Source organism: Bombina bombina, unplaced genomic scaffold (assembly GCF_027579735.1).
Source record: "Bombina bombina isolate aBomBom1 unplaced genomic scaffold, aBomBom1.pri scaffold_1531, whole genome shotgun sequence".
In the NCBI taxonomy this organism is placed as follows: Eukaryota; Metazoa; Chordata; class Amphibia; order Anura; family Bombinatoridae; genus Bombina; species Bombina bombina.
In genome coordinates, this window is record NW_026512583.1 from 1 (window position 1) to 57,505 (window position 57,505).

The 57,505-nt window shown below is 37.9% G+C and overlaps 1 protein-coding gene across 1 annotated transcript; it reads left to right on the forward strand.

Annotated features, from left to right (window-relative positions):
* Positions 1 to 17,449: 17,449 nt before the first annotated feature.
* On the forward strand, positions 17,450 to 56,212 carry LOC128644410 (calcium-activated chloride channel regulator 1-like; the record flags this gene model as incomplete). The annotated part of the gene is given in 17 exon segments (XM_053697035.1): positions 17,450 to 17,608; positions 20,230 to 20,261; positions 20,263 to 20,368; positions 22,369 to 22,434; positions 22,436 to 22,520; positions 25,430 to 25,538; positions 27,816 to 27,993; positions 32,097 to 32,321; positions 33,040 to 33,264; positions 33,820 to 33,997; positions 36,579 to 36,685; positions 39,084 to 39,305; positions 51,834 to 52,104; positions 54,398 to 54,562; positions 55,977 to 56,004; positions 56,006 to 56,123; positions 56,125 to 56,212. Coding segments are annotated over 17 exon segments (2,362 nt in total), but the record flags the coding sequence as incomplete, so codon positions are not given.
* Between the last annotated feature and the right edge of the window lie 1,293 nt (positions 56,213 to 57,505).

Here is a 57,505-nt window from a genome sequence, read left to right on the forward strand (position 1 = left end):
AAGATAGCCTTATGCTTATCCCAGGCTTTAGTTAGTATATAGGTTAGCATAATACTTATCCCAGGCATTAATTCATATGTAGGATAGCTTCATGCTTATCCCATGCTTTAGTTAGTATGTAGGATAGCCTTATGCTTATCCCAGGCATTAATTAGTATGCAATATAGCCCTATGCTTATCCAGGCAGTAATTAGTTTGTAGGACATCCTTATGCTTATCACATGCATTAATTATAGTAGGATAGCCTTATGCTTATCCCAGGATTTAGTTAGTATGTAGGATAGCCTAATGCTTATCCCAGGCTTTAGTTAGTATGTAGGATAGCCTTATGCTTATCCCAGGCTTTAGTTAGTATGTAGGATAGCCTTATGCTGATCCCAGGCATTAGTTAGTATGTAGGATAGCCTAATGCTTATCTCAGGCATTAATTAGTAAATAGGATAGCCTTATGCTGACCCCAGCCATTAGTTAGTATGTAGGATAGCCTCATGCTTATCCCAGGCATTAATAGTAGATAGGATAGCCTTATGCTGATCCCAGCCATTAGTTAGTATGTATGGATAGCCTTATGCTTATCCCAGCATTAATTAGTATATAGTATAGTATTAGCTTATCTCAGGCATTAATTAGTACATAGGATAGCCTTATGCCTATCCCAGGCATTAGTTAGTATGTACGATAGCCTTATGCTTATCTCAGGCATTAATTAGTACATAGGATAGCCTTATGCTGATCCCAGGTATTAGATAGTATGTAGGATCGCCTTATGCTTATCCCAGGCATTAGTTAGTATGCAGGATAGCCTTATCCTTATCCCATGGATTAGTTAATATGTAGGATAGCCTTATTCTTATCCCAGGCAATAATTAGTACGTAGGATAGTCTTATGCTTATCACAGACATTAATTAGTATGTAGGGTAGTCATATGGTTATTCCATGCATTAGTTTAGTATGTAGGACAGCCTTATGCTTATCCCAGCATTGGATGTATAAAGTTCATCAATCTAGTGGTGAGCTGCTCTCTCCAAGTTGTAGGCAGAAAGTAAAAGTGTCCTGAAAACAGAAAAAGAAGAGGCGCTCTTTGTGCAGCAAGTTCCAATAACTGAAAATCTACCGATAGTACTCAAGGTAATATCTCACAAACATAAATGCACACACAGCAATAGTAGACAGGCCGAAACTTCAGAGCCGTTCGGGCTGACTCCTCTATGGCGACTCTGCCAAACAAATGCTGGAAGCCCAGGTGCTAGAAACGATAATCCAGTTTCTCCAAACAACCTCCGTGATAGGCTGCAACGAACAGCTTAATAAGGAATCCAATAGCTGTTAGTATAGGGTAATCACAAAACCCACAGGAGCAAGGAAGAGTGATAAAAAGTCAGTTTATTAAAAACATTTAAAAGTTGCTGTGCAGCGCGTTTCTCGGCTAACAATGCCATTTCATCAGGCTTTACAAACCTGGGCTTCAGCATTTGTTGGCAGAGTCACCATAGAGGAGTCAGCCGAACGGCTCTGAAGTTTCGGCCTGTCTACTATTGCACTGTGTGTGCATTTATGTTTGTGAGTATATTACCTTGAGTACTATCGGTAGATTTTCAGTTATTGGAACTTGCTGCACAAAGAGCGCCTCTTCTTTTTCCATTTTTCAGGACACTTTTACTTTTATCCTACATACTAACTAATTCCTGAGATAAGCATAAGGCTATCCTTCATACCAACCAATGCCTGGGATAAGCATAAGGCTGTCCTACATACTAACTAATGCATGGAATAACCATATGACTACCCTACATACTAATTAATGTCTGTGATAAGCATAAGACTATCCTACGTACTAATTATTGCCTGGGATAAGAATAAGGCTATCCTACATATTAACTAATCCATGGGATAAGGATAAGGCTATCCTGCATACTAACTAATGCCTGGGATAAGCATAAGGCGATCCTACATACTATCTAATACCTGGGATCAGCATAAGGCTATCCTATGTACTAATTAATGCCTGAGATAAGCATAAGGCTATCGTACATACTAACTAATGCCTGGGATAGGCATAAGGCTATCCTATGTACTAATTAATGCCTGAGATAAGCATAATACTATACTATATACTAATTAATGCCTGGGATAAGCATAAGGCTATCCTACATACTAACTAATGGCTGGGATCAGCATAAGGCTATCCTATCTACTAATTAATGCTGGGATAAGCATGAGGCTATCCTACATACTAACTAATGGCTGGGGTCAGCATAAGGCTATCCTATTTACTAATTAATGCCTGAGATAAGCATTAGGCTATCCTACATACTAACTAATGCCTGGGATCAGCATAAGGCTATCCTACATACTAACTAAAGCCTGGGATAAGCATAAGGCTATCCTACATACTAACTAAAGCCTGGGATAAGCATTAGGCTATCCTACATACTACTAAATCCTGGGATAAGCATAAGGCTATCCTACATACTAATTAATGCATGTGATAAGCATAAGGATGTCCTACAAACTAATTACTGCCTGGATAAGCATAGGGCTATATTGCATACTAATTAATGCCTGGGATAAGCATAAGGCTATCCTACATACTAACTAAAGCATGGGATAAGCATGAAGCTATCCTACATATGAATTAATGCCTGGGAAGTATTATGCTAACCTATATACTAACTAAAGCCTGGGATAAGCATAAGGCTATCTTACATACTAATTAATGCCTGGGATAAGCTTAAGGTTATCCTACATACTATTTAATGCCTGGGATAAACATAAGGCTTATGGGCAGACTTGATGGATCTATTGTTCTTATCTACTGTCAACATCTATGCCTCTTTGTAAATATAGGTAATGTAAAAAAACAGATACTGTTAATGTACCATAGATACAAACTAACTGCTTTCACATTTCTGAAAGTTTATATTTTTGCTATCAGCTATGCAGTGCTATTTGGTTTATAACAAATGAGAGGTTATAAATTCTTTAAAAATTGATTTTTTGTTCTGTCTCATTTCTATTTCAGCTACAAGATATGACCTACGAATGAGCACCAACTTCAAAGAACTCAAAGACAACTTTGAAAGTTGTATTTCTGTTAACATCTCCAGTCTTACACCTCAACCAGCCGGATCCACTGAAACATTTACATTTTTACCAGAACACATTAGCATTGCAATATCACAGTCATTTATTTGGGTTTGATAGCGTTTGATGATGTGTCTCAGAAATCAAAACTATCTAATATAGCTCGTGCTGCAATAATTATTCCCCACCTCCACCTCCCAAACCAACTGAACACCATAAATGTAACGGATAAAGATTAGTAAGCTTAGTATGAATAAATAACAAATTGGGTCACACTTATAGTTTACCAATAAATTTATCACTAAATTCTGTGTGCAATATATATACGTGGCAACAAGGTTGATTAAACGTCTTTCATAATAGGCGAAGGGAACGTTATATGCAAAACTATAGTTAATTTAACCATACTTTTCAGTACATTTCAAGCTTTAGCTACTACATCAAATATAATAAAATGACAGTTCATTCATGTTAATTTTCAAACAAATTTTCATTAAAGGGAAAGAAAGGTCAAAACTGAGTTGTGCATGTGTGCACTCAATTTTAAATATAAAAAATTTTGCATTAACAAAAATGCTTCAAGTAAATGAATTACTCGTTTTCTGCTGCATATGCACTAGTATTCAAAAACTACACCTTCTCAGAGTGCTAGTAAATATTCTATTGCTCATTTCAAATTAAGGACCAGTAAATACATTAGATTTTCATAGGTGACAAATACATGATAAAAAGACAATCTAATAGCACCTAGTCAGAACTTCAAATGAGTAGTAGATGTTTGTACTGACAAACTTCAATGTTAAGGCTATTTCCAGTTCCTTTGCATCATGTGACAGCCATCAGCCAATCACAAATGAATATATGTATAGTCTATGAATTCTTGCACATGCTCAGTAGGAGCTGGTGACTCAAAAAGTGTAAATATAAAAAGACTGTGCACATTTTGTTAATGGAAGTAAATTGGAAAGTTGTTTAAAATTGCTGCTCTATCTGAAACTAAAAAGTTTAATTTTCACTTGAGTGTCCCTTTAAGTCTTCACAAACACAATTCTCACTATTGCCAGCTCTCTGTGCTTGATAAGTAGTGCACAGGCCCTCGCAGCATATGTGTGTATGCCGCTGAAAAACTGTAATCATTTTACAAAAAGCTTTTTTACTAACTAATATTGCAAAAAATGTTTTTATTTAAAAATGCGGCGCGATCCGATAAAGATCGTAGTTTGCGGCGCAAGTGAGGGAACCCCCGCTGCCCGCAGTTTCAGCTCGCAACTCGAGCTATCCTATATACGGCGCCGTCAGAGGCTAAAGTGCCGTAAGTCTGACAAACCAGCGATATGCAGAAATCTGCGTAAGCACAAATTTCTGGAGTCGCCAGTGACTTACGGCACTTTAGAAACTGCCGGCGCCTACAAAACCTGACTAAAGTTATTAAATCACCCGTACTGTCTAACTCGCCTCCCAAACATCGTCTAACCCCTAACCGCTATCCCCCTCACTATCCTAACAATAAAAAAATGTATTAACCCCTAAACCGCCGCTCCCAGACCCCGCCGCCAGCTTTATTAAATCTATAACCCCATAATGTGATCCCCCTACACCGTCGCAAGCTACATTACATACCCCTAATGTGAGTCCCTTACACTGCCGCCATCTACCTTACCTACCCCCTAAAGTGAGCCCCTACCCCGCCGCCATCTACCTTACCTACCCCCTAAAGTGAGCCCCTACCCCGCCGCCATCTACCTTACCTACCCCCTAAAGTGAGCCCCCTACCCCGCCGCCATCTACCTTACCTACCCTAAAGTGAGCCCCCTACCCCGCCACCATCTATCTTTTCTACCCCTAAAGTGAGCCCCCTACCCGCCGCCATCTATCTTACCTACCCCATAAAGGATAATATAATATATTAGATACTATATTAGATTAATGATTCACTGACTGTATGTTGCATTGGTCTGATGAAGGGGAACATTCCCCGAAACGTCACTTAATACATTTACTTGATTATCAAGACCAGAGAGTGCTGTCTTCTGCTTGCCATATCTTACTCTTATTCTAGCACCCTGGCATTTGAAGAACTGTTTGTGAGAGTGCACCTGACTCACTTTGCATATACAGTATATATATTATATATATATATATAAATATATATATATAATATATATATATATATATATAATATGTTTCAAAGGTAAAGACATACACCTAGATTTAGAGTTTTGTCGGTAAAGACCCGCATAGCTAAGGCTGCTTTTTTCCCCAAAGCACCTTTCCAACAACGCTGGTATTTAGAGTTGTCTGAGGGGCTGCGTTAGGCTCAAAAAAGGGTGCGTTGAGCCTACCTTAGCTCCACTTCAACCCTCAATACCAGCGTTGCTTACGGTAGCGGTAAGCTGGGAAAATGTGCTTGTGCACAATATCCCCATAGGAAACAATGGGGCATTTTGGGCTTAAAAAAAAACTAACACCTGCCAAAAAGCAGCGTTCAGCTCCAAACGCAGCCCCATTGTTTCCTATGGGGAAACAGTTTCTAAGTCTGCACCTAACACCCTAACATGAACTCTGAGTCTAAACAACCCTAACCTTACACTTATTAACCCCTAATCTGCCGCCCCCGCTATCGCTGACAACTACATATTTTATTAACCCCTAATCTGCCGCTCCAGAATCCGCCACAACCTACATTATCCCTATGAACCCCTACTCTGCTGCCCCTAACATCGCCGACCCCTATATTATATTTATTAACCCCTAATCTGCCCCCCCAACGTCGCCGCTACCTAACTACACTTATTAACCCCTAATCTGCCGACCGGACCGCGCCGCCACTATAATAAATGTATTAACCCCTAAACCGCCACACTCCCGCCTCGCAAACACTATAATAAATTGTATTAACCCCTAATCTGCCCTCAATAACATCGCCGCCACCTACCTACCTACAATTATTAACCCCTAATCTCCCGCCCGCAACGTCGCCGCTACTATAATAAAGTTATTAACCCCTAAACCTAACTCTAACCCTAACCCTAACACCCCCCCAACATAAATATAATTTATATTAAACTAAATAATTTTCCTAAATTAACTAAATTATCAGTCAGTGAGGTGCAGCCATATCCCTCTAGGCACACTGAGCAACGGGTCTACGTCTGGATTCCTGCATCACACTTAGGGAGAATTTCCTAAGTGTCATTATTTGCATAAATAAAAAGAGAGAAGCACCCAACCTGGGAACAAAGAATAGCATAATAGCTTGTTCTATGGCTAGTTACCACCCTAGAAGCCGCCTCTTTTTGCTCAACATGGGCCTTTCACAGAGAAGAACTTTCCTGTAGCATATCAGTCTGATCCTGACTTCACAGTACAGTCCAGCCCCGAAATACCAGGCAATCCCTCTGAACGAGAGAAACAGCAAAACCCCAGACGTACGTTTCGGCCTATTGTGGGCCTCGTCAGTGAGGTGCAGCCATATCCCTCTAGGCACACTGAGCAACGGGTCCACGTCTGGATTCCCGCATCACACTTAGGGAGACTTCCCCAAGTGTCATAATTTGCATAAGTAAAAAGACAGAAGCGCTCAACCTGAGAATGAACAATAGCATAATAGCTTGTTCTATGGCTAGTTACCACCCAAGAAGCAGCCTCTTTTTGCTCAATATGAGCGCTTCTCTCTTTTTATTTAAGCTCTTACTGAGCATGTGCAAAAATTCACAGAATATACTTATATGCATTTGGGATTGGTTGATGGCTGTCACATGCTACAGGAGGAGTAGAGAAAGACATAACTTTAAATTTGTCAGAAAGAAAACTACCACTAACATGAAGTTCAGACTAAGGAGCCGATTTTTGAAGCTGCAAATGCAGCTGTTTTTGCGCGAGTCTTCTGGCTCCCCAGAAACAAAAGTTAAGAAGCAGCGTTCGTAAGACCGCTGCTCCTTAACTCACCCGCCACCTCTGAGGTAGCGCAAGAGCAATCATCTAGATCAAATTACGATTGGATGATTGACACCCCCTGCTAGCAGCCGATTGGCCGCGAATGTGCAGGGGGTGGCATTGCACAAGCATTTCACCAGAAATGCTTGTGCAATGTTAAATGCCGACAGCGTATGCTGTTGGCATTTAGCGATGTCGGCGGACATGTCCGCTACAGCGGATCATGTCTCTAACATTTAATAAATCAGCCCCTTAGTGCTGATGCATTTTATTTTTACTATGCATTTGTTGATTATGCAAATCTACTCTATTTACTGGTCCTGTAAATTTGAAATGAGCAGTAGAATATTTTCTGGCAAATTTAAAGTAAATCTTATTTTGCCAGCCAATCACAAAATGCATATACATATATATTGTGCACGTTTGCACATGCTCAGAGCTGTAGCCTTAGAACAGAGCTTTCCAAACTTTTCATGTTGGTGACACACTTTTTAGACCTACATCATTTTGTGACACAGTAATTCAGTTGTACTAGCAAACAGGAGGTTAAACTAACTTGTTTTAAGAGATACAGACACATACAAAAATTATATAATAACTAAATGTATTTACAAAACAGTATAGTACAAGAATTAAAAAAAGTTTAACACCACCAATAGCTACTTACTTTATTAAAGGGACATTAAACACTTTGAGATGGTAATATAAAATAATAAATTGTATATATAAAACAGCTCTGCAATATACTTTCATTATTTATTTTGTCCTCTTTGCCTGTAATTCCATTCTGAAATTGCGAGCTTTTCAGTTCCTGTTAGAAATGGAAGTGCAGAACACTGTTAAATCCAGCACAACCATTGGCTGCACACTCTAGTGACCTATTTATAAACTGTTCCTAATTGGCCACAGCAGAGAAGTAACACAAGTTACAACATGGCAGCTCCCAGTGTTTTATAGACACTAAAACTTTACACTTATTTTGTCACTTTTTAAATAACTAATGAAACTTTAAAAAATACATCTACATGTTAGTCATGGACTAATCTTTTCTTTGAATGCATCATTCTATCTAGCATGTATTTAGTGCTTAATGTCCCTTTAATAGGATGTATGAGGTTGATGGGATGAACACAGTTTCTGAATATCTAGTGGAATATTAGATAAAGACACTCGCATTTCATCATCAAGCATTTTTAAGCTTCCACTTCCTATCCATATATCAAGAGCAGAAATGCACTACTGGGAGCTAGCTGCAAAAAACCCCCACTGACTTCTGACTTCAGCTCAGCGTTTAAGCTACTGTCCTCAAAGCTCTGCGTGTCCAACTGACTACTGCCCTGCGAACACACTGCTGTTCCACTCACTGACTACACGTGCAGTCACAAGCCGATTGAGGAGACTACACGTGCAGTCAGATTTCAATGTGCCGCCAATGGGAATAGTTTCAGTTCCTGCTAAGCTGCGCCAATAGGTTAAGATGATCTGTGATCCACTAGGTATCAATCACGTGTCAACCATGTGATATGCATAGCAGGCAGGCGGAAAGTCGGAAACCAAAAAAAGTTTTAAAAAGAATTTTAAATTAAAAATAATTTGTGCTGCGGGGGCGGAGCCAGCAACCAAACATGGGAGACGTGTCTAAGAGAGCTCCCGCTGCAATTTATCTAATTTAGAGGTAGAAACTAATTCCTTGCAATTTACCCCAAAAAACTATCTTAACCTCTGCAGGATACTTTACTCTCTATTTGAAGACCCCGGCTAATTGTCGCTGAGGTGGACACAGCACTTGTTCTTCTGTATTAGCCGGGAAAGAGCCAGGCTTTTGTGGCCCACACGCATCATGGCGCCAAAAGTTAAAGAAACCTGGTCAGACATATACGCAGCTTTACAGGATCTGAGCTTACAGATGTCGGCCAGATTTGCGGACATATCTACCCATCTAAGATTGACGGTAACACAGTGTGTACAAACGGAGCAGGAAACAGTGGAAAGTGTTTCTACGCCGGCTTACACAGATCGTCCCTGTATGCAAAGGAAGTGGCTACCGGGCTTTATACCAGACGTTTCTGGTCTCCTAGTAGCCCGGCTCAGAGAGATGCGGCAACGCCTTGGATCAGAACTCCGTCCACCTGTTAGTGAAGAGGGAGTTCCGTGTAAATACTGGGCAGGTAAATGTCCCTTTTGAAGCTCGGAGCCGAAAATTTTCTCTATTACCGCCCGACCACAGCCACCCAGGTCGCGACTCTGCACGTAAGCCTGAAAGAGGAGCTTTCACTGAGCCTTTTAACACAGCAGAGACTTTAAAGAGGTACAGCCATATAATTTATAATAAAGAGCTGTCGGACTACCTTTCTCTACCGGGTTATGACCGGGCTAACTCCCATACTGTATCAGGGACCGATTCTCAGAGTGTGTTACTACCTGAGCCATGCGGGAGAGACTTCCTACCTCATACTGCAGTTCTGTTGAACCCTTTCGATCCGGGTGGCTAAACTTATAATGACTGCCCCGATATCTCAAGTGCCCAACTCCTGCTGGTTTGTGGTTGGACTTGCAGCACCTAAGTCGCCCCTTGTGTAGCTTGTGTTTAATTTCTATGGGAGACTTTTCAATTATTATTGTGATACCGTAGAAGGAATCAGCTGAGATCCCTGCCGTTACAGGTCAGATCTAAGGGCTCAATCTGATGACTTTACGCCTAACCATAATCTGACTGTAAGGAGATGAGCTAATTTGAATACTCCTAACATTTGCTCCTTTAACTTTGGGACACTCTGTAAATTCACGGCTCCTGCATAGAAGCTGCAAGCCTAGTCTGTGAACTATATGTTAGGGCTTTTCTGCATTAAAATAGAGTGCAGTGGTATTGACTTTTCCCTCATGTTGAGAAAGATGTATAAACTGGACACTACTGCAGCTTTTGACAGTATATCTCTGCAATTACCTTGCTCTGTAGCAGATATAAGTTTCCTCATAAGTTAACTTACACATATTGATCCCCTTTTGAGAACTACTCTGCACCTATACTTCTATATGATGCTACATAAAACAATGTACTTCGTCTGTAAAAGAGGGGTTACATATATGACAAATGTATGCTTAATTTCGTGTATGACACACTTGGTGATAAAGTCAGATTTATATCTTCATCTTACAATGAGTCTCTTGCCCTGAAACTAAATGTTTAACTGTTTACTGTGCTGTTAGTCCAGCAGCAGCTGAGTCTTGTTGTAACACTTTGCTATAAGTCTGGAGGTTTAAGTGTTGCACACACCCTGCTTATTTGAGGTCAATCTACCTAGGATCTCTCAATGACAGTAGCATTATATCTGTTTTTATGCCTATTTCAATATATACAAGAGGCTTGTCTTACATTGCCTTACAACTGTCCTTCTACCAACAAAGTATGCCCAGGTTGTTATTCCATTGGGGATTATTGATGCTAGTTTAGGCCATCTAGCATATACTGGCTTCTTAGTAGATTTAAATTGTGAGATAAAAACTGTTGACATAATATAAATAATATATATCTCCATAACTTTCTTTTCACCAAATCTACATAATTTGAACACGCACAAAAGAGCAACCATATAGCTTATTTAGTCTGATAGGCGGGTCTTAGTAGCTCATTCATAATGTTACTTACAGACAGCTTTAGTGTACAAGGCATACGTTAATTAGGGTATATTTATGCCCACAATTGCTGTTAACATATATGGGTCAGCTTGCTATGTATATTATAGTGAATACTGCTTACTATACTATTTGTTTTTATTTTATCTATTTACTTTTTATATATATTACTACTTATAGCACTATAAGTTCAAAGTAGGATGCTTCCATTAAAATAGCCTAAGGGAATACTAAGTATGATCCTCAAAGCAGCAAGTAGTAGTGTTCGGTTCTATCCCTCCCTCTGCCATGAGACACTTAGAGTTTAATTGTTCATATAAAATATATAGCTATAGCGCCGTTAGGCTTAGTAATTGCTCTCTCAGATTATATATTACTTAAGCCTCCCTATAATTCACCTAGTTTAACCTAAAACTCTCTTGACTCCAATATAAGGGAAGAGAGCAAATGTTTTCTAATCGTGGTCCCACATAGGCTTAATATCTATTTGGCACATGATCTGTTACTCCATGGCTGCTCATGTTCCTGTGTCTCAGCAGCTTTGAGGCACCGATGTTTGCAGCCTTTTCTCTGCTTCAATGATTATTGCACTGATTTTCATGTATGTATAAATATGCTTATATTTTATTTTTGTGCTTTCTCATTCGCCCGCAGAGATGTGTCTATGTTTGGGCGCTAGTGGGTTCATTTCATGTATTTAATACTCTTTGCTCTTATAACTGTACATGGAAATACGTTATGTTTATGCCTTATTGTATCTATGTCTCCAGGATATGACATTGCTTATGTGGAGTTCCATATTTATGTAAAATTATTTGTCTCTGTTGGGCTCCTCCCCTCCCTTTCCCGCCGGTACTGACTGCCTGCGGGTCATACCCCTATGCCTTTTTCCCACACTGCCTATAGTTGGTAATCCCTTAGGGTGGAGCTCCTCTAGAAATCTCTTATGTTTCATATATACTAATGTCCCCCACCCCTCTTTAACTCTATATTTAGATAATTACTCCGCTTTGATGGAGCTATGCCCATCCCAGTAGTCATGTAAATAACAAGCCCTCCCTGTGAAGTCCACCCTTATATCCATCCAATAAGGCTTTCCATACCTGCTCTCATGCCCTATTTGGCTCCGCCCCCCCACTCCCCTCCCCACTCCACTTTGAGCGGCTCTTTCCCGCTGCGTCCCCTTATCCCCCTCCCCGCTAAATTGGCCCATAAGTGGCCAAACACAAGCCAATCCATGTTTATCTTACTTTATTAGTTTATATTATGCTACAAACGCTTTTCAGGATAATGTGGAGAATATACTCTATTTCCCCCCTCCCTCTACCCCCATAAAACCAACCCTTCCTTGCTTTTATATTTTCTAAATTAATAACTTATGGTGTATTTATCCATCACAAGGTTGGGTCACTTCTAGTCTACATACCATATAAAAAAAAAAATCTGAGGTCTCAATCTGGATAGTCCAAAATCTTTACTAATACCTTTAATAAGTGGGATTTATATGCCCCTTCTGTTTAGATTTATTGCCTAGTAAACCTCCATGCTCCTTCATAACACTAACCAGCTATAGCTTCTCCATTCTCGTACCACTCACCATAGAGTATTACTCTTCATATTTTTGAATCTATACAATGTGGGCACATCTAGTATTGTTTATCTGGCAAGATCATGGTATTAGTATTGTACTATTCTCTTTTGTTATTATTGTTGGAGGTTTCATTATTGTTATATTTGTTTATGACTTCAATAAAAAGCTATTAAAAAAAAAAAAAAAAAAATAATTTGTGCTGAAGCAGGGACACACCTACACCCTACTGCTGACACTCTAATGTGTCACGACACACAGTTTGGAAAGCATTGCCTTAGAAAATATTGTGCATGTTTTCATAATGTATATTGGAAAGTTTTATTAAATTGTTTATTTATCTTAATCATAAATCTTTAAGTTTGACCTCAGTGGCCCCTTCTTTCCCTTTCAGCATTGTAGGCCCCGTGATCTGATCCCAGCCTTGAATCATGTGATCGGACTGAAAATCGTATGAATTCGTTTTCAAGTGTTAACATCGGAATGATATAAACATTTGCCTTCTGCATTAAGGGGTTAATATGTTACAGTTTATAAAGTTACAATGATTAAAAATAATTCCTTTGTTCTAAAATTTGGTGTGATTAACTTGCATTTCTTTGTCCTGTTATGTAGATGTTGCATAGATGTAATTAATCACTATTGAATCAATAAAATAAATGAAGTAGTGCATTTTAATGTATTTTTCTTACATGTTCTTTTATCACAAGGCTAATTAAAGGGACAGTCTACCATAGATTGTTATTGTTATAAAAGATAGATAATCCCTTTATTACCCATTCCCCAGTTTTGCATAACCAACACAGTTATATTAATATACGTTTTACCTCTGTGATTACCTTGTATCTAGGAACCTTCTTCCAGCCCCCTGATCACATGACTGTGACTGTTTATTACCTATTGTCTTAAATTTAACATTGTGTTGTGCTAGATCTTAAATAACCCCCTGTGCCTGAACACAGTGTTATCTATATGGCCCACCTGTACTTTTGTCTCTTTGTGTTGGAGAGATTTAAAAAGCATGTGATAAGAGGCGGCCCTCAAAGGCTTAGAAGTTAGCATATGAGCCTACCTAGGTTTAGTTTAAGTTCAGAATACAAAGAGAAAAAAGCAAATTTGATGATAAAAGTAAATTGTAAAGTTGATTAAAATTGAAAGTCCTATCTGAATAATGAAAGTTTAATTTTACTAGACTGTCCCTTTAAGAGTTATGTTTTACTGAAAAGAGAGTCTCTATAGCAACACAATAGGAAACTGGAAGCCTTTTAAAGGAGTGGACCATGCCAGGGATCGAACCTGCAACCCTTGGGTTGCTACAGAGCTCAGCCAACAAACTGCAAAAAGGTGGCACAACGAAAATATAGGGGATTGTAAGACACTATATGCAGAAAGCAGCGTAATGTTATTTATATTGGCTGGCTGCAGGATTTACTTTTTAAAGTGTGCCCCCTGCTTACTGCTAACTTTGCTCACGGTGCAAAGATTCCCTTTCCACCAAGCTCTATTACTTTCAATTTGAGACATCTTGTCCCTCGCAGGGACTGCCCGTTTATTATAATAATTCCGCCAAGGCAGCCCCTGAGTAAAACTACGTCTGAAATTGCGAGGTTCAGATCATCGGCCCCTTCATGTTGTCAAGGAGATTTGTAGTAAAGACCAAATCATATTTAGAGTTGATCATTGTTTCACCTGTATCTTCCAGCATTTGGTTAATGTAGTTACCACTATCAACGTCTCTAGTTCTGTGAGGTGCCCAATCTTGCCCATAAAACGTGGAGAAACAATAATTATAACCAAGACACTTGCAAAGCAGTTTATGTAGATCTGATTTGTTATGTTACAGTAGGGGCTTGTCAGGGGCATCGTCATTATTTTTTTTACTTATACCCCTAAAATCTTCCCATTCATGTGTTCTCTTAAAGGGAAACTGAACCCAATTTTTTTCTTTTGTGATTCATCTAGAGCATGCAATTTTAAGCAACTTTTTAATTTACTCCTATTATCAAAAAGTTCTTCATTCTCTTGGTATCTTTATTTGAAAAGCAAGAATGTAAGTTTAGAAGCCAGCCCATTTTTTGTGAACAACCTGGGTTGTTCTTGCTAATTGGGGGATAAATTCACCCACCAATGAACAAGTGCTGTCTATGTTTCTAAACCAAAAATTGGCTGGCTCCTTAGCTTAGATGCCTTCTTTTTTAAAAAAAGATAACAAGAGAAAGAAGAAAAAATGATAATAGGAGTAGAAATCTGAATCACAAAAGGAGTAGAAATCTGAATCACGAAAGAAACAATTTGGGTTTAGTGTCCCTTTAAGGTGGATTATCAATGCTTATGACAAGCAAAAGGGTTGTTTGCAATAGCAGTGAGGGTAATAGGTGGTTTTGTCACAAACAAAATGTTTTGCCTAATATGTTCTTATGGAGTCATTCAAAATAAAAAAAAGATTCACCTGCTATTTCTTATTGGAAATATTTTTTTAATGGGATCAAGATTGGCTAAGAACAAAAGTGAAGCTAACATTCTTATTGGCTGACACTATAGTCAATCACCTGATTGAAGACGTTGCTAGATTGTTATTGAATATTGTCAATTCAAACCTTCAAAGCCTTTTCTTACCTAAATAGTGTAAATTTGAACTTTTTGAAACCTTGACTACTGCAGAAAACCTTTTTTTTTTTTCATTTTAACTGAATAAACAAATCAACATTTTGTTGCATTGATTTAATTATTGTTTTTCTGTTTCCAGATGATTGCAAAACATAACACTTTTATTTTTTTTATTCATCTGAATCCACATGCACGTCTAATAAGCTGCTACGGACTTTGAGCCAATAAAGATATGATTGTGTCATATAAGTATAAATATAAATGTGCAAAACACATTCAGCCAGATTACGAGTTTGGCGTTATGAGTGAAAAAGCATCGTTATGGCCCATAACAATGCTTTTTCCCTACCGCTGCTGCTATTCAAGTCTTGTTAGAATAGCTGTACCGCACACTTTTTTGGCCGCCATGCAACGTCAGTACCGCACTTTAAAAAAGTCCCTTTTCAATGGGACTTCCATAGCGCCGGTATTACGAGTTTTGCCTGGGAGGCCAAAAAGTGAGCGGTACAGCCTATACCGACAAGATCCGTACCGCCATCTAAAGTCAGTAGTTATGGGTTTTATGTTACAAAGCTGTAGCACTAACACCAATAAACTACCTATTAACCCCTAAACTGAGGCCTTCCAGCATTGCAAACACTAAAATAAAAATATTAACCCCTCCCGCACTGTTGGGGGGTTGTTTGTATTATTTTTTTTTGGAAGTAAAAGAGCTGATTTCTTTGGGGCAATGCCCCGCAAAATTATTTGGGGGGGCTTTTTTATTTTGATAGGGCTATTAGATTAGCAGTAATTCGTTTTTATTTTTGATAATTTCTTTTTTTATTTTGTGTAATTTAGTGTTTATTTTTTTGTAATTTAGATAATTGTATTTTGTTAATTTAATTTATTTCATTTATTGTAATGTTAGGTGTTAACATAACTCAGGTTAGGTTTTATTTTACAGGTAACTTTGTATTTATTTTAACTAGGTAGTTAGTAAATAGTTAATAACTATTTACTAACTAGTCTACCTAGTTAAAATAAATACAAATTTAGCTGTGAAATAAAATAACACCTAAGTTAACTACAATGTAACTATTAGTTATATTGTAGCTAGCTTAGGTTTTATTTTACAGGTAAGTAAGTATTTATATTTAAATAGGAATTATTTAGTTATTAATAGTAAGTTTTATTTAGATTTATTTTAATTATGTTAAAATTAGGGGGTGTTAGGGTTAGGGTTAGGGTTAGGGTTAGGGTTAGGGTTAGGGTTACATTAGGGGTTAATATATTTATTTAGTGTTAGTGATGTGGGAGGACAGAGGTTTAAGGGTTAATAACTTTAGTATAGTGGCGGCGGCGACATTGGGGGCGGCAGATTATGGGTTAATAATTGTAGGTAGGTGGTGGTGGCGACATTGGGGGCGGCAGATTAGGGGTTAATAATAGTAATGTAGGTGTCAGCGATGTCAGGGGCAGCAGATTAGGGGTTAATAATTTTATATAGGTGTCGTCGATAGCGGGAGCGGCAGATTAGGGGTTAATAAGTGTAATGTAGGTGGCGGCGATGTCAAGGGCAGCAGATTAGAGGTTAATAACTTTTTGTAGGTGTCGGCGATATCGGGAGCAGCAGATTAGGGGTTAATAACTGTAATGTAGGTGGCAGCGATGTCAGGGGCAGCAGATTAGGGGTGTTTAGACTCGGGGTTTATGTTAGGGTGTTAGGTTTAAACATTTTTTTTTTCCCCATAGACATCAATGGGGCTGCGTTACGGAACTTTGCGCTCCGCAATTGTAGGTGTTAGGCTTTTTTTTTAGCTGGCTCTCCCCATTGACGTCTATGGGGCAATTGTGCACGAGCACGTCAAAACACCGCTTGTATTTGGGTGAGGTATGGAGCTCAACGCAACTATATCGCCCGCACAAGCCGTTTTTTTGCAAATCTGTAATAGCAGCGCTATGAAAGGTGAGCGGTGAAAATAACGTACAAGTTATTAGCGAGCCAGCCATAACGCAAAACTCGTAATCTGGCTGATATTTAGTTATAGAGATGAGGTCTTTTAAAATCAAAACAAAACTGTTTAATAGATTCTCATTAATAGAGTCTAATAGAAGAGGGCAAGCTTTCGCCCTTTTTTCTCTTTTACTGTATAGGTGTGAACTAAAATGTACATTCATACTATGGAGTCAATTTATTAAGCTACAGCGAATCATGTGTGCTCGACCTTTGGTAAATCTACCCTTATATGTACAAGTCAAGTTGTGATTGGTTAGTAAAGATCTTTTCGTTTTGTCATAGAAAATTCATAAAACAAAGCTGAATTGCACAGCGCAATCTGCTTTTAAGATCAGAATCTTCCAAATTGTGTTTAATGTTTCTTTAATTGACATTTGATCTATTTTCCCAAAAAAAGATTATTAAGGAACTATCCCTGGGAACTAATACTTAATTTTATTGTTGACTCATCTGTGATTGCCAGTAATATGCATCATTGGCAAACTTCCCTAAGGGTTACAGTGGCAATATTACAAAGTTCATAAAACCAACTGATAAATTAATAGATCAAATATATACACATGTAAAAGCAAGTAAAAGCAAACCCAACAAGGGCGACACAATGACTCTCTACGGGCTACTTGCTTTACTTGTAACATTTCAAATGTTCTGTGCTACTAAGAGTTCTATGGTCATACTTAATAATGGGGGATATGAAGATATCGTCATTGCAATTAATCCAGGATTAAGTGAAGATGTCAAGATTATTGAAAACATTCAGGTTTGTACAAAATGAATATTGTTTTCTTGTTTAAAATTACATTTCTTTAAAACATCAATCTATCAAGTAGACATTGTTGTGGACTGTTAGAAAGAAATATATATATAAAGTCTTTGTGCTAATTAAGCCATCGCAGTTGTAGGATAAATGTTCTGGGTCTTAGAAGATACAATCCAACTTCTCTTGAGGCAGTGGACAGTGGAAGCTGATTAAAAGAAAAGTGGTCAAAACGTATTTTCTATACATATTATACCTTAAGGTTTCACTTTTTTTTCTTGCACAAAATGGCGAGTCCAATATTTTTCTTGAGGGACAAAGACAGACCAGTAATGAAAGTGTAATACAATTTTTTTTTTAATTGTGCATAATTAAATATTTAGAGCTATATTACGAGTGGAGCACTAACAGTGAGCAAAAAGGGGTTTATCGCGGGTGTTTGCATGCATCAGGTTTTTCGCTCGTATTTCAAGTTGAAAATAAATGCTGCCGCATGACTGAGCACTATCACTAGATTTAAAGGGGAATTCTAGTCAAATTGAAACTTTCATGATTCAGATAGGGCATGCAATTTTAAACAACGTTCAAATTTACTTTTATCATCAAATTTGTTTTGCTCTCTATATTCTTTGTGGAAAGCTAAATGTAGCTAGCTAGACTCACATACTAATTTCAAAGATGTTGAAAAGCTTCTTATCTGAGTGCATTTTGACAGTTAGACCCTGCTAGTTCATGTGTGTCATATAAAAAAAAACATTGTGCTCACTCTTGTGGAGTTATTAAAGAGTGAGCACTAATTGGCTAAACTGCATGTCTGTCAAAAGAACTCAGATAAGGGGCAGTCTGCAGAGGCTTAGATACAAGGTAATAATGGATGTAAAAATTGTATTAATAGAACCATGTTGGTTATACAAAACTGGGGAATGGGTAATAAAGGGATTATATATCTTTTTTAAAAATACAAATTCTGGAGTAGACTGTCCCTTTAATTAGAATGATTACTATCTCCTCAGAGCTTTGGTTAACTGTTTCGCGAAAAAAGAGAGTCACAAAACACATCAAAAATACATTACAAAGTACAGTTACACTTTTAATAACATCAACTAATAAAAATTATTTTTTTTTAAAAAGGGCTTTAACACTTACATACATACTGTATGCATGTCTAAATCTGTATAGTATGTATTTGTATATGTTTATATGTGGTGTATATTATGTATTTATGTGGTGTGCACATATGTATTTATGTGTGTGTATATATGACATATTTACAGATATAAACAGATAAATACACATGTATACATATATACACACATATATATATGCCCATTGCAGTTAAGTAGATGAAAACATGAAAAAACATATTTTACCGTGTATGTACTGCAAATATTTCTCATTCCAATGTTCTGCACATAGCAGAATATATTTAATGCATTTAATAAATAGATGTTCCTATATATATCTGTATATATCTATACCTATTTTATTATCATATATATTATATATATATTATATATATATATATATAATATATATATTATATATATATAAGGATAAATATATAGATATAAAAGAGCGAAAACTGTTTACTTTCAACTTGAAATATGAGAGCAACCAAACTTGAACAATAAGCTTACTTCTAAGCGAAGTTAAAGTTCAAGCGTGAGCGTTAAATAATGCTCCACTTGTAATCTGGCCCTTAACCTTTTAAGGCCGTTATGGTGTTCTATTCCGTCCTAACCACCTGGGTTAGCTCTGTTAGGATGGAATAGAACGTCCTAGTCGTTTGAACTGTCCTGAAGTCAATGGCGCTTCCTGGATGCATTCGCGGTCTGGAGGGCAATTGACCCTGTCATGAAAGGGATAATAGGGTATTACACTTTGAGTCTAAAACAGCGCATTTTAATTGTTAGCCATTAGCATCAGTCAGATAGATAAATAGCTATTAGAGAACTGCATCTGGGTCCATAGAAAGGAGAGATATGTGTTTACAAAGAGTTTTGGTTTTAATAAACCATTTAGTTTACATTAGATTTACAGATGGCAAGTAAATGTTTAGCTGAAGGGATGTGATCAGGTTGTGGTACAGCAATAATACAATTGACTAAAACTTCAGATTCATTGCACTCCCGTTATAAAGTAGCACATGCAGCATTGGTGAATTTGCATGAACAGGGCCTGCATCCGCAAGTTAAGAAGTTGCGGTTGTAAAATCGCTGCTTCCTAATGTCTCTACCACGTCAGAGGTGGTGGGCTACAATCATTACTGACTAATCTTGTGAGAGAAAAAGGTGAGAATGCACGAGAGAGTGCTTGTGTAATCTAAACTTCCCCCAGCAATACTGTAGCAGACGTGGGGCACACAGGTTCCCTGACTGGTAAAGCGCCTGCATATTGCACAATGCTATAACGGTGTAAATATGTGTTGTTTAAAGTATACATTCTAAAACCGATAGTACATTTAATTATTTATTCAGCACTCTTGCGTGAGTCTTCATAAAAAATGGTGTCATAAATCAGTAATTGTTAATGTATTGAAACTAATGTGTAAAGTGATAATAATGTATTTAAAGTGATGTGGTAAGAAAGTCTATATGCCGCACGTTATTTTCTTTCTTTTTAAGAATATGGTGAAAGAAGCAACAGGTTATTTATTAATGCTACAAGAAAAGGCTCTTCAATAGGAGTGTAAAAATTCTAATTCCGTTGACTTGGTCACCAAAAGCTCAGCTATATAAAGCCAAAAACAGAACATATGATAAGGTAAGATAAACTAAATGAAATGCTGCTTGTCTGCCTTAAAACCACACTGAATAACATTTATTAACTGTGTGAACTGAGAAATAAGGTGTATGTCAAAATCTTGCCAACAATCCAGTGTGATTTTTTTTATCAAAGGTACAATCCATTCCCAAAGCAATTTTACAACTATGGGGCCGAATTACCAAGCTCCGAATGTAGGGCGCAATAAAATATACGGCGCAGGTTTCGGCGCAAGCGAGGGAACCCGCGCCACCTGTAATTTCACCTTGCACATCAGGGTATTACATATACTGCGCCGTCAGATGCTAAACTGGCGTAAGTAGGGGGACAAACTGGCGATCTTCTAAAATGTGCGCAAATACACATTTTAGTCGTCGCAAGAACTTACGCCAGTATTTTGTCCACGGAAAGTGTAAAAAAAGAGTAGTTTTATGCAAATTAGGCTAACACTCATAAAAATGATACGTGATTTCAAATAAATGCGACACGTAATTATGCTATTCAAAATTCATATATAAACCCATATATAAAGAGATGAAGGTAATACAATTATGATTTCCCATTGTTCTCTCCTCCAAGTATTGTTGATTGTTTTGAGAAGAAATTTAAAGTAAATAAGCAAGTATATGTCCACAATGTGATAAAGTACCTACAAGCTCAATCCATTTGATTATGTTGTGGCTTCAAACTATTTCAAATACACAACTAAACCTTAAAAAACCAATATCATAGTATACTGTCCCTTTAACCTTGAGATGCTGCTTAAATGTATGTGTTTGTTAAAGGGACATGAAACCCCAATATTTTTTTCCATTAATTAGAAAGAGTGTGCAATTTTAAACAACATTCTAATTTACTTCTATTATCTAATTTGTTTAATTCTCTTGATGTTCTTTGCTGTAAAGCATATCTAGATAGGCTCAGTAGCTGCTGATTGGTGCGTGAACATAGATGCCTCGTGTGATTGGCTCACCCATATGCATTTCTATTTCTTCAACAAAGGATATCTAAAAAATAAAACAAATTAGATAATAGAAGTAAATTTGAATGTTGTTTAAAATTGTATTCTCTAACTGAATCATGAAAGAAAATGTTTGGGTTTAGTGGCCCTTTAAGGCTTCCAGGGAGTTACGTTGCTTTTTTAGTCAGTGCAAGGTTTGCTGCGCCTGCAATTTGTGGCGAGATGAGAATGGAGTAGATTTTCTGAATTCTGCGCGCGTAAGTCCTTACGCTGTATATTGGATACCAAATTGCGCATCTTTTCTATGTTAGTCTATGGTTAAAAAAAATACGGCCAAAGGGTGAAAAATACGCACGTAACTTGTATGCTACGCCGTATATGTAATACCAAAATCGCATAAAATCTGGCGTCGCCGGCTTTTGCGGGCGACGCTCTATATGTAATGGAGGCCGTAACTTGATACCCCTGTTTCAGCATGAGCCTTCAGGCTTGCAGGAAACAGCAGTTATGAAGCAGCTGTCTAAAGACCGCTGCTCCTTAACTGGTCCACTGCCTCTGAGGCTGCGGTCTTCAATCCGCCCGATCCTATATGATCGAGGTTGATTGACACCCCCTGCTAGCGGCCGATTGGCCATGAATCTGCAGGGGGGCGGCATTGCACAAGCAGTTCTGGTGAACTGCTTTTGCAATGATAAATGCAGACATCGTATGCTGTTGGCATGTAGCGATGATTGTAGGACAATTATCAAGCTCCGAAGGGGGCGGCATTGCACAAGCAGTTCACTAGAACTGCTTGTGCAATGATAAATGACGACATTGTATGTTGTCAGCATTTATCGATGTGCGATGGACATGATACGTTACATTGTATCATGTACGCTCACAATATTCACATTTTCTAGAATTCATTACATTTTTACTGCTGTACACAAATTAGATCTGGTTCAGTTGTTCCCCAAGATGTTTCAAATTGTAGATCTTGTGTTTTACATACATACATATTATACATATAACTGATGTCTTTATAATGTTTTATTAGGCAGACATTATCATTGCAAGTCCTTTTCTAAAGTACGGTGATGAGCCCTATACTTTACAATATGGAGGGCTGCGGAGAACCAGGAAGATATATTCATTTGACACCTGACTTTCTGTTGAAAGACTCAGTGAGCAAATATTATGGACCAAGAGGTAAAATATAAAGCACTTTATTTACTTTAAAGGGACAGTCAACACTAAAATTGTTATTGTTTAAAAAGATAGATAATGTCTTTACTACCCATTTCCCAGCTTTGCACAACCAACATTGTTATATTAATATACTTTATAACATTTAACCTCTTCATAGTGGGTTCTTCCTGTTTCTAAACCACTATAGACAGCCTCTTAATCACATGCAATGTTATTTGCTTATCACAACAGGAGACTGATAGTTTATGTGGGTCATAAAGATAACATTGTGCTCACGCCCGTGGGTTCTGTACAACACTGCTAAAATGCAAGTCAATAGATAATAAGTAAAAAGTCTTGTGATCAGGGGGGCTGTCAAAAGAGGCTTAGGGGTATATATTCATTAATGGTGCGAGCTGACATGATACGATGTAGCTTATCATGTCCGCCGCAAATCGATAAATGCCAACAGCATACGCTGTCGGCATTTATCATTGCACCAGCAGTTCTTGTGAACTGCTGGTGCAATGCTGACCCCTGCAGATTCTCGGCCAATTGGCCGCTAGCAGAGAGTGTCAATCAACCTGATTGTATTCGATCGGGTTGATTTCTGTCCGCCGCCTCAGAGCTTGATAAATCGTCCCCTTAGATACAAGGTAATAACAGAGGTAAAAAGTATATCACTATAACCATGTTGGCTGTGCAAAACTGGGGAATGGATTGTCTATCTTTTTAAACAATAAAACATTTTTGAGTTGACTGTCTCTTTAAGTACAAGATGTTTTAATTTTTTTAATACATAATTATGGATTTGTTGAAAAATAAAAGTCTCTAACATTGGCTAAGACTGGATGACCCCACATATTTAATAAATAAAATATTATGTTAATGTTTCTTAAAAACAAATGTTTTGTAATAACAATGTTAAATTTTTTAGTTTCATTTTTTAAAATTTGTAACAGATATTTCTAAATTGTTTCAAAATATAAATATAAAGGTCTCTGGTTAATTTTATAAATGTGCCCCAAATGCTCCCAAACTTTAGTGTTAGTTTTCTTCTTTTTTTTTTAAATGTAGCATTTTTTATAAAGAAAACTGCACTTAGCAATTTAGCAATAAATTTACTTTTATCACCAATTTTGCTTTGTTCTCTTGGTATTCTTAGTTGAAAGCTTAACCTAGGAGGTTCATATGCTAATTTCTTAGACCTTGAAGGCCACCTCTTTTCAGATTGCATTTTAACAGGTTTTCACCACTAGAGGGTGTTAGTTCACGTATTTCATATAGATAACACTGTGCTCGTGCACGAGAAGTTATCTGGGAGCAGGCACTGATTGGCTAGACTGCAAGTCTGTCAAAAGAACTGAAATAAAGGGGCAGTTTGCAGAGGCTTAGATACAAGATAATCACAGAGGTTAAAAGTATATTAATATAACTGTGGTTGGTTATGCAAAACTGGGGAATGGATAATAAAGGGATTATCTATCTTTTAAAACAATAAAAATTCTGGTGTAGACTGTCCCTTTAATATATTTATATATACATACATTAACACATAAATATATATGTAAATAGTCATATACATATATATTTGCAAATTGCTGCGCTACTTACCCCCTTCACTGCACTTTGGTTCCGTGCCTTGAATGACGGCATGAAAACAAGGCTTGCATTGGAGCCTATGGAAGCGAGCTTTTATGAGCACAATGCTTCCCAGCAATGCGAATGTGAGCTCGCATTCGCATTGCGGTCAATTAGTAATACCAGCGAACAGTAGCATGCACTGGTATTATTCAGTGAAGCACAAATATTGCTTTCACGAAAGCTATAGTTAGCGCTCCACTTGTAATCTGGCCCAAAATCGGGTAATGTCAGGAGGCTGCCAGTATTAAAGATGGCTGCCATTAGTGGGAGGGAGGATTAGAGAGCTGATTGGGCTGGATCAGGGATGTGGGAGGGTTGAGGAGGGATCACTCTTCTGCAGAATAATAATAATAATAATAATAATAATAATAATAATAATACCCTTAGGCTGAATACTGCCAGACTGTCTGTCAGTACCTAAGATGGTGAGGGGGGAGCTGTTTAACAGGGATCAAGGAGGTGGGAGGTGTCAGGTAGGGGGGTAATTACTACATTACAATACTATTTCCTTTACCAGCTAACTAATTAACCCCTTCACTCCTGGGAATTTAAGAAGTGTGGAGCACAGCTGCAATTAGCGACCTTCTAATTACCAAAAAGCAATTGCAAGCCATGAATATCTGGAATTTCCAAATAAAGGGGATCCTAGGGAAGCTTTGACAATCATTTGTGTCATGATTGCACAAGCGGTATGTGAATTATTTCAGTCAGAAACGCAACATTTGTAAAAACGTTAATTTATTTTATATGATCGCATGTAGGGGAGACACTGTTGCAAAAAATATATCTAATTGGGCCTAGATCAAAAACACCTTGTGTTGTCTTCTTAAAAATATATATAGTTAATAAAAAAACAAGGCTCTATTTCTGTTTAAATGGAGTGATAGCAAAAATACTAAAAATTCTCTGGTATTTTGGGCAAGTTTTTCTCTTAAATTCCCGGTAGTGAAGGGGTTAAAGGGACAGTTACATCAAAATTAAACTTTCATGATTCAGAAAGAGATATGCAATTTTATACACTTTTCCAACTTACTTCTAATATCTATTTTTCTTGATTCTCTTGGTATCCTTTGTTGAAAAGCATAGGCTCAAGGACAGAAATGCAATACTGAGAGCTAGCAGTTTCTGATTGGTGGTTGCACATATATGTCTCTTGGCATTGGTCCACCCAATATGTTCAGGTAGCTCCTACTCCCATGCATTGCTGCTCCTTCAACAAAGGATAGCAAGTGAATGATTACCTCTTCTATATTAATGACAGCAATACTTTCTTTTTGTCTGTGCAGGACGAGTGTTTGTCCATGAGTGGGCTCACCTCAGATGGGGGGTGTTTGATGAGTATAATAATGACGTACCTTATTATAAGGCAGAAAATGGCAAAGTAGAAGCTACAAGGTATCGTTTTTCATTTCTTAATAGTTTTTAAAATAACACTTATTGTATTTATAACAATTTAGCAATAACAAAAATAACAAATTATTAATACAGAAGACGACAAACAAAAAATATATATAATAATTGTAAAAAGGTAAACACATAGCTTGTAGCATAAAGGCAATCTTACTGTGAGAAGAGTTTTCGGTTGTCATAAATATATTGTCAGATAAGGCTTTGATCGTTTAAAAGGATATAAAATCTATGTAAAATACATTTCAAACACACATTTTGTATATGATAAATATTGCAGCTACTTCACATATAAATGTAATATTTTTTATTGTTTGCCCCTTTTTTCGATACTAATGCATTTCGCTGCCATGCCTAGACCCGTTTATAAGTTATTACCACACTGGTAATTCATAGCGGCCTATCCATCAAGCTCCGAACGGAGCTTGAGGGCCCATGTTTCTGGCGAGCCTGCAGACTCGCCAGAAAGACCGCTGCTTCATAACCCTGTCCGCCTGCTCTGATGAGGCGGACAGGAATCGCCGGAATTCAACCCGATCGCGTACGATCGGGTTGATTGACACCCCTTTGCTGGCGGCCGACAGGCCGCGAGTCTGCAGGGGGTGGCGTTGCACCAGCAGCTCTTGTGAGCTGCTAGTGCAATGCTGAATATGGAGAGCGTATTGCTTTCCGCATTTAGCAATGTCTGTTGGACCTGATCCGCACTGTCGTATCAGGTCCGACAGACATTTGATAATTGGGCCTCACAGTGTCATTTTAGATTTAGAGAACTAAAAATATGTCTGAGACTGATACAAATTGTATAAAAAACGTATATGCATTTGTGATTGGCTGATGGCTGTCACATGACACAGGAGGAGTGGAAATAGACATAACTTTAAATATTTTCAGAAAAAAATCTACTACTGTTTCGAAGTTCAGACAATGGAGCATATTTATCAAGCTCCGTATGGGCTCGCCGCAAACAGAAGTTATGAAGCAGTGGTCTAAAGATCGCTGCTCCATAACTTGTTCGCCTGCTCTGAGGCGGCGGACAGAAATCAACCCGATCGAATACGATCAGGTTGATTGACACCCCCTGCTAGCGGCCGATTGGCCGCAAATCTGCAGGGGGCGGCATTTCACAAGAACTGCTGGTGCAATGATAAATGCCAACAGCGTATGCTGTCGGCGTTTATCGATGTGCAGCGGACATGATACGCTACTTTGTATCATGTGCACTCGCACATTGGTAAATATGCCCCCAAGGGGACCGATTCATCTCTTTCCACGTGAGCCTTCAGGCTAGCAGGAAACATGAGTTAAGAAGCAGCGGTCTTAAGAGCACTGCTCGCTCCTTAACTCGTCCGCTACCTCTGAGGCAGTGGACAGCAATCCGCCCGATCAGGTTGATTGACATGCCTTGCTATCTACAGGGGGCGGAGTTGCACAAGCAGTTCACCAGAACTGCTTGTGCAATGATAAATGCTGAAGCGTATGCGGACATTATCACTACAGCGGATCATGTCTGTCCACACTTTCCTAAATCGGCTCCCTATATGCTATTGCATTGTCTTTTTATCATGTATTTGTTGTTTATGCAAATCTATTGTATGTACTGGTCCTTTAACATAGCTGATGATTGGTAGTGAGATGCACAAATGCCTCTTGAGATTTACTTTGTTTAGCTCTGGACCAATAGTCACTGGCGCTCCAAAGCTGACTTTAGCTATGTGTTTAACCCATTTTAACGTATAAGCAAGCGATACAGCAATGATAAACCTCTCTAATTCTTTCATGCCCTAGTTTTTTTGAGTATGTGTTGCATTTGCTATAAATAATTAAGGACAGATATAAAAGGTCAAGTGATCACTGTGCAGAATGTTTCAGGGTCAAGATAACAAAGTCTGCATGGTTCACTGCGGGGAGTGGAACAAATCTACTTTAATGGCTACAGGAATAAAAACACAAATAAAAACCCAAATGACCTTGTAAAGTTGTTTTATTATCACTGAGTAATGAGAGAGACTGTCCTGTTGTGCTATCACGCAACTTCTTTGGGGTCAAAGTTTGAATTTTGAAACTAAGGTTTTTCCCTATTGCTTCATATTTCCGCTCAAACTTAAATAATGTCTTTTTTTTATTATTATTACTGTTATTTTTATTATTATTACTGCTGCTTTTAACTATTTTGTGACTATAGAAATAATATAATTACCAATTCTGCACCTAATTCAGAAATAAAAAAATAATATGAAAACGAATGCATCTATTTCTCTCTGCCAGGTGTTCTACAGATATTATTGGTACTAATATTAAGCAACTATGCCAAGGAGCTTCATGCAGTTCTCTTCCTTGTTACTTTGACAAAAACACCGGCCTTTATGAAGACGGATGTGTTTTTGTACCAGCGAAGAACCAATTTGCCCATGAATCTATTATGTATCAGCAAGCTTTCTCTTCTGTGAGTACTGTTATATCTACATAGCTTCCTTGTTTTTATACTGTTGAGTTGATCATTCTATGGTACTAGAACTACATTTCTAAGCCAAACAAAACGAGAATGGACTGTACTAACTCAGCTGCTTATCTGACATTATACTTGACTTGACTTGACAATCCATGTGACTTGTGGAGCTACAATATAAGTGTCATTTGATATTATTTTTGCATGACTGACATTGTTTAAGAGCTAACAGAAGGAAATTGGAAATGGGAAGTTTCATTTTGACAGTATTATCCCTTTAAAACTTCCATGATTCAGATAGAGCAAAAAAAAATCATTATTATTATAAAAAAAATGACCTCTTTCTCTTGCTATCGTCTGTTGGAACTAACCTAAGCACACATTGTTGCAAACATTGTTGCAAACATTTCTTAAGACTTGTTCATGCTTCTGATCCTACCTCAGTATGCTCTCATGGAAAGAAGTATAAACAAAGGATATTTTTGACTTCCATGTCCCTTTAAAGCAATGTGAAACCCAAAGAGGTTCTTTTGTGATTCAGACAGAGCAAACTATTTTTACAACAGTTTCAAATTTACTTCTATTATCAAATGTGCTAAGTTCCCATTGTATCCTTTGTTGATGATCTCACAAGAGGACCTGCAGTCCGAATTTAACAAGCAGTGTTCATCAGAGGTGGCGAATTTTAGTCTCACCGGTCTTATCTGACCGGGGAGATTGCACGTGAGCACAAAATAGCACTAGTGTGCAATGCTGAATTCCGGCAGCAGAATTCAGCTCGCCAGAGGCGAGATGTAGTGGACAGGGGCGCGTATGTGCGCCCCGTCCACCGCAGCTTGATTAATCGACCACTTAGTGCTCTTTCAAATGAATAACATTCTTGTAAAGCTGCTGCCATATACTTCTCTAGTCCAGAAACGTGCATTCTTCTGAGCTTACGTGCCTGTTTTTCAACAAAAAATACCAAGAGAATAAAGAAAATGTGATAATAGAATTACGTTAGAAAGTTGTTTAAAATTCCATGCTCTAATTGTGAAAGAAAGAAAGAAACATTTTGGATTTCATAATTTCATATCCCTTTAAGCTCACAAGTTTTGTCTTGTGGAAGACCATGAATAATGGTACTATAGAGTGATACAGCTCAGGGCCTTCAGATTCTTTCTATAACTGCGCTATGTCATATGTAAGACCATGAATACAGGTACTATACAGTGATCAAGCACAGGGAAATCAGATTCTTTGTATAACTGCGCTATGTCATATGTAAGACCATGAATAATGATACTATACAGTGATACAGCTCAGGGCCTTCAGATTCTTTGTATAACTGCGCTATGTCATATGTAAGACCATGAATAACGGTACTATACAGTGATACAGCTCAGGGCCTTCAGATTCTTTGTATAACTGCGCTATGTCATATGTAAGACCATGAATACCGGTACTATACAGTGATACAGCTCAAGGTCTTCAGATTCTTTGTATAACTGCGCTATGTCATATGTAAGACCATGAATACCGGTACTATACAGTGATACAGCACAGGGTCATCAGATTCTTTGTATAACTGCGCTATGTCATATGTAAGACCATGAATACCGGTACTATACAGTGATACAGCACAGGGTCATCAGATTCTTTGTATAACTGCGCTATGTCATATGTAAGACCATAAATAACGGTACTATACAGTGATACAGCTCAGGGCCTTCAGATTCTTTGTATAACTGCGCTATGTCATACGTAAGACCATGAATAACAGTACTATACAGTGATACAGCACAGGGCCTTCAGATTCTTTCTATAACTGCGCTATGCCATATGTAAGACCATGAATACCGGTACTATACAGTGATACAGCTCAGGGCCTTCAGATTCTTTGTATAACTGCGCTATGTCATATGTAAGACCATGAATAACAGTACTATACAGTGATACAGCACAGGGCCTTCAGATTCTTTCTATAACTGCGCTATGTCATATGTAAGACCATGAATACCGGTACTATACAGTGATATAGCACAGGGCTATCAGATTATTTATATAACTGCGCTATGTCATATGTAAGATCATGAATAATTGTACTATACAGTGATACAGCACAGGGCCTTCAGATTCTTTGTATAACTGCGCTATGTCATATGTAAGACCATGAATACCGGTACTATACAGTGATATAGCACAGGGCTATCAGATTATTTATATAACTGCGCTATGTCATATGTAAGACCATGAATACCGGTACTATACAGTGATAGAGCACAGGGCCTTCAGATTCTTTCTATAACTGCGCTATGTCATATGTAAGACCATGAATACCGGTACTATGCAGTGATATAGCACAGGGCTATCAGATTCTTTATATAACTGCGCTATGTCATATGTAAGATCATGAATAATTGTACTATACAGTGATAGAGCACAGGGCCTTCAGATTTTTTGTATAACTGTGCTATGTTATATTGAAGACCATAAATAATTGTACTACACAGTGATACAGCTCAGGGCCTTCAGATTCTTTCTATAACTGCGCTATGCTATATGTAAGATCATGAACTTCTTGTGCAATGCCGCCCCCTGCAGATTTGCAGCCAATCGGCCGCTAGCAGGAGGTGTCAATCAACCCGATTCTACACGATCGGGCGGATTGATGTCCACAGCCTCAGAGGCAGCAGACGAGTTAAGGAGCAGCGGTCTTAAGACCGCTGCTTCATAACTGCTGTTTCCACATGAAAACAGGGGCATCAGTGGCCATTCGGCCCTTGATAAATCGGCCCCAGTGCCTTTAATTGCGAAAACTTATGAAATAGTAAATTATATAGCTTCCAATTAAAAACAAATTACTATTTCTGAATGCATTTACTGCAAGAAGCTAAGTTTTTAATGATTTGGATAAAGCTTACAATATAAAACAACTTTTCAGTTTCCATCTATTTTCAAATTTGCTTCATTCTCTTGATATCCTTTGTTGAACAAGCAGCAATATACTACTGAGAACCAGGTAAACACCTCGGTCAAGCCAATGGCAAGAGGTATATATGTGCAGCCACCAATCAGCAGCTAGCTCCAAGAATTGCATTGCTGCTCCTGAGCCTACCTAGATATGTTTTTCATTAAATGATACAAAGAGAATGAAGTAAATGTGATAAAAGAACTCATTTAGAAAGCTGTTTAAACTTACAGAATTTTGACTTTAATGCCCCTTTAAAACCTATTCTTTATTTTGATGTTTCTCATCTATATACTGTTTGTTCTTGGCCATCTGTATTTTCTACTCTGTGTATGACATTGACTAATGCTCTGAGGCTACAGGATGCTTTTAAGGTATAAGAATCCTGACTTGGTAACCTTATGAAGAAGCATTTAAACATATGGCTGGGGCTTCAGACAAGTAGACATATCTCTGTTAAATTCAGGATTACTGGCATTGTTAAAGGGACACTGAACCCAAATTTTTTCTTTTGTGATTCAGATAGAGCATGCAATTTTAAGCAACCTTCTAATTTACTCCTATTATCAAATTTTCTTCGTTCTCTTGCTATCTTTATTTGAAAAAGAAGGCATCAAAGCTTTTTTTTTTTTGTTCAGAACTCTGAACAGCACTTTTTATTGGTGGATGAATTTATTCACCAATCAGCAAGAACAACCCAGGTTGTTCACCAAAAATGAGCCGGCATCTAAACTTACATTTTTGCATTTTAAATAAAGATACCAAGAGAATGAAGAAAATTTGATAATAGGAGTAAATTAAAAGGTTGCTTAAAATTTCATGCTCTATCGGAATCGCGAAAGAAAAAAAATTGGGGGTTCAGTGTCCCTTTAAGTGTTAGGGCTGTGATAAGCAAGGAGGACTTTGTGTTTGTTTGCATACTGTGGCATTTCACATTACAAAAGCAGAACTATACAGTATTTAATATTTTATAAAGTCTCTGCAATTTACATTGGGTTTTTGAAGCAGAGTAGAGTGGGTTAAGTTATGGAAAATCAGTGGGTGTGGCATTGTGCTCAACAAGTAATACCAGCGCACATTTTGTGCTCCACTTGTAATCTAGGTTTAAATTTTTACTAAAGTAAATTATATTTTGTATTTTAATGTTCAGGTGTCTGAATTCTGTGATATAATAAACCACAATGCTGAAGCACCGACCCTGCAAAACAGAGTGTGCAACTCCCACAGCACGTGGGACGTCATCATGAATTCAACTGACATCAAATCTTCGCCTCCGAAGAGTGACAACAACATTCCAGTCCCTTCCTTCTCACTTCTGCAGTACAGAGACAGAGTGATCACATTAGTGCTTGATGTGTCAGGAAGCATGGCATCTGTAAGTCTTCTATATGTCCTGTGAAGTTAAAGGGACATTGTTCTGTAAAATATCACCATTCATGTGTTCTCAATAATTCATTTTTACCTCCTGGAGTGTTTATCTTTACCTTTATTTTGTAATTGGAAACAGCTGTTTGTGCTGTAGAAAACACCACCTATACTGATAATTTCAATACTGCAGTACTGACTAAAGAAAAGATATGTAATCAAGGAACAACAAATCAGAGAGAAATAGTCCAGCACTTTTGAATGGACGTTCCCGCAGCAACTTGCCTGCATACATTTAGAGAAATTTAAAGGTGGAAACACTTTTATTTGACTTAAAATGACATAAACACAGCTGCTTAATTTATTAGATCTATTTTCCAAAATCATTATATTTTTTAACTTGGTTGCAAATATGCTTTAATAAATATAATACTGTTTTTAATTACATAATAGTTATTATTTGTATATTTTGTATTGAAGAACTATTCTGTGAGAAAAATGTTAGGCCTGAAAGGATTTATATGTAAATAAAAATAGAATAAGGCTAAGTAGATTACCACCTATAGAATATACTCCCTGCGTATAGCGCCTCTTCCCTGTGTACTATAAAATTCCACTTAGGAGTGGGATATTGACGTTAGGCTAGGAGTAAAGGTTTAAGCGCACAGATATATTTAATATTGTTACTAAAATCATTATAGTCATAATATTTTTTTTGTCAATTGCAGTATGACCGTATAGGCCGTGTGTATCAGGCAGTAGAAGTATTCCTTCTTAAAATAATTGAAACTGGCTCTTATGTTGGGATCGTCCAATTCTCAAGCACCGCCAGTGTTTTGTCGCCACTAGTGCAAATAATAACCAACGAGCAACGAGAGAAACTAAAATCTCTCATTCCAAAAAACGCTAATGGAGGAACAAACATTTGTTCAGGAATTAATACTGGATTCCAGGTAAATGATTTCTAGTCTGTTTTTCTTATATCCTTTAAGTTGATTATTTTGAAATCATTAAAAATTACTATGAGTTTCATTCATCAAAAGTTTTAAAAACAAATTTACTGGTTTAGTCGAAAAAAGCAACTCCGTTTCTATTAAGCTCTCCAGCAGCCTCAACATGCTAGCCCGGGTCCTATTCTTCACAGAGCCCCTATTGCACTAGTAGAAGCCTTAGCTAAAGGAGAAGGCTTAGCGCAGCCAGGACTCTGTGGAGGAAAGGACCAGGTTAACGCAGCTCTCCAGCTCTCACCTGTAGCTTAGGAACATTAACATTTGTTTAACGAAAACAAAAGTAAATGTTTAAAGAATATTCAGTATTAGTTTTTATTTTAAATTAAACGAATACCGAATAGTGCATCCAATGAATATTCAGGAAAACAAAATTTGTTACGAATGATTCGAACAAATAGTATTATAATCATTAAAAGAATACATCAAAATGAAAGCAGTGCTGCCGTAATGTGTGTGGGGAGTAAAACTGATTCTGTGAATATTTTTTTTAATGTTTAGGTGAATAAAATTCTTGATGGGTCAACCTATGGAACAGAAATAATATTACTTTCTGATGGAGAAGACTATGGTGTGAGTAGCTGCTTTCCTAGTATAAGAGACAGTGGGGCGACCATACATGTTATTGCCCTTGGACCAAGTGCAGCAAAGGAACTTGATCAAATAGCTGAAATGACCGGTGAGTTTAAAGCAAAGTTTATGGAAATAATGTTACTGCACAGCTTAAAGATGACTGTATTGCAAGCAGGGGCATATCACTGGCTGGGCCCACTACACCATATCGTGGTTATCTTTTAACTGACTTGACTATAAAGTATAAGATTAAATAGACCATATGAAAGCCTTAAAGGGACACTGAACCCAGATTTTTTCTTTCGTGATTAAGCTAGAGCATGAAATTTTAAGCAACTTTCTAATTTACTCCTATTATCACATTTTCTTTATTCTCTTGGTATCTTTATTTGAAATGCAAGAATGTAAGTTTAGATGTCGGCCCATTTTCGGTGAACAACCTGGGTTTTCCTTGCTGATTAGTGGATAAATTCATCCACCAATAAAAAAGCTTAGATGCCTTCTTTTTCAAATAAAGATAGCAAGAGAATGAAGAAAAATTGATAATAGGAGTAAATTAGAAAGTTGCTTAAAATTGCATGCTCTATCTGAATCATGAAAGAAAAAATTTGGGTTCAGTGTCCCTTTAAGCTTAGCCCAGGCATCTGTGAAGTCCTCCACAGTGCTTGTCTCTACCACCTCTAATGGAAGTTTATTCTATGAATCAACCACTCTTTATGTTAAGAAGCTCTTCTAAACAACTACTCTTTAAAGGGACAGTCTACACCCTATCATAATTTTTACCTACCTGCTCAAACACATTAACAAGTGTTCTGAACCAAGTCCATGGTACACCAGCTTGAAAGCAATAACTGTAATTGTGAAAAATTTCAGTCTAAAATGGCTACAAGTTCCGCCCACCTTTTTACTTATCTTTAGTTATGTGTATAACTCTCCAATCAACTCGTTAAAAAAAATTCTCATGGACCCACATGCTAATTTGCATAGTCGCAGTTAACCCACTGGAGTGTTGCAGCCTAATCAGTCCCTAATGTTTAAGGTTGTAATTTTAATCTTGGAGAAGTTGATTATTGAGCACTGCTTTGCCTAGCCCTGAATTTGCATTGCGGTATGTTATTTAAATTAATTGAAAAATATTTTTTATAGATTATTTATTTTGCCTACTAGATTTATATAATACTATATTTAAAATAGTTTATTTGATACCTCCTCCCTTACATTGAGTTTAAACAAGCATTTTTATTCTGTCTTTCTGCCAGTGGATATTCAGCTCCCAAATTTGTGAAGTTTATCAAATAACTCTAAAAGAATCTGTTAACCCTTTCCTGCCGTTAGGACGTTTCATGCCATTCTAGCCGTTTGGCAGTCTTGAAGCCATACCTGCTTCCTAAATGGGATTGCGGGCTGGAGGGGGTGTCTAGCGTCATAGGCATTCGCCCCTGGCACAATCCGATTATTGAAATCATGCAAACGCATAAACTATTGCGTGATTTCAATTTTTACTTGTTAACATCAGAATTTTTTTCCAATGTAGACAAATACTGTAAGTCCCGTCAGAAAAGGGATACGCAAAGCCTATCACATGCAAAGAATTGTTTGGTCGTTTCATTTTGCATATTCAAATTTATGCTAATATATCTGCTATCTATTCATTAAAAAAAGTCTCCACAAGCACAATAAAGAGTGAGCAGATATATAATTTAAATTATTGCTACCAAATATCTATATACTACTCTTTTAACTTATGTAAAAGAATTATGGCAACTGTAGTCTGACTGCAATGCGACTGATGGTTACTCAGTGATAAAAGAATGACTAGTATTTACTTAGTGACCATTGAGTAACCACATACCACTTGAGTTTTAGACTTTTTATCAGCTTTTGGCAGTCATGTTATGCCAAATGGGCCTTTGACCCATAGCTGCAACTTGTGTAAAATATTAATATACTTATTATCTTAATAATGATGTATTTTTATATATATTAATTTTTCCATTTATATGTAAAATATATAATAAAAAATAAAGAGGGAGGGATAGGGAGCTACACTACAGAAAAAAGGTAGGGTGGGGGGATGCTAAACAACGATCACCGGAAGGGGGGAGCACTACACTACAGAAAATGTTTTTAAAAATATGTATTTTATAGGTACTTACAGACAGCTGCCTGTACTAAATATGGTCGTGAGTAGTGGGAGGGGCAAGGTTAGAGAGCTATTTGGGGGGGATCAGGGTTGAGGAGGATCACTACACTGAAGAAAAAAAATGTATACAAATAAATAATAATAATTAAAAACAAAACAAAAAACTTAACTGGATACTGGCAAACTGTCTGCCAGTACCTAAGATGGCTTCCATTGGGGGGGGAAGAGAGCTGTTTGGGAGGGATCAGGTAGGGATCAGGGGGTGTGAGGTGTCAGGTGGGAGGGTAATCTCTACACTAAAGCTAAAATTACAAACTACCCTATTAACCCATTCACTGCCGGGAATACTAGAAGTTTAATGGGCAGCAGCAATTAGCTGCAATCTAATTAAACAAAATAAATATTCTGGGTTTAATGTGCCTTTAATGAATATTGGAGGTTATAGGTACTGTTTAAGATTATGTAGGTTATGCACTCTTGAAATGTATCCTTATATATAAAATGTAACTTTTTTTCTAAAAAAAAATATATATATATTTTTCAGGAGGATTAAGGTTTTTTGCAACAGATAACCTGGATACCAATAGTCTGATTGATGCATTTAGTGGGATTTCTTCAGGGAGTGGAAACATTTCTCAACAGACTATTCAGGTAATCGATTGCGCTGTTTGTTTCTTCAATTAGACCCAACTTATATCCAATAATTCCTCAAACCAGTAATGCTTCATTAGGGTTATTATGTTAATAACAAAATAATGCAAAACATTTGTAGGGTAGAAAAATTAAAATACATTAGATAATCTACTATAGGGAATCAGTTGATGTGATATACTTAGATTTTGCAAAGGCGTTTGATACAGTGCCACATGAGAGATTAATGCACAAAATTAAGGGACTGGGAATGGCTGAAAATGTTAGCTCATGGATAAATAACTGGATAAAAGATAGGGAGCAACGAGTAGTAGTAAATGGATCATACTCAGATTGGACAAAGGTAGGACGATCGGGTTGATTGACACCTCCCTGCCGGTGGCCCATTGGCCGAGAGTCTGCAGGGGGCGGCGTTGCACCAGCAGCTCTTGTGAGCTGCTGGTGTAATGCTGAATACGGAGAGCGTATTGCTCTCCGCATTCAGCGAGGTCTTGCGGACCTGATCCGCACTGTCGGATCAGGTCTGCAAGACCTTTGATACATAGGCCCCATAATTTGCAGAAACAGTTGCAATATTGTGCTTATGATATGTTAACATTCCTAAACTACATCAGTATGCTCTCATTGAAAAGATCTAAGTTTCAACAAAATATACTAAGAGAAAACTTGATAATATGTCGTTTTTTTTATTATTTTTAATTGGAGTCTGACTCATTAATAATAATTATGACTTTCATATCCCTTTAAGAGTAAATTACTGCATATACAATTCCTGATATAAAACATGCTAAGCAAGATTAAGAAGATGATACCGTTAAAGCAGCCCTTTAAAACATTTTACATTTGATGTTGAAAGAAACAAGAAATGCATGCTTATTAGCAACACTCTTAAAATGGTGTCTTCACAGAAAATGTTTGCAGGGAGGGGCACTTCTCAAAAGCCCACTAGTGTATTGTGGGTGGAGCTAAAATAGAGGGTCAGGGTGGGGCTTGGCATGGGCAGGGCTGGGTGGGGTATGGGTTACATATGGAGGTTCTTGATGGAGTTGCAGTGGGAAACCAGGGGGATCACAGTTGGGTGTGCATGAGAATGCCACTATTCCCACAGTTAAATAGGTGGATGAAAGCATATGTACATAAGCATAACACACAAAGCTGTGCTATTTAGATTTTAAATATATGAATTAATATATATACTGTATGTGTAAATATATATATTACCTTATAAGGTCAAAACAGTATCTACCTAGTATCTGAAAAGCATGAAATCTAATTCATGAACAGTTTCAGGAAAAAAACAAAAAGCAAAACACTCTCTGTTCAGTCAATAAATCAATAAAGCAATGAGTTTCTTTAATCACTGCTGACTGCAGACTGTTGCTCCCAGAAGAAATTAAATTAAAAATAAATAAATTCTATGACCGTAGGGCCATTTTAGCTTCTTTTCAAGGCTCCGTGGCAAAGATGCTCAGTATGAAACCATAGAAAGAGTTTGTATGTTTTATTTATTATATTTTATTGTTTGTTTTTCTAATTTTTCATATTTTAGTTTTGTTTTATCCCTAACACATTTTGGGGAAGACCCAAAACTAAAAACCGTAATGCCAAAACTAAAAACCGTAATGCCAAAACTAAAAACCAAAACTAAAAACCGTAATGCCAAAACTAAAAACCGTAATGCCAAAACTAAAAACCGTAATGCCCCATAAAAATATCTTACTACCATGTGTTATTATATTGTTTTTTATTTTATCCCAAACATTTTTTTGGGGAGAAGAATTTTATAAAGCTGTTTAGTTGTAATGCCCTTTACTCTGTAATACCCTTATAAAAACCTCACATCTGTCATGTGTACATTGAGAAATGCAACTCTTCATTTCAGTCATATTTTCTTTTCATGTTTGAACAAATGTATATTTATAAGTGGTATTCTTCGTCTGTACTAGTAGATGGGTAACAGATTTATCAAGTGTATTGCATTTGTGTAGTCCTTTTTTGTCATCTATCGCTACTTTTAATTTTTTATAATAGTTAATAAAAAAATTGAGATGAACTGACAAAAGTTGCAATGTTTTAAATTGTATGTTCTATCTGAATCATGAAAGAAAATGTTGGGGTTTTATGTCCCTTTAAGATCTGAACAAAGTACTGATGTAAACACTTGCTTGAAAAATTAAATGATGTGATCTTCGATGTGATCACATGATTTCAAGGCCGGGATTGGATCATGGTAGCCTACAAGGCTAGGCACACCTCCCAGTCAGATTTCCTATTGACTAAAAGGAGGAGGGTGCAGGACACCAGAAAAGGTAGAATGTTCCATATTTAAATTGTTGTCATATTATCTAAGCAAAATAGAACCATTCTTATAACTTTCTCTGCATTTTATTCTTCACAGCTGGAAAGCGCTCGTTTGAATCTTAACCCAAAAGAATGTTTAAATGGCACCGTTTATATTGATAGCTCCGTTGGAAATGAAACATTCTTCCTAATTACATGGCAAAGTGTAATACCTACAATCTATTTAAAAGATCCAAAGGGTAAATTATATACAGCTGCCCAGTTCAGTAATGACACAACGTCCAAATCATCTAGACTTGAAATTCCAGGAACAGCAGAGGTAATGTGTTTTGATATAAATGTCTTTACTGCTTCTAAGGGACATTAACACCTTGTAACCAAGACATTTCTGTTGTCTTGCTAAATATAATGACATATCAGCCAAGTTTAAACATTTTAAAAACAAATTAATACCTTGTTTGCTGCTATTGTATTTTTTATGGCAGCCACACAATCTGCCATTGTGGGCTTGAGTCTGCAGACACCAGGGCTAGCTATAATCATGGCTAAGTTAAAGCTCAAAATAAGTGTTACACAACAATAAAAACACAACCTGCATACATAGGGGTAGATTTATCATACCCTGGGCGGACATGATTCGATATAGCGAATCATGTCCGCCCTGCATCGGTAAATGGCGACAGCATACGCTGTAGGCATTTATCATTGCACAAGCAGTTCTGGTGAACTGCACTGTCCGCCTCCTCAAAGCTGGCGGACGAATTACCACCTGTTTCCGGTGAGCCCTAATGCTGAAACAGCAGCATTAGGGGCCATGCAGTTATATTTACCAGCGTATATTAAAGGAACAATAGAGACAACATTAAAGGGACAGTCTAGTCAAAAATAAACTTTCATGATTGAGATAGGGCATGTCATTTTAAACAACTTTCCAATTTACTTTTATCATCAATTTTGCTTTGTTCTCTTGGTATTCCTAGTTTAAAGCTAAACCTTGAAATGCCACCTTCTATCTGAATGCATTTTAACAGTTTTTTTACAACTAGGGCGTTAGTTCATGTGTGCCATATAGATAACATTGTGCTCACGCCCGTGGAGTTAACTAGGAGTCTGCACCGATTGGCTAAAATGCAAGTCTGACAAAATAACTGAAGTAAGGGGGCAGACAAGGTAATCACAGAGGTGAAAAGTATATTGATATAACAGTGTTGGTTGTGCTAAACTGGGGAATGGGTAATAAAGGAATTATATATCTTTTTAAACAATAAAAGGTCAGGTGTAGACTGTCCCTTTAAACATTCATGACTCAGATAGAGCAAGTAATTCTAAACAACTTTTCAATTTACTTCTGTGATTTAATTTGCTTCATTCTATTGTATAATTTGCCTGGGATTTTTTTTTTTTTATCCTTTGTTGAAACGTCAACTCGAGAGAAGCAATGCTCTACTGGAAGTTAGTGAGCACACAGAATAAACTGGTAGTGAGAAAGATGAGGCGCTGGAGAATTGACCCTGCTAGACTAATGTATTCCCCTCTAAGAAAACAGTGGTTGATATGTAGTGAATGTAGTCCAGCGCTAGATTAGCACGGGTAGAGTATTTAGTTAAATTCTATAATTCGAATATATTGTATTTTGTGATTGGATAAATGTTTAATGTATGTACTGCAATGTTGTTATTATATATTATTGTAGGTAATCCTAAGTATTTATCAACATTCAGTTAATAAAAAGATATAAACAGGTATATACAACTGATATATATAAACTTGTTGTCTAATGTGAACTTCTTATCTATATATATAAAAACTAATAAAACATTTGTATAATTAGACAGAAATTTAATAACTTGTTAAAAGCATACATAAAATAAAAAGGGACGTCTCCCTTATAACATCGATTTCATCAGAGAAAACAATTGAATAACTGTAGTATATATTTCCGCTATTTGATAATCAGGTACCTGTTATATAGTGTAACAAATGATAATGTCCAGAAATTGGATTAAAAAAACTTAAAGATCCAAACGAGATGACCTCCCCGCTATTGTGGCGGGTGTGTGTTACCGGTCCGTTAGTGAGAGACTGGTATTTAAAAATATGTCATGTGACTTTTCCTACGTCACACTTGTGATCGTAGCTGTTTCAATATAGTTGTAATGTAACCAGTGATCCTTGATATTCTGTCAAGTGCTTATTATGTTGCAATTTTTTTAAACTTTAATCTGTATGTGTATCAGAAGGTGTATTCCCCTATTCCGTGTGTAATTAGGGAGTCTTGGGGGAGATTGCAACTTACGCTGGTCTCTTGGCACACCTGATTTCTCTTTTAGTGTGGTCTTTGCGGTCACATTCAGTGACTTGGATGTTAAACTTTGCGGTCACGTGCAGTGACTATAATGCAATCCTCGCAGTGTGGACTTGGCGGTCACTTGTAGTGGTGGGAATTTGTCAGAGTTGGCAGCTATGCCTTTAAGGATAGGTTACTTAAGTCTGCTCCTCCCCCTTCCACCTGCCGATTAATGTTTAGTATACTGAGTTCTCAACTAGAGAAGACACCAAACTAAACCTCCAGGCTATAATCTATCTGAACTATTAGTTACCAAAGCTGAAAGCTCATCTTACTGCAGGAGCTATTACAGAAATCATCTTGTTCCGCATCTACCTCCTGAGCCGCTCTAGGCTAACAAATATCCTCCGGTTGCAACTGGTATCTATTACAGCCAGACTTTCATTGTTGCAAACAGTGTCAGGACTTACTTTGTGCAGCCTCTCCTCTCAGTACTCCGGAGCTTCAGCGGTTGTCCGCATTTGCTACAAACACAGCCGAAGTCTTTCCAGCGTGCACGCTGCCTGTCAGGTATTCCTCCTCGCTGATTGGCGCTTCGCACCACACCCTCCGTCTGTGTCTACAGACGCTGCAGCGGCACCAGCTCTCCCCTCTCAAGGCAATCACACTCTGGCTCCGGATTAAACAACTCACGCTTATTCACAGTGAGCTCATAGGCTACAACGTTAATATCTCCTGACTCAGCACAACTATACGCTATAGCTGTTTTACTCAATAACCTATCCTTGTTAATGGACAATTATTACAACTAAGGACAGTGTCTACTACAATACAGTTCCTATTCTGAACTACATCACCTACAGCCTTAATTAAACAAGGAGACTATTCACAACGAACTTTATACTATAGGCTTCCTTGCCTGTCTCCTGTAACAAGGATTACAAGAGCACCTCATAGGTTGTTACTACTGGGTAACGGATAACTAAGTGAATCTGCAGTTGTGATCTACTAATATTACATTGCGTAACCTTGTACACCCTAACATATTAATCGGCCCTATACATGGATCCAGCGGATTTGCCCACTGTAGTCTATAACCTCACCCAAACGGTTGAACAACTGACACAAGGTTTGAGAGAATTACAAGTTCAAAATGACAGCCTCAGAGCAGCTGTAAGGGACAGCACACCGGAACCTCATGTCTGCTTACCTGAGAGATTCACTGGAGACAGGAAACTTTTCAGGCAATTCAGAAATGCCTGCTACCTACTGTTTCAAATGAAACCTAGAACATACCATACTGAGAGGCTCAAGGTGATGACTGTCATATCCTTCCTCACTGGAGAGCCTAGAATTTGGGCAGACACCTTCCTAGAGAACGATGACCCAATACTGGGGTCACTTACAGATTTCTTCACTGAGATGAGTGCCTTGTATGAAGATACACAAAAACAACTTACGGCTGAAGCAAAGATGCGCTCCCTCAGACAGGGCAGACGCCCTGTGGAAGAATACCTCTCAGAGTTCAAACTCTACACCAAGGATTCAGAGTGGAGTCAGGTAGCCCTACGCAATCAATACCGCCTAGGCCTATCTGATGCTCTCAAAGACGAACTTGCCCGTATTGAGATACCAGCAACACTAGAGAGCTTGATGGCCCTTACAATCCAGATAGACAGGAGACTCCGAGAGAGGAAATCCGAGCGCCAACATTCAGAGGGTGCCCAAAAGTATTACACTACATCTCCACCTTCCAAGGAGACTGCCACCCCCATGGAAATTGGTTTCACTAAGGGACCATTAACCTTAGAGGAAAGACACCGCAGACAGCAGAAGGATTTATGCATGTACTGCGCATCCCCAGCACACAAGGTGAAGGAATGCCCACTACTACAACGCCAAAAGAGAAGTAAGCTAAGAAATATTAACCATTGCTTAACTAATAAGATTGTGAATGCAGCTTACTGTACCATATCTCTCTTTTTACAGTGGGATCATCGAGCTCTACAAACTGAAGCTATCATAGATTCGGGAGCTTACTCCAATTTCCTTGATTTGTCACTTGCAAAAAGAAATAAAATACCACTAGTTGCAAAAGCAAATCCAGTCTCTATCCGTGTTATTGATGGTACTTTAGTCAATTCTGGTCCAGTAACACATCACACCATACCACTCAAGGTAACATTAGGTAAGGGCCATACTGAATACATCACGTTGGATATACTTCCATCTCCTCTTTTCTCAGTCGTATTAGGTCTCTCTTGGCTCCAGAAACATCAACCTAATATCTCGTGGCACACTCTTAAAGTTGAATTGGATTCCCCATACTGTCTGGAATCCTGTTATCCTCATCAACAACAGGTACTCCTTTCTCAAGATACTATACCATCGGAATATCATGATTATCTAGATGTATTCAGTAAGAAACAAGCAGAACACCTACCGCCACATTGGATATATGACTGCCCGATAGAGCTTTTACCTGGTTCTACCATACCCTATGGACATATTTATCCACTTTCACAACCCGAATTAGAGCACCTCAAGGATTACCTGGACGAAAACCTTAAAAAAGGTTTTATCAGACCTTCCACATCCCCTGCAGGAGCAGGGATGTTCTTCGTAAGGAATAAGGACAAGTCCTTACGACCCATCATAGATTACAGGGAGCTGAATAAGAGGACAAAGAAGAACAGATACCCTCTCCCTCTTATTCCGGAGTTAGTGGAAAGACTAAGCAAGGCAACCATCTACACAAAGCTCGATCTCAGGGGTGCCTACAACCTGGTCAGAATCAGGGAAGGCGATGAGTGGCTCACTGCCTTCAGGACTCGCTATGGGCTCTATGAATATTTGGTAATGCCATTCGGGCTCTGCAATGCCCCTGCCACGTTCCAATATTTCATTAATGATATCTTCAGAGATCTATTGGACGTGTGCCTCGTTATCTATTTGGAAGATATCTTGATCTATTCAGACAATATACAGGACCACCAGAAACATGTGCGCTGGGTTTTGGATCGACTAAGAACCCATCAGCTGTACGCTAAGCCTGAAAAATGTTCTTTCCACACTCATGAAATTACATTCCTTGGTTACAATATATCCTCCTCAGGGATACGTATGGAAGATGGAAAAATAGAAGCCATTCAAAAGTGGCCTATTCCTACCAACAAAAAAGATGTACAACGTTTTCTTGGCTTTGCAAATTTCTACAGGAAATTTATTAAAGGTTTTTCCAACATAGTCAAACCCTTAACCAGTCTTACTGGTTCTCTGACACCTTTCAGATGGAATCCGCAGGCTCAACAAGCTTTTGATCTCCTCAAGAGATCCTTCACAACCGCTCCCATACTTCAGTTCCCAGATACCAAACTCCAATTCATCCTAGAGGTAGATGCTTCAGACTATGCCTTGGGGGCTATACTGTCACAACGGAAATCCCCAAATGATCCTATACATCCAGTTGCCTACTATTCTCGTCTCATGACTCCTCCTGAATGGAACTATCCCGTGGGCGAAAAGGAATTACTAGTTATCAAGGCCTCATTGGAGCATTGGAGGCATCTACTGGAAGGGACTTCCTACCCTATTCTGATTTACACGGATCATCGGAATTTGGAATACCTCCAATCAAGCAAGACTCTATCCGCCCGCCAGCTACGTTGGAGTCTGTTCTTCACCAGATTTCAGTTTCATATCACCTATCGTCCTGGCAAAAAGAACGGTAAGGCAGATTCTCTCTCCAGACATCTCCGACCTCCAGATCAAGTCATACCAGACCAACCCATCCTTCCTCCTGACCGGTTCTTAGGTGTTCTGAAGGATTCCCATCACTCCCTACGCTCTTGCCAACATAACGATACCACCTACCCAAAAGATCTTCAGGAATTGGATTCAAATGGTATTGCTCATGTACGTGGTAAAATATATATTCCACCCACTTACAGGAATGACATACTTCGTCAACATCATGAATCACCACTTGCTGGACATCCAGGTGTTGAAAGAACCATCGAACTCATCAAGAGAAATTATTGGTGGCCAAACTTACACCAAACTGTCCACCATTTCATCAAAACCTGTCAGATTTGTGCCGTTTCAAAATCTGACAGAGCTAAACCTTATGGGTCTTTGTTATCTATTCCTATACCAGACCGTCCTTGGCATACCATTGGTATGGACTTTATAGTCGATCTCCCTCCTTCCAATCATTCCACCACCATAATGGTAGTAGTGGATATATTTACGAAAATGGCTCATTTTATTCCGTACAAAAAGCTACCCACAGCATCTGAAACAGCAGCACTGTTCTTAACTCACGTAGTTCGTCTCCATGGGTTACCTTCCATAATTATTTCTGATAGAGGTACACAATTTACCTCCAGGTTCTGGAAACAGTTATGCTCCGTGCTCAAGATAGAACATCGCTATAGCACTGCTTACCATCCCCAAACCAATGGGCAAACAGAACGGGTAAACCAGTGGATTGAACAATACATCAGATGCTATTGTGCACATCAGCAAGATGAATGGGTCTCTAACTTGCCGATGGCTGAATATTCCTACAACAACACGTTAAACAGTTCGACCAGAAGAACTCCATTCTTCGCAAACTATGGATACCATCCTACCTTCCACTTATTCCCTAGCCTCAATACCACATCACCTGTGATAGACGACACAGCCAATTCTATGTTAGAAGTCTTCTCCTTCCTAAAAGACAACATTAAAAATGCTCAAGAAACACAACAACGTTATTACAATCAAAAGAAACGGAAGCCCCCTGAGTACCAGATTGGCGACCTTGTTTGGCTCTCTACCCGACACTTGAAACTTAAGACCCCCAGTAGGAAATTCTCTCAGCTATTCATCGGACCTTATGAAGTGACCAAGGTCGTGAATCCCAATGCTGTGACGCTGAAATTGCCCCCAGAAATCCCTGTTCATCCAACTTTCCATGTTTCCTTGATGAAACCTTACGTCCCGACTAGACTACAGACGACTACTTCCACGACTCCATCTATTGTAGTGGATGACACGGTTTATGAAGTATCTTCTGTCCTTGACTCTAGACGTTACCATGGCGAACTGCAGTACTTGATCCGCTGGAAGGGATTTTCCACGGATGAAGATTCTTGGGAACCTTCCTCTAACATCAACGCTTCTCGTTTGATTGCTCGATTCCACAGACTTCATCCGCATAAGCCGGCTCCTTCTGCTGCTGGGCAGCAGTTTTGATGGGGGGATCTGTCAGAGTTGGCAGCTATGCCTTTAAGGATAGGTTACTTAAGTCTGCTCCTCCCCCTTCCACCTGCCGATTAATGTTTAGTATACTGAGTTCTCAACTAGAGAAGACACCAAACTAAACCTCCAGGCTATAATCTATCTGAACTATTAGTTACCAAAGCTGAAAGCTCATCTTACTGCAGGAGCTATTACAGAAATCATCTTGTTCCGCATCTACCTCCTGAGCCGCTCTAGGCTAACAAATATCCTCCGGTTGCAACTGGTATCTATTACAGCCAGACTTTCATTGTTGCAAACAGTGTCAGGACTTACTTTGTGCAGCCTCTCCTCTCAGTACTCCGGAGCTTCAGCGGTTGTCCGCATTTGCTACAAACACAGCCGAAGTCTTTCCAGCGTGCACGCTGCCTGTCAGGTATTCCTCCTCGCTGATTGGCGCTTCGCACCACACCCTCTGTCTGTGTCTACAGACGCTGCAGCGGCACCAGCTCTCCCCTCTCAAGGCAATCACACTCTGGCTCCGGATTAAACAACTCACGCTTATTCACAGTGAGCTCATAGGCTACAACGTTAATATCTCCTGACTCAGCACAACTATACGCTATAGCTGTTTTACTCAATAACCTATCCTTGTTAATGGACAATTATTACAACTAAGGACAGTGTCTACTACAATACAGTTCCTATTCTGAACTACATCACCTACAGCCTTAATTAAACAAGGAGACTATTCACAACGAACTTTATACTATAGGCTTCCTTGCCTGTCTCCTGTAACAAGGATTACAAGAGCACCTCATAGGTTGTTACTACTGGGTAACGGATAACTAAGTGAATCTGCAGTTGTGATCTACTAATATTACATTGCGTAACCTTGTACACCCTAACAGAATTGAACTCGTGACCTTTAGGGTAAGAGAGGGAGATCTTAACCATTAGGCTATGTGTATCTCACTTCTGTGTTAGCTTAGTGGACTTGGCGGTCACTTGTAGTGACTGTAATGAGGTCTTTGCGGTCACGGAGGTGACTAGTGGTGGGGTCTTTGCGGTCACAAGTGGTGACTAGGAGTAGAATCTTTAGCGGACATCAGTGATGTTATACAGCAAGGTCTTTGCAGTCACAGATTGTGACTTGCATGTATTAACTTGCGGTTGTATCTTTGCGGTCACAGATTGTGACTTAAAAGTGGTCTTTGCGGTCACTAACAGTGGTGACTTAGAGGAAATCTTTGCGGTCACTAGTAGTGACTAACAGAATGATCTGTATCGTTGGAGATCAAAGTAAAACTTGGCAATCTCTCTGTGCAACTTAGTAGAGCTGATTAGAAACAAATGCAGGTTGTAACAACGTCCAGCTGCAATGTTGCAGGAGGTAATCAGCAAAGGAAGTCTTGTAGTAGTTTTCTTTCCTTTCTTGGCAATTATAACAGCAATCAAAATAAAAACATAAAGTGCAGAGTGACAACAGTGTCAAGGTCAACGCGTTTCGCCCTTAGGCTTTATCACTCTGCACTTTATGTTTTTATTTTGATTGCTGTTATAATTGCCAAGAAAGGAAAGAAAACTACTACAAGACTTCCTTTGCTGATTACCTCCTGCAACATTGCAGCTGGACGTTGTTACAACCTGCATTTGTTTCTAATCAGCTCTACTAAGTTGCACAGAGAGATTGCCAAGTTTTACTTTGATCTCCAACGATACAGATCATTCTGTTAGTCACTACTAGTGACCGCAAAGATTTCCTCTAAGTCACCACTGTTAGTGACCGCAAAGACCACTTTTAAGTCACAATCTGTGACCGCAAAGATACAACCGCAAGTTAATACATGCAAGTCACAATCTGTGACTGCAAAGACCTTGCTGTATAACATCACTGATGTCCGCTAAAGATTCTACTCCTAGTCACCACTTGTGACCGCAAAGACCCCACCACTAGTCACCTCCGTGACCGCAAAGACCTCATTACAGTCACTACAAGTGACCGCCAAGTCCACTAAGCTAACACAGAAAGTGAGATACACATAGCCTAATGGTTAAGATCTCCCTCTCTTACCCTAAAGGTCACGAGTTCAATTCCCACCACTACAAGTGACCGCCAAGTCCACACTGCGAGGATTGCATTATAGTCACTGCACGTGACCGCAAAGTTTAACATCCAAGTCACTGAATGTGACCGCAAAGACCACACTAAAAGAGAAATCAGGTGTGCCAAGAGACCAGCGTAAGTTGCAATCTCCCCCAAGACTCCCTAATTACACACGGAATAGGGGAATACACCTTCTGATACACATACAGATTAAAGTTTAAAAAAATTGCAACATAATAAGCACTTGACAGAATATCAAGGATCACTGGTTACATTACAACTATATTGAAACAGCTACGATCACAAGTGTGACGTAGGAAAAGTCACATGACATATTTTTAAATACCAGTCTCTCACTAACGGACCGGTAACACACACCCGCCACAATAGCGGGGAGGTCATCTCGTTTGGATCTTTAAGTTTTTTTAATCCAATTTCTGGACATTATCATTTGTTACACTATATAACAGGTACCTGATTATCAAATAGCGGAAATATATACTACAGTTATTCAATTGTTTTCTCTGATGAAATCGATGTTATAAGGGAGACGTCCCTTTTTATTTTATGTATGCTTTTAACAAGTTATTAAATTTCTGTCTAATTATACAAATGTTTTATTAGTTTTTATATATATAGATAAGAAGTTCACATTAGACAACAAGTTTATATATATCAGTTGTATATACCTGTTTATATCTTTTTATTAACTGAATGTTGATAAATACTTAGGATTACCTACAATAAATATATAATAACAACATTGCAGTACATACATTAAACATTTATCCAATCACAAAATACAATATATTTGAATTATAGAATTTAACTAAATACTCTACCCGTGCTAATCTAGCGCTGGACTACATTCACTACATATCAGCACACAGAATAAGCCAATGACAAGAGGCATATTGGTGCAACCACCAATTACCAGCTAGCTCCCTGTAGATAATTGCTGCTCCTAAACCTACATAGGTATTCTCTTCAACAAAGGATGCTAAGAGAACGAAGCACATCTGATTATAGGAGTAAATTGGAAAGTTGTATAAAACCGTAAGCTCTATCTGAATCATGAAATTTTAATTTTGACTTTATTGTCCCATTATGCAAATATATTAAAAAATAATCGTTTAGGCTAGGGGTTTTATATTGGGGGGGGGGCTTTTTTTATTTTGATAGGGCTATTAGATTAGGTGTAATTAGTTTAAATATCTAATCATTTCTTTTTTTATTTTGTGTTTGTTTTTTGTGTAATTTAGTTAATTGTATTTAATTTATGTAAGTTATTTAATTGTAGTGTAAGGTTAGGTGTTAGTGTAACTCAGGTTAGGTTTTATTTTACTGGTAAATTTGTATTTATTTTACCTAGGTAGTTAGTAAATAGTTAATAACTATTTAATAACTATTCTACCTAGTTAAAATAAATACAAATGTGCCTGTGAAATATAAATAAACCCTAAGCTAGATACAATGTAACTATTAGTTATATTGTAGCTAGCTTAGGGTTTATTTTACAGGTAAGTATTTAGTTTTAAATAGGAATTATTTAGGTAATGATAGGAATTTTATTTAGATTTGTTTTAATTATATTTAAGTTAGGGGGTGTTAGGGTTAGGGTTAGACTTAGGTTTGGGGTTAATAAATTTAGTATAGTGGTGGCGACTTTGGGGGCGGCAGATTAGGGGTTAATAAATGTAGGTAGGTGGCGGCGATGTTAGGGGCGGCAGATTAGGGGTTAATAATATTTAACTAGTGTTTGCGATGCGGGAGTGTGGCGGTTTAGGGGTTAATATGTTTATTGTGGCGGCGATGTCCAGAGCGGCAGATTAGGGGTTAATAATTTTATTTTAGTGTTTGTGATGCGGGAGGGCCTCGGTTTAGGGGTTAATAGGTAGTTTATGGGTGTTAGTGTACTTTTTAGCACTTTAGTTATAAGGTTTATGTTACGGCTTTGTAGCGTAAAACCCATAACTACTGACTTTCAATTAACGTTATGGATCTTGGCGGTATTGGCTGTACCGCTCACTTTTTGGCCTCCCAGGGAGACTCGTAATACCGGCGCTATAGAAGTCCCATTGAAAAAGGATGTTTTGAAAGCTGCAGTAATTACATTGCGTTACGGCCAAAAAAGTGTGCGGTACAGCTATACCTACAAGACTCGTAATACCAGCGGTAGTGAAAAAGCTGCGTTATGAGCCATAACGCTGCTTTTTCTCCCATACCGCAAAACTCGTAATCTAGCCGAATGTTATTTCTGTTTCTAAATCAGTGTATTTGCTGTAGCAAGTGAATGCTATTAAACAAGGCATTTATAGCAACCCTGTAATGTTCTATCAAACTAATTAGATCTTTTAGCATTATTTATTGTTTTTATTATTATTTATTAAATCACCTGCAATTTAGATGAAGTATGGTTATAAATATATGGTTATAAATATCAACTATAAGTGTCTCATTCCCTCAACAAATTTAAATATTTTCCAATTAAAAAGATATTAAACTTTATTTTCCATAAATGTTTAACTCCTTAACAACCAGGACATATCCTATATGTTGTGTGCCCTTAAAGGAGCATTAAATATAGCAGAATTGCATAATTAACAAGTGCAGAATAAAAAGACAATGCAATACCACTTGCTCTGAATTTCATAAATAAGTAGATTATTTTTCTGGCAAATGTATTTGTTCACCCATTTGCCACCCCCTCTATCATGTGACAGACATCAGCCAATCACAGACTTGTGTACGTATACTCTGTGAGCTTCTGCACATGCTCAGTAGCTGGTGCCTCAAGAAAATGTGCATATAAAGAGATTGTGCAAAATTTGATAATGAAAGTAAATTGGAAGGATTTTTTAAACTTGTTTGCTCTTTCTGAATCATGAAAGTTTAATTTTGACTTGAGTGTCCCTTTAAGGGATGCATGGGTCTCTCTGAAAGTGATGAGAATGCACTATAGCAGGGACTTGCTGCTAGTGGCAACATAGAAAAACACTTTTTTCCACTACCCCAAAAAGGTTGGAAGAATCCTTAATAATACAGATATATGGCCTTACAATAGGCTACACCGTGACTGGTTAATCAGTGCAAGAGCTCTATGCACCTATTTGTCCACCATTTATGGAACGCAGTGCTTAATTATATGAAAATACAGACTGCTAGTTTTATAGAATATGATTTTTGTATTATAAATGAGAAAATCTGACAACAAATTTCTTTTCTAGAAAGGACCTTGGCTTTACAATCTTTGCAACACTAACACATTAAATCAAGCACTGGGTATAACTGTAACCTCTAAGGCAGCTGATGGAAATGTGCCACCCGTTACTGTAAATGCCCACATGAGCAAGGATATAAATGTACACCCCAACCCGCTGGTGGTCTATGCATCTGTCACTCAGGGCTATCTGCCTGTGAAAGGAGCAACTGTCACAGCAATAATCGAACCAGGCAATGGGCATTCTGTGACACTAGCGCTCCTGGACAATGGCTCAGGTACGCAGGATTTCTTCAGTGGTATATTTAGGTTACATGCTGCCCTAGGCCTTGTAGTTCTGCCTTCCCATCACCAGTGGTGGTCCTAGACCATAACATTTGGAAGTGCAAAATGTTGACCCCAAAGCTAAATATCATGCATGTAGGTATTCTGGTGGGTACCCCAACTTCTAAGTAATTACACATTTAGGTATAGGGGCCGATTTATTAAAGTGCGGATGGACATGATACAATGTAGTGTATCATGTCCACCGCACATCGATAAATGCCAACAGCATACGCTGTCTGCATTTAACATTGCACAAGCAGTTCTTGTGAACTGCTTGTGCAATGCCACCACCTGCAGATTCGCAGTGTCAATCAACCCGATCATATGTCCACAGCCTCAGAGCAGGCGGACAAGTTATGGAGCAGCGGTCTTTAGACCTCTGCTTCATAACTGTTGTTTCCGGCGAGCTCCATTCGGAGCTTGATAATTCGGCCCCTTAGACTGCAAGTACAGCACATTATCTTTGTGCTTGGTCTTGCACAAACAATAGTGTACACTCCAGTATTACAAGTGAATGGTTAAAAATATTCACCAAAGCATCTGAACTAAATTTTAGTGCGCCCGAAACTTTTAAAGACCATTAGAATTGAATCATTGACAAATACATAATTAAAAGACAACGTAACAGCGCTTACGTTAAGCTTTAAATGAGCAATAGATTTTTTTACAATTTAATTCCATTTCCCTGCCCTCTGTATTATGTGAAAGTCAGCAGGGAAGTGTTTTATGCTTACGTTTAATAATACCGCATAAAAAGATGCACCCGCTTATAAAAACGTCACCGGGCTAGACGTAGTTTTCCGTGTCAACACTCGCAAGGGCAGCCATTATGGAATTATCTAAAAAAAAAAGTGCTTTGCAAGATGCCTTCCACAGAAATAATGAGAGCTCTCTGTTATGTAAAACTTTGCAATGAAGTACACAGGGAGAACCTGGCGTATATTTAAACTTTTATATTACCCTTATTAAAAACCAAAATATGCTGTTTTTAGTGCACTGTACCGTAAAATCACTGTTACTATCATATGCAAAGGTTTTCCTTTTAGCGTAATTAGAGGTTTGAGTATTTTGACAAACACTCGCCATCTGTTAATTGCGGAAAAATGTGTGAGATCTGTAGGTCTGAAAATGTTTAGAGAATTACACTGGGATTTGAGAGACAATTTCATATATGGCCATGGAACATCCATGTTCAGCCCAATTTACGTAAAAAACAATTACGCTTTGTATTTTGTACCTATGGGGCTGAATTATCAACTCTGAATGGAGCTTGATGCCCCTTGTTTCCGGCGATCTTTCAGGCTCACCGGAAACAGAAATTATGAAGCAGCGGTCTAAAGACCTCTGCTCCATAACTTGTCCGTCTGCTCTGAGGCCCCAGACAGAAATCAACCTGATCTAATATTATCAGGTTGATTGACACCCCCTGCTAGCGGCCAATTAGCGGCCGTGAATCTGCAGGAGGCGGTATTGCACAAGCAGTTCTGGTGAACTGCTTGTGCAATGATAAATGCCAACAGCGTACGCTGTCGGCTTTTATCGATGTGCAGCAGACATTATAGGATAAATCGTATCATGTCCGCTTGCACTTTCCTAAATATGCCCCTATAACTCCAAATTTCTATGAGTTTTTTGCTCATACAGGGTGCTTAAATTATGTTTACTATTTGTTACTAGCAATCACACAGCATCCCTGTCAATTCCTCTCCTCCCTCTAGTCATGCGTGCTGCCATGTTGAAATCTGGCTATTACTACATTTCAGTGCTGATAAGTTTGCACATGTGCAGTAACTCTCCTTCATACACCTGCACTGTAACCTAAGATCCAATATTTTGACACCCACAACTCGATAGAGATGCATGAAATGTATTTAGTGTTAAATGTCCCTTTAATTTGTTCTTAAACAAGGAAGATAGTGCACTTGTTACAATATGAATTGAGCATGAGCAAAAATGTTATTATGTAAATCATGCAAATGACAAGATGTGCCATTCAAATAGGGCAAAATGGGTTTTAATGAGGTTGTTCAATAATCATGTGAAAAGTTGCTGCAAAAATCTACTGTTTAATTTAACATCTTGGTATTCTGATAGAATTCTAATGGATGGGAATAGCGTTCAGTTTTCAAACTTTATAAACATTCATAAGAAACAGCTGGTTACTTACATAACCATACACCGTGCAGGAGCTCCTGAGTCATAATGTGTCTTTGCATTTAATAATGTTCACTTGTTCCCTCTCAGGTGCTGATATTATAAAAAATGACGGAATCTACTCAAGATACTTCACAAACTTCACTGCAAATGGGAGATACGGCCTAAAAGTGCGTGTTGAAGGCAGTGGAAATAAAACTCGACTCACTTTGCCCAGGAGTCGAGCTCTTTATATTCCTGGCTTCATAGAAAATGGTGAGGCTAATTTTTATTTTATATTCCTCAATAATATAAAAGAAATTTTAATTATGTGGCAGAAATGTGGGGAGGGCTTGTGGGCAGTGAAATACTGTTTACTGGGGGGAGCTGTGAAAGGATTGGTCGGCCATGTATGTGCAGTGGATAGAACAGGTCTTGTCTTGGGCGGGGCTGAGTTGAGGGCAGGGCCACAGGTGTGCAGTGGACGAGATAGGTAATGCCATGGGGAATTGATGTGTGTGTGTGTGTGTGTATATATATATTTATATATATTATATATATAATATATATATATATATACATACTGTACTCTATATATATATATATGAGCATGACTAAGGGTCTGTGTTGACTCGAAACGTCGCTGTTTTTAACTTTGTTTGTTACCTCAATAAAGAATGGATATTTTTTATCAATAAGTGCTGACGCTATTTGTTTCACTATATATATATATATATATACATACTGTACTCTATATATATATATGAGCATGACTAAGGGTCTGTGTTGACTCGAAACGTCGCTGTTTTTAACTTTGTTTGTTACCTCAATAAAGAATGGATATTTTTTATCAATAAGTGCTGACGCTATTTGTTTCACTATATAAATATATATATATATATATATATATACTGTATATATATATATATATAAATATGTTTTTACAGCAACAAAAAAGAGAGTATGTGTACAAAAAGTAAGTAAGGTCGCAGTCCAAATACAAAAGCATTTATTAAAAAAATAAATAAACTAAAGTGACCAAGTGCAATAGGCTTGGATAATCTTTGCCAAATGTAGAAGGTTAACAGAACTATCACACCACCTCTAAATAGTTCATACCTCCGGTCCGAAGTTAAGAAGCACACCCATTCCAAGCTGGAAAGTATATAATACAAGATCCTCCTGATCATAAGATGCAACATCCTCCTAAATAAAGTTCAGCTTATAATGTATGAGTTTTATTACATTAGTAACTAATTTCCTATTAAATGTTTGACTAAAAATGTGATTATAATCTAATTTTATTTTGAGGCATATACTATCATGTGATGGTACTGTATAAAACTAGTCTAGGCAACCCCAATGTAAATTTGTTGTATTGTTCTGTAATGAATCATCAATAGTAAAATGTAAATTTACACGAATATTGTATTTTCTGTTATAATTAAGACCCATCACATGCTCCTACTGAATAATTAATCAAGATGGTAAATCAACCAAAATTATTTATATAAGCGTTAGTTATCTCTATGAATTTGTTGGCACTTAATATGCACATTGTAGTTTAAAAAAGTACTCTTATCTAATCTAAAGGAAAGGACTGGGCTACATCAAATGTTTTCTAGTGTGGTGTGGAGTACCTGTGCCATGATTTGACCACCAATAATTTCAAACCACACTTTTATTCTAGGTATAATCACCATGAATCCTTCAAAGCCTAATAAATAAAGATGACAACCTACTTAATGTGGGGTCATTTACCAGGACAGCTTCAGGAGACTCTTTTTTGGTGTCTAACGTGCCTGCTGGTCCCATAGTAGACATCTATAAACCTGAAGAAAGTTACTGACTTGGAGGCCAATATGGAAAAAAACACAATTGTGTTGTCTTGGACAGCAACTGGTGATGACCTGGACCAGGGGACAGGTATGTAATGAATGATACAAATGAACAGACTTAGAAATAGTAATATCATAAGATTGTACTCCAGTAGCTATAACGTTACTGCAATGAAAAGAATCTATAGACAGTAGATATTGTAGAGGCAGCTTATTTAGCATTCCTGAATCATACTCACCGCACTATTGTTATGACAAGTCACAAGGGTATTTCTGTCCTAACCGCTCTTTCCCCATAGTTATAATGCATTAACCTAATATCAGTGACAGCCTGTGTTTGTTGCACATGAGCTAAGCAACATTTTATAAATGGTGGCTCACTGGCATCTAAGAGTGTTCTATATTTAGATAAAAGGAGAAGAATTCCAGGGGACCCAGACCCCTAACTGCCACCGAATTGGACTCACCGAACCACAATTAACCTTATCCTTAAATTTGTCCTCTGTTAATATTCCTAACCACTCGATCTTCTATTGCTATTAAACCAAAAGCAACCTTCCTAAAGCAAAATAACCTCTAATAGCGACCCCAATCCCCCCTGTATTTTCTGTTACATAGGACCTTACACAGTGCTTTAACTTCTCAAGTTGTAATTACAAAAATATTACAATTAGAAAACAATATAACAGCAATGTGATTAAACACAGCAAACATAGAGGAATTACAACGTTTTTGCAAGGATTTTCACAGACTTTCATGAACTCAAAACAAACACACCCAAAAGAAAAGTAAAACATAACATAAATAATTCAATAACGAAGATAATGCCTAATGTGTTTGTTAGCCTATTATTTATTAAACAATTAATCATTTCAATAATATTATCTAAGAAATCAAAATGTTTCATTATAATTATTAATGAACATTCTAATTTCCGTATTTTAAACGGACATGAAACCAATTTTTTTTACTTTCAAGATTAATTTTTAATAGGGATGCACTGAAATTTCGTCTGCAGAAAAATTTCGGCCGAAAATGGCATTTTTGTTTATTATTATTTTTTTTTTGCCTGTTATTTTCTGTAAAAATTGTGCAGCATATTTCAAATTTGATGCTAGCCTGGAGCTGATGCTCATTACTTGACTTAATGTTTTGCATATAATAATAGTTTTCTAGGACTATATGTTATTTGGATAATTGGTATAAAAAAAATGTTAAATCTGATTCTGTTACATAGAACTAAATAAAGAATAATACAGTATATTGATATTTAATATAATGTGTAGGGATGCACCAAAAGTTTGGTCGCAGAAACATTTTGTCCGAAAATGGCATTATCGTTTTTTTTTTGTTTCGTTATGTTTTGCCTAGTTGTTCTTGG